The sequence below is a fragment of the Thermobia domestica genome, chromosome 9, assembly GCF_964235325.1.
Source record: "Thermobia domestica chromosome 9, izTheDome1.hap1.1, whole genome shotgun sequence".
Taxonomy (NCBI): Eukaryota; Metazoa; Arthropoda; class Insecta; order Zygentoma; family Lepismatidae; genus Thermobia; species Thermobia domestica.
The window spans coordinates 129,939,259-130,011,347 of record NC_137462.1 but is presented as its reverse complement, the minus strand read 5'-3'; the positions used below and the strand labels follow the sequence as shown (position 1 = coordinate 130,011,347).

Genomic DNA, 72,089 nt, shown 5'->3' with positions numbered 1-72,089 from the left:
GTGTACTTTTTATTTATTTTTTTTTAAATTTAGAAACTACAAATTTCTTAAATTGTGTCATTTCTTGTCAGTACTACCAACATAATTTCACATTAGGCAATCTTGAATTCAAGATTCGCTTACACTTTCTCTTGAGTTAACATCTGCAAATTTCATTGCCTGAGGTTATTAGACGAATCTTGAATAGCCGAAAGTTGAAGTCACCGAGTTCAATACTTTCTTTCAAGTAGTTCCCCAATTGTCCTCACGACGCTGGGTGTATACCGAAATGCTGATACCATGTAATGAGTACGCATGGTCACTCGGACCAGATCCGGTACTATTTAACTTCGCTGATCTCACTAGGACATTGCCGACTAAATTAAATATTAACAACTTTGCTTTCCAGTTAATATTATTTAGCTTTACTTTACATTGGTATCTACGTAAAATAGAATTTTCTTTTTATTCCTCGCATGCAAGCGCTTGTAATAAACAAGAAAAAATTTTAAATGTATCTTTCTGTGGATAATTTCTTAACTGTGTAACTAGAGGCGGATCCAAGTTAAATATTGGGGGGGGGCAGTCGTTCGAGCTCAAAACAAGGTAATAATATATTGCAAAAAAGAAAGAAGAAAGAAAAAACGAAAAGTCAAACAATTTTAGAAAAGGGAATGGACTCTTCTTTAGAATTAATATGAACAAAAACACCAGAGGTACAAAAAGTGCAGCCAAGTTCGTCAGCCTCAAAAAGTGTTGAGATGAGGATGGATGAGCCAAGTTTTTTACCACTGCATCTGAAACGAACACTGGAACTTGGCGCGAGATGTCTAACATATTCGAATACATTAAGATGTCTGTTCCTAGTTTCACGGCCGGGACATTTCAGCCATAAGGCTAATGGTGACCCCCAAATCCACCACGCTAACAAACACCATCCCTAAGGTTCGTTAACATCATTTACCTTGACACTTCGTGAAGGAATGTAAGTTTTCCTTGTCTGGGTTTCGAACCACCAATCTTACTGCAATATACTGTATATGTGCCTTAGCGCCTTAGAGAAGTTGATATTCCTAATGTTGGTGGTGGTCCCAAACCCACCACGCCCACCATCACTATTCCTAAGGTTCCTTAATATAATTTTCCTTGACATCTCGCGCCAAGTTCCAGTGTTCGTTTCAGATGCAGGACCAAGGAACTTGGTTCATCCATCCTCATCTCAACACTTTTTGAGGCTGACGAACTTGGCTGCACTTTTTGTACCTCTGGTGTTTTTGTTCATATTTCACTTCTTTTTGTAGTTCACCATGTCAATATCGTATATCTTAATTGTGGCATATTATTGGATTTAAATTTAAAATTGTACATTTTTAAAGGAGTCATAATGTGTCACATGCAACATTAGTTCCCAAGGGCTCTCCCACCGGAAATCGAATCCAGGACGCCGTACAAGAAAGGCGCACATGCTAGCCACTAGAACAGCGGGGAGGATTCATTCTATTAAATATATGTGAGAGAGTTAGGTCCAAACGAGATTCTAATTCATTTACCAGAACTACAAAATCACGATCGCTAACATCTCATTTTTCATTACCTAAATACGAAGAGTATCAACAGGGCCCAAAACCCATAATGCTGAATCCTCGCAGCTACATAATTAAACATGGCTGGTGTTTCAATATACTTAATTGTTCTCTACCATTCCACATTGCGAAATTACGGAGTTCATTACATGGCGCGCATGTTGCGCAGTTTCATACTGCCTCGGGTTTTCCTTCCAATTATATGCACCTTTCAAATAGCTTGTAATCTTAATAATATTTGCCACCAACATATCCTAACTGTATATAAAACTACATGAACTGACATAAATTAAAGAGGTGCTTCCGGTTGACGTGGAAAGTTGAAGAATTTCCCCATGTTGTTTAAATGGGTCCCTTTTTTTTTTGACCTATAATCTCATGTTTTAGGAACTTGCAATTGGAATAGGAACTTGAAATTCAGTATGCTTCTACGTTTTTCTTAGTATTACCTAAGTAATCAGTAAAAATAAACAATTCCAACTTTAGAGTGGTTTTATGAGGAACTGAAAAAACATTTCCTTGTTATTTATATTGGACGTCTTCTACACCCCAAAATGTTTATTCACTTCCGGCAAGATTAGAATGATGAAATTTGGCACGATTGTAGCCTCTCGCGACTAACCTACAAGAAAATTGCTAAAAGTGATTTTTTTTTTTTAATTTTTAAGGAATCTAAAGGGAGATGAAGAAATACCCATGTTATTTAAATAGGCGTTTTCCTGGGATACAAAATTTTATGTTTTAGATAGTTGAAATAGGAAAAGAAATGTGAAATTCGGTAGAATTGTGAGCTTAAGAGGTGTGAGGAAGTAGGCCGAGCAAAGGCAGACGCGTGGGGGCGAACCCCCAGGTGGGCAAATTCAGGGAATATGAAGAGCAAAGGCACAAGATTCACTGCTGATGAAAAGGCCGATACGTAAGAGATTCACACACTGTTCGCAGATAGAGACACGAAGCATCAAGAACATTTTTACATAATGACTGTGGTAACCATAATACAACTCGTGGTACCAATATATTTACGAAATCGGTTACATTTTGTTGCTAGTCTCACGTAAACTCGAACAATTAAATTTCTCATTTCTTCGGAAACTTCATTAATTCTAAATATCCTCACTTCTACAATCTCTTACTTATCAATTAATTTCAATATCTATTTAATACAAATGACTGCAATAAAGGAAAAATCTTCACTGAAAAAAGAAAAAAATATTGGCTCCCCTTGTCTGGGTTTCCAACCACGAAATTTACGGCAGTATGTACGTGTCTTAGCCCACATTTTTAAAAGTTAACTGATTCTCAGAATGTGCCTCATTAACTTGCTTAAGTACTTATTACTAGCTTTCACTTATTTTACTCGCACACTGAGAAAAAATGTACGTAGGGACATAGGTTACATAGGTAGGTATGTGGCGTACGTAGGTTACATATGTAAATCCTGTAGTTTTTGGACTTAACGTACACTAACCGTATAACTGAAAGAGTATATTTTAAACATAGTTTCCTTATAAGTGTTCCGAATAAACGTACTTTCCGCACAAAGGAAAGAACTATGTAGACAGTCAGGATCTCACATACAGATGGCCGTTTGTAACTTATAGTTGACGTACGTAATGTACGGAAGACTGTTAGATGTCAGACATCCTGTAACGCCACTGAGTAACATCTAAGCGGGAAAGAGGCCAGTACGTATGTAGCATATGGATAACGTATGTTAAGTATTGATTTCTATAGTAAACATAAGGATCCCGTATATTTGTACAATATACCGATGTCCGGATAACGAATTTTTCTCGGTGACCTTAGCTCGTTTTTCTATTAATCTAGAACGACAGGGACACGAACACAGAAACATCGAGGAGAGTTAAAATTCCAAAGGCTCTTCTACCGGGAATGGAACCCGGGACCCCATACTCCAAAGGCGCACGCGATAGACAGCGAGGAGGGCACCAACTCGACTACTCGGACGATTGACAACATTATCACAATGCACATGATGTGTTTAATAACGCAAAGTTTCACGTCTCTATCTCACTGGAAAATACCTAATCAATTTAATGAGTGAGTCAATGAAACGATTTCCTGCCTGGCTAAGGACAGTTTCTTGCCCATAAAAAAATTCCCATAGTACATTTTTTAGATTTCTGACTTTTTCTATACTCAAGTCGTTATAGAGTACCTTTACACAAAGTTTCACGTCTCTATCTCATTGGGGAGTACCTTATCAATTTGATGAGTGAGTGAGTGAAACGATTTCTTGCTTAGCTAAGGACAGGTTTTGCCCATGAAAAATTTCCCATACCACTTTCATCAGATTTCGGACTTTTTCTATACTCAGGTCATTATAAGGTACCTTTGTGCTAAGTTTCACGTCTCTGTCTCATTGGGAAGTAACTAATCAATTTGATGAGTGAGTCAGTGAGCCTGAAAACTGCATATTTTAGGGGTCCAGTACTCGAATATGGTTGAAGGTAGGAATGTGAGATTTGGTATATGAGCACATCTCTCGGATATCTCCTTAAATTCTAAATTTCGTGTTTCATCCCGTTACTAGAATCGGTTTTACAGAGCCTCGAAATCGGCGATTTTACCCAAAACTCTTGAAATCTTTAAGTTTTACGTCCCACGGTTATGCCGGTTAGGCTAAAGGAGACGGTGAAGATGAGAAATGAATGAAATGGTGGAATGAAGAAAGTGGGAGGAAACGGGAGAACCCCGAGAAAACCCACGAGCACGATGTTTGTCCACAACAAAGTCCACACGGCGCGAGCTGGGATCGAACCAGTGACCCCAAGCACCGGAGGTGAACGCTCTACCACTGAGCCACCGTGACCCCCACCCAAAACTCTTGTTCGTGTATAATATGCTTACGGCAGTGCAGGCCAGTTTTCATTTTCTTCGCGGAACTTGGCTGCCATGCACTGCCATGAATGTTGACTTGTTTAAACGTTGATACTGATGGATTACAAATAATAATAATAATAATAATAATAATAATAATAATAATAATAATAATAATAATAATAATAATAATAATAATAATAAACAGTAGTAGCAGTAGAATAAGAATAAGAATAAGAATAAGAATTCTTCTTGAATCATGAACTTTAATTTCTATTCATACGCTAGTTATATTACTTCCTTCTTTGTATATTCAATTGCACTTGCATGTAAAATGCCAGAACCATTACGTTTATTGACTTTCTGTACTGTCAAACTGGACTTTCTAAAACAGGAATATTGGTAAACACTTGCGGATAAATGGTTTATAGCTTACTGTTTACCAATTGTTAACAAGAAATTAGTTTTGAGAAGGAACGGATAGCTCAAAATATTGCATCTTGAAAAGAAACAAGAGAAGCGGCCACCTACATTTTCGAAAGTGGGCATTTTCTGAGCAAGAATTCCAATGTAAGTAATTTATTGTGATGTATTGATTCATTTAACTTATGCAATTGAAGATTACTTATTTTAGGTTTTATTCTACAATTATAATACAAAGTTTTAAAAAAATCAAGAGCTACAACTTTGTAATGGGTTTTATTTTTTTAAATCCTATTCTTGGGGTTGCGATCGCCCCCGATCGCTATCCTGGATCCGCCCCTGTGTTTGTTTTACAAAATTAGATTTCGAGATTTTTAGGGAATGCTCTTTGAGTACTAAAAATGTCTTAAAAGGAATAAAGTTATATTTGTGATGAGTGGGGAGCTATCTTCAGGAAGTTACAATTAATAGGGATCAGGTCCCTGTATTTCTCCCCTACAGTCTCCGGTCTGTTCTAGTGGTTAGCGAGCGTGATGTAAGAGGCTCCGAGTTCGATTCTTGATCAGTCTTAAAATTTGAACTCATTAACGTAGATCTGATTCGATCTTAAGGTATGGATTCACTTATACGGAAACCTCGGTGGCTCAGTGATAGAGCACCTACCTACTTCTTAGGATATGTGGCCCCAGCTTCGGTCCTGGTTCTCGCCAAGCCGGTTTCATTGAGGATGAAAACTATGTGCACGGGTTTTCTCGAAGACCTTCCATTACCTCCTTCTTTTTATATCACCAAGATTTTACCATCATTTGTTTGTTTCATTCGCTACCATCTCCTTCAGCCTTGGAGCATAATTGTGTGGCACTAAACTCCGAGATTTCATTTTCAAGCAGTGATTATTTCAGAGAGTGACAGGGAGCCCCTTGGAGCTATAGAATTCCTCCTGGACATGGTAAATGTGGATTTCCCATCATTTCAACAATATTACTTTTCACACCTAGTGTATTAAAATCCTCACCCCTGAGGGAAAATCTAAAACCATTACTGTTTTCAAGCAACGTATAGCTTCGGTACTAGAAAGAGGTCATAAATAAATTTTTAATTTATTCATTGGTAAATCCTTTGGTAAAGATGATGCTGAAATTATAAGAAAGCAAAGTTTTTATAAAATGCATTAAAAAGAAGAAACTATTTTTGAGAAGGTAAAATGAAGAAATTAAAAACATTGGGTGCGGTTTTCTGGAATATCAGGGAAGTAGTTTAGTTTATAGAAACATTTAATCTCGCAAATGCTTTTAGTGTTAATTTCATTTCTTTAATTTACCACCACAAAAACTGTTTTCTCCCAAAGTTATTGTTTTCAAAATTTCTTGATGTTATTAACTATATTATTTGAATACCACTCATTCTAGCTTTGGAACTTCTTGTATAAATTAAAAGACAAATTCTGACCAAAGCATATATTTACTAATAAATAATAGCGTTACAGTTTCGGCAAATTAATTTGCCGAAACTGTAATACTATTATTTATTAGTTAATATATGCTTTGGTCAGAATTTGTCTTTTAATTTAAACTTTATTATTGTTATTATTATTATTATTATAATTATTATTATTATTATTATTATTATTATTATTATTATTATTATTATTAGTAGTAGTAGTAGTAGTAGTAGTAGTAGTAGTAGTATCTCCATACCTAAGCGATTAGCGTACGCGTTTTTGGCGTGGGGTACCTGGGTTCGATTCCCAGTAGGAGCTCATGTGTTTCGGATTCCAGGTTAATCAGTACGTCCACTTCTCATACAGCTTAACTGCTGAAACGGACGTTAAACTCAAAATCAACTCAACTTACTAATAATGTAATAATAAATAATAATAATAATAATAATAATAATAATAATAATAATAATAATAATAATAATAAGAATAAACGACACAATGTAAGGAGTGAAAGGCAAGAAACCATATAAAAAAACTGCATGCGATCAGATGAAGTCGGAACCTCTCCTTTCAGTGTAATTACCAGTGAGACACTAAATCATAAATAAAACTAATATAACGGTCTTATTGATGGTGTTCCTAAAAATATGGGATATATTGTAGAGTGGTGTTACATTGGATTATTTAATTATCATTGAGTAACATGTATTTCTTATTCTATATACATGTATTGTAGTTATATATTATAATATTTCAAATGGTGTGTCTTTTAGTCTAGGGCTTCTACATATTTTCTCAGCTTTAAATATGTTTGTGTAGAGCCACCGCCTCCTCGATTCACTTATGTAGAGGGAGCGGACGGATGTAGAAGGCAGTGTGTAGAGCACAGCCTATACAATTGTTATTGAAATCTGTAACCAGTCTTTCTTGTTCGCTTTACTGCTTTATAACGAGCGGAAGAAAACAGCTTTAAAAGAAAGGAACTTCAGGTGTCAATCAACTATTGAGCTGCTTCGTGACGCACGTGGGGAGGCCTCCTCCTCTACATACTTCCCCCTTCTCAATAGCGTTTGTTATGAGCGAACGGTGGTCCGACTTTCTCCGAAGCAATTGTGTATGGCGATGATGTTCTATCTGGAATGTTGGTAGACACTGTTTTAGTCAATTTTCCATCCTAATTTCTGTGAACTGTTTAAACAGAATAGATTATGAAATGAGAAATGCTTGAGAAGAGACGTTTTACTGAATACGCTCACAGTTGCCGACATTTTCTTACACATTCTGTTGAGAGTTGGATACCTGGAAATAACCAAAAATCGTCCCGAAAAAACCCCTTGACCATAAAAAATATCGTCATATCAATCAACGTTATTTCTATCTAATTACTGACACATCTCGGGAAAACGTTTCTTATGCTACTTAGATTGAATTATGTCAGATTCATTGCAATAAGATGTAAAATTTCGTTGTTATTTAAAAAAAATCCAAATTATTGGAAACATTTCGTCCCGTTTAAACCCCTCAAAATTATAGATATGTATAAATATGTTATTTATTAAAATTAATTAACGAAACTTTCTATAACGATGTTTCTCACAGTCCTTTACCACTCTCAACAAAATTTATTGGAAAATATAAACTTTTTTGTCCTTCGACTTTTTCGCCTCACAGAAAGATGCCTTGGTGGTATGTAATGAACAAAATACATTTTATTTCTTAAAAAAACAACAAAATATTTATTTGTGAATAGATAATAGGGTCGATAAAGCTTTTTATACTTATTTCTTTGTAAAACGGTGACATCAAAAGCCATTTCTGCAAAAAAAGTGATATTTTAGGAAAAATATCATGACATTCCGAAAACTACATTAGAACAGAACGTGTTGATGGCAATAGCATATTCATAGTTTTATTCCTTCACGCATTTCTTCAGATCAAGATTTAGTCAATATAGTATAGAGAGGAGCAAATAAATCAAAGTTAGAAAATTTAGAATATATCTATTGTTTCGTCCTTTTTAGACCCCTAGCAGCTAAAGATAGATAGATAGATAGATAGATAGATATAGATATCTAGTACCTACAATGCTAGACATCATTATCAAAGGTGTACCATACATCAGCGAAGATGGAGCTCACTCTTGGCTAATTGGTTAGCGTACGCTGCTTTGGCTTGAGAGACCCGTGTTCGATTCCCGGCTGGAACTCTTGTAGTTTGGATCCTATGTTAACTTTTAGGTATACCTCTCACATAGCCTTGCTGTTGGATGCTGAACTCAAAATCAGATCAAAATCAACAAAGATGTCAGGATCAGGACATGGTCCTGGAATCCAGCTCTTTGCAAGGCGAGATATCTGGTGGGGTACAATCTACACTTTAAGAGTTGAATGATAATCTAAGCACCCACCAACCACCCAGGCTTTAAGTCCCGGGTCACGATTCTGAGCTCACAATGACTGTAAATGATATTCTTCTCCCTTTAGCCAACTGGATCCAGTTTCTACTTTGAATTCTTATTTGTACGAGATCCGTCTTAATATTATCTTCCGATCTGCGCCTAGGTCTTCCTAACGGTAGTTTTCCGATTGGATTTCGAGTTAAAACTTTGAAAGTGCTCTTACTTTGTTTCATTCTGGCAATAAGATTATAACATAATTTATTTCTAGAGGTACATTTTTTTCAAGGTTGGAATTGATTTTAGTTAATTATTTATTTATTTAACAATCACCAGATGCCGCTCAGAGGCCATTTTATACTGGATATCTAACAACAACAATAACAACAATGGAAAGGATTTAGATGGTATCGATCAGGGCCGACCATCCCGCCATTTGCTTGGTATAACTGAGGAAAAAACTGAAAAACCCCAATCAGGATGGTCAGCAGCGGGAATCAAACCCACTACCTCTCGAATGCGAAGTGAGCACTCTACCACTTAAGCTACCTCGCTCGGTTTTTTAAAATGTAATATATTATGTATCTTAACTATGTGTCTCTGACAGAATAATATATTCATAAAGCGTTGCATTATATGCATGCGTAACATCGGATAGAATGTTTCCTACGCATATAACATTCTACGTTTTTGTTTTGTTTTGTTGTAATCATTGTAATAATATCACGGAGCTTTCATTATCACATGTAGACTAAGTATTGTATATTTGAGTTTCACCTTCTATTGTTCCATCCCTTGAGGCTAAAGGGGCACAATGAGAAATGAATGATGATACTGAAATAAATGGTGAAAGAACATAATACTCATACCCTGAGTGGAATTCGAACCCAAGACCAAGGTTGTTGATGTTGACGGAATCGGAAAGCTGAAACATATTCTTCAAAGTTTCAGTTCCGGAACCGGAAGGGGAACAGATTTCCCGTAAAAACGATCCCGAACCGGAACAAAAAGAAAGGAACTTTCCGCTAAAAACAATTTTGGACTTAGTACCGAAGCCAATTTCCAATAAAATCGGTTTTGGAACCGAAACAGAAATTGATTTTCTCTGAAAATCGGCACTGGTTCTAGAACCGAAACCGAGTTTTCAGAGAAAACGTTTGAGTCCGGTACCAGAATCGATATTGAAATGAAAGCGAAGCTACAGAAGAAAGGGAAATCAGTTTTGTAACAAACTGACTTTCGTTGTTGTAGATGGTTCCCTTGAGTTAGATTTCACATTTTCACAACATCGTTTGCAGTTTGTATTGATCTTGAGTGAGTAATGTTTGCAACTGATGATGATGAAACTGATGCAAAGGATAACTGAATGTGACTTTTGTTTTCAGTTTCGTGTGCAGAATCTACATATGGATATGTGTCTGTTTGCTGAAGGGAACAAATTCATTGACATGATTTCGGCTTTCTTGCCGAAGTACACGAAAATAAAACGTATCAGGTGCTAGGATCGAAAACTAACACATTTTCGGTTTCGTTACTATTAACAACCATGCTCATGACGGACAGACTTTGTAATTGTGTTGGACCTCTCGAACATACCTGTTCATATTTTACATACATTATAGTTATTTACATAGTGTTGACAACTAACACCTTATAGAAATCCCCTACGCATATCCAAACAGTAAACAACCATTTAGTGCCAATTTGTGTTCCAGAATCTCCATGAAAATATTAGGCGAAAACGTTCATTACAGAAAAGGGGACTCAAAATATTGCGAACTCCTGAGACCTGAAGGGGGCAAGGTGGGTCAGTGGTAGAGCGCTTACTTCTGGTAAATGGGGTCCCTGGTTCGATACCCGGACAAATAAGTTTGTGATAGACAACATTGTGTCCATTGGTTTTCTGTGGGTTTTCTCCTTTTCTTCCCACTTTCTCAGTCCACTAATTTTTGCATCACCATTCATTTGCCTTAATCATCGTAACTCTTAGCCTAAAGGATGTTAAACTGAAACATTTAATTTCATATCTCTCTTTCTCAGATCTGGACTTCAATGGATCCTTCGTGGCACTAATGAGCTCCTTCGTGGCTAAGCGGTTAGCGTACGCGCTTCTGGCGTGGGGGACACGGGTTCGATTCCGGGCGGGAGCTCATGTGGTTCGGATTCCACGTTAATCAGTAGGTCCACGTCTCATATAGCCTCGCTGCTGAAAGGGACGTTAAACTTAAAATCAACTCAAGTCAATGGAACAATGCTTTAACCTAGATTGCGAGTGCCTAACTAAATCGAATTACAGAACAAGTGAGGCCTACCAAGCTTGTCGCATCATTTTGCCAAATTCTTGTTTCGCCTAACTAACCGCTTGGCAGGCCTCACTTGTTACGATAAAGATTTGTGTCCGCTGCCATTTAAGGCGAAATAAAGATATTTATCTTACCCTGTCCCTGTTATGCCTTAATGGCGAATAATAGAAAGGAAAAAAAGAAAACAAAAATGTGAATTACAAAAGAAAATTTCCTACTATGTTTAGAAATGAAAATATAAAATTCGTTGATACTCAGTCAATATTTTCTATTTTTATTTACTTGTTTGTAAAGATGATTTAAAATTAACTTTCGTACAAAATGAGGATTAATATTATTGGAGACTGCTCACTTATGATTGTCTGAAAGCTTATCTAAAAATGCTGCTTCGAGAAAATCAAGAAACTTGTAATTTCAATCGATTTTTTATTGCCTGGCATCTTAAGCTAAACGATGATTAGTCAAAACAAGGCTCTTTGTTTCGTCTAACATGGCGAACACAAATCTTATCATTTATCTGTCATAACTATATAAAGTAAATCATAAGACGAAAATAGTTGAGTTGATTTTGAATTTAGTATTCCTTTCAGCAGCGAGGATATATAAGACGTGGAGCTACAGGTTAAAGTGGGATCCGAACCACATGAGCTCCGCCGGGAATCGAACCTGGGCTTCCCACGCCAAAGGCGCGTTCGCCAACAGCTTTGCCACGAAGGAACTCGTAGACGATATGAAAATTAGGCCAAGCAATGCATGATTCCCTCAAACGTCCTGCTACACAGGCCCGTATCCACGGGGCGTATAGGGGACCGGGTCCCCCTAAACTTTAGCTAGCCCCCTAAAAGTTTCACGGTAGGCTTGCAAATGAACTATAATATGGTGATGAACTATAATAAGGTTGGATCAGCCCTCCTTACTTCTACCGTCTCCTGTACATTTTGGGTTCACTACCGGCCTGTTTCTACATGCGAAAATCTTAAGTTTACCATTTAGTAGCGCAGAAAAGATTATTGAGCAGTTCATATGAACAGCTTTGAGATGAGCTAAAAGTCTGCTTAAATGTAATAAAGAATAAAATAAGGCATTTTTTTTTTTGTTGCAATAGCATTTTAGCATTTAAAAAAGCTTAATGTGATTATCTTGGAAGCCCAATTCAAGTTTAAAACATAGACCGGATGAAATGATGCGGCCCCCCAAAACATTTTACAAAGCTCTCAATACGGCCTGTCAACAGCAAATGTACACTTCGCCTCTAGACATTCTATGTTCTTGCAGTGAATGTAATCCAATTTGCTCTAAACATGACATCAAGTAATAGGAAAGTCTAAAATGTTTATACAAAAGGAACACTGGAAACAAAGAAAAAAATATGAAATTACTTTGACAATGTATTTATCATTTTTAACACGTAATGACTCAATTTTTGAAAATTTCTTTTGTGCTTATAGTCTTCTCTTTTCGATTTTTCCTTTCTTTTCTTTTTTGGTCACGGAAGCAGATGAAAATTCATAAACGATTTCGTTAACAGATGATATGGTGAACGTTCGTTCTTATGGTGCACAAAATGAGAGCTACGGTGTATTACCAATCTGTTCTGCAGGGCAGGAGGTCTTTTATTTTCGTCACGAATGCATTTGTTCCACTTTACAGCTAATAGTACAGATATTAGTTACTACATTGCCTCCTATTGTCAAATACTTGACAGAGAAAGTACGAGGTTTTTTTTTTTTTTATCTACATATCCTTATATGAAATATAATATGTTTATGTATAGGTCTATAAAGGAATCTGTCTGTCCATCTGCAACAAAAATTATATATTGTTAATAATAATAATAATAATAATATAGAACTTACGAAATATAATAAGTTGTTGATCAAATCTGTTCTTGGCTTGTGTATAGCCCGCTCCCCCAGTTGTCACCAGAACTGGAAGAGTAACTACTACTACTACTACTGCTACTACAACTACTACCGGAACTACTACTACTCCTACTACTGATGCTGCTGCTGCTACTACTACTACTACTACTACTGCTACTACAACTACTACCGGTACTACTACTACTACTACTACTTATATCGAGAACAGAACCCAACCAACCCCTGCGGGGCTTCTATCCCGTTCCTACTACTACTACTAGTAGTAGTAGTATTGCTACTACCACTACTACTACTACTTATACTAAAGCTTCCTTACCACAAGATTTACATCTTAAATCTTTATAACATGCGATTCCGATTCATTATTAACTAATTTGAAACGTTAGAATTACTATGACTCGTTAAAAATCACTGGGGGGAGTGGGCTATACTCAATCCTTGTTCTCATCGTTATTGCTATTGTAAGTACTGTACTATTAGCAAATCAATCAATCTTATTAAAATTACATGTTTCTGTACGCTACGGTGCGGAGATGTGACGGAGAATCACAAATCTCATTCAACGACCAACATCATGAACATGTGAAGTTGAAATCTTTCAGTTTTACGTCCCACGATTATGCCGGTTAGGCTAAAGGAGACAGTGATGATGAGAAATGAATGAAATGATGGAATAAAGAAAGTGGGAGGAAACGAGAGAACCAACGAGCATGGTGTTCGTCCACCATAAGGTCCACACGGCGCGAGCTGAGATCGAACCAGAGACCCCAAGCACCGGAGGTGAACGTTCTGCCACTGAGCCACCGCGCCTCCCCCCCACATGTGAAGTTGAGTGAAGTTCAGTGATCACCAATGTTTTCAAATTTATCTATCTATCTATCTATCTATCTATCTATCTGTTATATATATATATATATATATATATATATATATATATATATATATATATATATATATATATATATATATATATATTGATTCAACAAACCAAAAGAATGTTGATGAAAATGAATTAACTTGAGGGTTCAGGTACAGCATGTAATTGAGGATGAAGCTATATGAAAATGACAAAATTATTCATTTTTGCTTAGGCGTACTGTTAAACTTGTTGAGACCAAAACTGTCAATAGTAATACTGTAATACCTTTCTTTTCCTTGATTGTATGTTTCTCCTTATCTTTGACCGGACAAAAAGACTGGAGACCAAAGATAATATTTTTGGATGGTAACTTGAAAACTGTATGGTTTTTCGTCCTTATGAATGACATTGATCCAGAGGTATTTTCATCACAACATATTAAATATAATTTGGGTTCTACTTTCCACCTCTCAACCAAATCTGTTCATTTTTTTTCTTGCACTTAAATTACTATAACAATTTCTTGGTTTAATCTATATATATAAAAGAGAACGCACAAAATCCTTTGTCCGCTCATCACGCTAATACGGCTGAACCGATTTCTTTCATTTTTGGGGGGTTGTTAGGATTTGGACCCTAGATGGTTTTTATCATATCACTTTAATTTTCAATTAGCAGTGTCTTGAGATAATTGACCAATCAGGTGTTCATACGTAGAAAAAATCCTTTGTTCGCTCATCACGCTAATACGGTTGAACCGATTTCTTTCATTTTTGGGGGGTTGTTAGGATTTGGACCCTAGATGGTTTTTATCATATCACTTTAATTTTCAATTACCAGTGTCTTGAGATAATTGACCATTCAGGTGTCCATACGTACAAATCCTTTGTTATTAGTTCATCATATAAAAATAAACGTACTTATATGCAACCCGCATGACCCTGTGACTCGGCGGGTTAACATAAATGACAGGCGCTATAAATCACTTGAAAGCGAAAAAGTAAAAATTATCTAAGTAACAAAGTTTATTGCGTTCCGGGATGACCGCAGCGAAGCGGGGCGGGTTGGGGTGACCGCAGCGAAGCGGGGCGGGTTAACATAAATGACAGGCGATATAATGTTAACATTAGTGCAATCTTCTATGGTTTTTATCATATCACTTGAAAGCGAAAAAGTAAAAATTATCTAAGTAACAAAGTTTATTGCGTTCCGGGGTGACCGCAGCGAAGCGGGGTGAACGCTGCTAGTTTTCTAAACTTAAAGAAAAGGATATTTCACGGGGGCTGAATGTTCCCTTGGTCTCGTGAGTAAAAATATTGCAATAAGTCAGGATGGAACGTGTCACATTGAAAATAAGTAGGAGATAAATGGAATTTTATTTTGAAGTTTTTGGGAATGAACCATTTAGTTGGTAAAAAGAATTAGATAGTATAAAACCAAATCTTACGAGATATACAGTAAATAACAACTCTGATTAGAGTAGAGCTCCTTCGTGGCTAAGCGGTTAGCGTACTCGCCTTTGGCGTGGGAGACCCGGGATCGATTCCCCGCGGGAGCTCATGTGGTTCGGATTCCACGTTAATCAGTAGGTCCACGTCTCATATAGCGTCGCTGCTGACCGGGATGGTAAAGTCAAAATCAATCAACTCTTATTAGAGTAGATATAACATACTAACATTCTTTTGTATCTTAAGCATTTAAATGGAGTTTTTGGTAAGGGTCTCCACTAAGCTTCTTCCCTACTTTTTAAAATTTTAGTGTAATAGCTTAAAGACAATGAGAAACATCCTAAATTTAAAGAGTGGGTCAGATATACCCGTAGAATACTATTAAAGTAACTAGTAATCAGTGACAGCATTTTGCGGGATGCCGAATTGCTATAGGCCAATATACACCGTATATACACCGTACGAACTAAGAGAAATAGTACACATTTTACCGCTACAAGTAGTATAAAAGAATTACTACTTATTTTCTAATAAGAATTAATAAGTAAAGTTTTCTTCCCTTAGACTCTAGTTTAAGTAATAAAAATTAATTTTTGCCAATGATAATTTTCCCCAAGAGCCGTCTCTGCTGTAACTTTGTTCATTTTTTCTTATATGCTAGGAATTGTGGTTAGCAGTTCATTAAAGTCTTAATTGCTCGGCACTCAAATTTCGGTACTATACCCAAGGTCTTCATATTTGATCTAGGGATGGGCACGAGTCGAGCTAAAACTCGACTCGATTCGAAACTCGAAGCGAATTCGAGTCGAGTTTCTAGTCGAGTCAAAGGTAATTTTCTCGAGTCGAGTTCCGAGCCGAGTCACTGTTTTGAGGTCGAGTATCGAGTAGAGTCGAGTTTGAAAAATGGCTCGCTCCTTTAGCTCGTTTTAACTCGTTTTTAAATCATTGCCTGATTAAACTGGAAAGCGAAAGCTATGAGAAATGTAAGCAGTAATGTGAAATATTTTTAGTGTTGCTCACGAGGTGAGACATTGCTCGCATCTCGCCTCGTTTCGATTAACAAAAAACAATGGATTTTTATAACGAGACAGGCTCAAATGTTGTGAGCACTAACATAAGTGTATACTGTAGTTCTCACCACCAAGGCTGAGACCTGCATGGTCAAAGTTTTGAGCCGAAGCAGAAGTCCAACCCGTGTAGGGATGTTCACCGGCTTAGCTCGATTCAACTGAGCGAACAGTTCGAGATGGGGCACAGGCTTGGTTGAGATGAGACACCGACTCGGCTCAGGTGAGCCATCGTCTCGAGCCGCTCGGTTGGGGTGAGCCATCAGCTTGATGTTTCGGCTCGTGTCGGTTTAGGTGGGTGAGCTGTTGGCTCGACTAGATAGGGAATGAGCTGTGAGCCGACCCGCTCGAACCGTTGAGAATCCTAAGCCCGGAGAAAGCAGTTTTGAACATGTATGGCCGGAACCCTCTAACTTTTAACGATTTTTGCTTCGTGCCCGGATACTTGCTCCTCAGATACTTCCGGATACTTGAACTTAAACCCAGAACCTCGTGAACGTTGTCCTTACCTTCTAGACTTCACGACTACCTAGATCAGCAGTTAACTAGTTTTTAGTATTCGGATACAAAACACCTATCTTTCATGTTTATTCACGGTGTTGTTATAATAATAATAATAATAATAATAATAATAATAATAATAATAATAATAATAATAATAATAATAATAATAATAATAATAATAATAATAATAATAATGTTATAGTAGTAGTAGTATCATTGATAATAATTATATTGTCTAAGTAGGATACTTGAAGAAAGTACTTGAAACACACAGCATTTGGCTTGTTTTGGCTCGACTCGACTCGAAACTCGAGTCAAATTCGAGTCGAGTTAGAGGAAATTTTTCGAGTCGAGTTCTCGAGTCGAGTCAAGTTTCAATAAAAACTCGGTCGAACTCGCTCGTGCCCATCCCTAATTAGATCATTTAACAGCGTTTTTCAGTTTACAATCTGACTTACTTCCTTAATTTTTGTTATTCATTACCTTTAATTTATTCATATAAACATAATTATTCATTAAGGATAAGCATAGAGAAGATCCTTAACTATTGAATTTTGTTACTTTCTTTTATTTTCACGTTCAAAAATAAATAAATTTAATAATTAGATATCAATATCGAAAAAAAATCAAGGTAAGAGTCCATCAGAGTTCTTACAAATACAAAATTGTTACTATTTTATTCCGGAAAACCTAGGAATAATATACTCCAGAAGTTGCCAACATTGAGAATGAGTCCAACGTATAATAGTATAACTAAAAAAGTTAAAGAAATTTGTTTAAGTTATAAGATAAGATATTTTTAAGAAAACTATAGTAAAAGGAATTTGTAATAATGTATAGTACCTGTAAAAATAGTGTAAACAATGTATGAACACTGTACATGGGTTTTAATCTGTTGTGTTGAAATCCAATAAAAATAAAAATAAAATTAAGTTAAAATAAATTAAAATAAAATAAAAATAAATATTATTGTCAGATTTATGAAAAAAGAACGTCTTCATAGTAGAAACCAAACACTATAGTTAATTTGGTTGAAATTAATTATGGGATTAAATTAAAAACTTGTTTTGAAATGTACCGTACTATTTATATTAGAATACTAAAAAGAATTCTTCCACATAAAGGAGTAGTAGGTATAGATGGAGCAGTGTAGTGGTACTTTTGTTCTCCTTATTACTTCCTACTAACCTTCTTGTATTGTAAATTGAAAACTAAATCAATCTGCTAATTAACATCCATCATTTTAAGGACACAGAAGGTGAAAAAATAAAACCCTGTATGTATACAGAATACTGCACAAATAAGTGGATTTTGTAAGAGATTAACACAACACAGATTTTGATAACAATTCTTGATTACATAAATTATTAAAATTACTTTTTCTAGCCGGATTTTTTCTCAAATTGCATAATGACACTCAGCATTAAGAACACAAATAATTATGTGCTAATAATATAAATCAAGATATTTTAAATATAATTCAAATCATTGCACTAAAAGATAACTTCGAGATTTATCAGAGTATAAACGCATCAGAACACAGAAGAAAACAAGGTACATTTTTGTGTGTGTGTGAGGGATCGTAAAGGTTTAATCGAGCAAACCTCCAAAAATTTGTCGTTTAGAATATAAAGATGCCACTGAGCTCGAACAGTCATGATGCAGACCTGATACTTCGGCTGCTGCCGGGTAACTCACTGGTCGACTCACTGGGGCTGTTTGGGGTCACTGGGTCTTAGAAACGAAACCCAGAACGAATGACCAGGATAAGACTCATGATCCAAGTGACCCATTCCATCACTGTTGTAGTGCTCAAACATCATGTGCGTGGGTTTTCTCGTGGTTCTCCCGTTTGCTCGTAATTTCTTCATTCCACCATTATCATTCATCTCATCATCACGTCTCCCTTAGTCTCGGTGCGTATACGTGGGACGTTAAACTAAGAAAAACAAATTATGTCTAATAATGATCGTTTGTGACCAAGTTGGGAATAATATAATAACTACTTCCTTATGATACATCAAAGGCAGTAACGGATTCTATAGAAGCGTTAATTGTTGTACTTTACTTGTCCTTTTCCTTTATCACTTGAGAACCACTGGTAACTTTCTGCTCAAAAGAAAAAACAACCTTAGTATTTCACTTTAGCTAAACCAGTTAGTCACTCATGTATGTCATGTATGCAACTAGGGAATATGCAAGAAGAAATGTTTGCGAATATCGGATTCTTGCATATTCCCTAACACCTTTTCCTTATTTGTTAAATTAATTTCTCTAAGTTTCTCTCTTGGATTTCACAAAACTGTCAAGAAATGAGCTTGAGAAAGATACATATCGAGGCGATTTCTAAATTTGGAAAGTACCTGCTTGTCTATCATTTCCTGCAATTGAAATTCGAGGTTTTCCCATATTTCTACTTAGCCTTCAATAGTGCAAGTAGTCTTCTGCACTTAATTCATTGCAGGTTGCCATAGGTTTAAGAAGACGTACATATTTTCAGCTTTACGTTTTCATACCAACCTTCTTCTGTATAGGTGAACGAATTACTAGTTAGTTAGTTTTCTTCGCATAATTTTATAACCAACTGTTAACATACTTCTCCAAACAATCTACAAAACTATTCCACTGTACTTCTGTTAGAAGAGCAAGCTTTGGTTCCCTCGCTTTTCTATATGCTGCACTTGCAAAGTGATTGTACTTGAAATATGTTACAATATTGATGAATATGTTTCTTTATATTAGGATGCAATGACTGCATACCATTAATAAGTAAGTTAACACATGTGCTGAACAACAGTATATAATAGCATCTGTCTTATCTGTCTAATTATTCTATTTCTTCTTGCACATATGTATATCACTGGATACATTTACGGAAAAGGTGAGGGTAAAAAATAATGAAAGAAGATTGGTATATATATATATATATATATATATATATATATATATATATATATATATATAAGCTAGTTTAAAGCAAGCTCATTTAAATCACTCAATCCTGTTTTATGTCGTCTATCTTTCTCCCTGCTATCTTCCTTTGTATTAGTAATAAGGATGAAGATAGTTGTACCTAATATGTTTTCAAGAGTTGGGAATGAGTAGAAGGTAATATTTACATATACACAAAATATTGGAATTTGTATAATTTAATATATTATGCACGTATTACATTATACAAACATTTTTACATTAATTGGCAAATTACATTACAAATGCTAATTATATTTGATGACTCTGGTGATGAGGACAATGATGATGGTATGATGAGGAGAATATGTGATGATGCATGAAGAATGGTAATCCGATCTTGTACCTCTTCTTCTTTTTATTTACTTCTGAAAAATGTTGAAAAAAGTACAGATTTAATAGTAATAATATACAATTAATATTTCTTGGAAGAATTACTGTAAACAGTTCAATACAAGCTTTATCATTCAATAAAATGGGATTGCTGACATTCAAAAAGATACAAGAGATACCTGATGATAATTCCGTCGTGGTTTCTCGCCATCTGTCATGGTGATCTACGTATACTTTTCCGATGACAATAATGTGATTTCTTCCATGTCAATTTGTTCCTGTACATTTATCTTTGTGGTTAAACTGGCTATTTGTAACGTATATAGGAATTATGTTAAATATATTAAAGGAATATAGACTAAGTAGAAATATGGGAAATAAATTAGTCAGGATTGTTACTTTAATTTGTTAAGGATTTTTTTTTAACTAAAACTCCTTTATATAGGTCTGTCTGTCAATTAGTTCGTCCATCCGGGAAGAAAAAAGAAAATCTTAAGAACTACTTGAACGATCACTATCAATTTTGACCGGATTTTGAATTTTAAAAAAAACAGTGAATCTCATCCCACTTTCAGCAATAGATTTTGTCTCATAAGTCGCAGTACTGGCTATACAATTTAAACACTAATCAATCAACTCCAGTGCTATAGTTTATTTTCTGTGAACCAGTGTTATTCAATCCCGCGTATTAGATAGATACCATAATTTCGCTACAAATATTGGGGTTGTACCTCAAACTACAGTTCGCGTAGAGATAAAGAAAGAGAAAAAATGTTTGAAGCACTTTTATTAATTTTAAGACAAATATATATATATATATTTAATGCTCTAATTTCATGCTCTTTTCATGATTTCTCTCATCGAATCTGATGAGTGTATCGTCGGTTTCAAAGGAATGTTGGTACCACTACTTAACACGAGTGATTAGTATTAAAATAATAATAAATTTTAAACACATTCATCCGTGGATAATTACTGAACTGTGTTGGAGGGTTAATAAAACTTTATGTGCTTGCTTTACAAAGTTAGGTTTCGGAATATATTGACAATATGCTCTTTTCGTAATAAAATGACCAGAAACAGAATAAAATATATTGAATTTCACTTCAAAATTGTGTGCTGTTAAAAACACACCTTAGATATACCACGTTATCCGAGGTATCATTTGCTTCCCTTTCACCCGTGTATATACACCGGTCGTTCAAGGGCAATTGTTCCACTATCGTACATGTAACTTAACGACGTAAGAATCTTGAATAAAGATGATTCCAGTAATATTTTTTGTCAATGCTCGAGATGAGATCGAGGATTTCAAAGTTGAGAGTCTCGTCTCGATATCGTCTCGAATTTCAAGTGTTTGTCTCGGTCTCGCCTGGGCCTCGGTATAATCTCGATCTTGATTTAGTCTAGAAACTTCGGTCTCAATACCATGCCTAGCATGATCCCAGTGGCGTATTTACAATTTTGTTTCGGGGAGGGCTTTGCTAACTTTCGGGGGGGCTTTGCCTGAAAATGTGAAAATTCTGCAAGATATTTCATATACTTTACTATACTAAGTATCATTTCGGAGGGGCTTAAGCCCGGAAGCCCCCCCTAAATATGCCACTGCATGATCCTAATAAAGAAATGTTTAAATGCGGAAACATGTGCATATAAAAAAAAATTAAAAAGTAAGCAGGAGTCTGAAAACTTTATGTTAGCATTAACTTCATTTTAAATGGATATTGCAAGTAAATAATTGCAACTAAAGCTGTAACAGAATGCCATACTGAATCTTAAAAACTGGTAGTGGGTCTAATTAGATACAGAAGATGATCTGTAAACTTTTAGCATCTGCAATTATGAGCATCTGTACACAAACTCATGCTCATAGGTTATTACCGCTTTATCCAACAAAATCGTAATCACTATAAAAACTCTCTTATTTTACTTTCTCAAATACTCTAGAAGTAATACATTATTTTGCCATTCTTAACGTGGTAGAACAAACGATAAAAAGTATTTATCTATCACCTGAGTTTTTGCTTACGAAATTTAAATTCAAATACCTTTATTAAAGCGAGCGAGATTCAACCAAGGCTATTCCAAGACCTAACCTCTGCCATTTTATAAGATGAAACAAGATGTATGCGCCTTCCAAGATAGTTAATTATAGTAAATAATTGCTATTCCTTGTGAACTCTACTTTCTCTAAATATTTATTCTTCCAACCTTAGCTTACTTTTTCCCTATATTTTCCCATAACCTTGAAGAAGCTCTAATAAGTGAAATTTTTTAGAAGTTCACGTGATATCATTTTTAATACAATAAATTGTTCTTAAAACACATGAAACATATACATATCTTCATTAATAAGTATACGTGGTATACGCATAAAAAAGGAATGTTTTCTTTCAATAGAAGCAGAAGATAATTGCTAAGACTGAATAATAAAAAAAAAGCTACTACAGAAAAATTTTTCACACCATATTACATCAAAAGTTGTTTTAAGTGACGCAAGATGTGAGAAGAGTGTCAGACTCATTCTCACCAAAAACGTAATTCCTCACTGTTGTCAATTACAACCATTTTCTTATGTTTATCCTTGAAAGATATGATCCAGCCTATGAATTGTTATGTTATTTCTAGCACAGTTTCCGTGGTTGGCATTGAAATCTTCACTCATTAGTTGAAAGTTATAGGCACGATGTTAACTTTTTATGTCTTGAAAACAACCCAACTGTTATGTCATCATGCAAAATATTAAAAAAAATTACATAGTTTTCTACGTATCTAGATTGTAATTTTTGCTCTTTTTCTATAGCAAAATATGATAAAATCAGTGGCGGAGGAAAATGTTTTTGTAAGAAGCTGAGAACAATCCTAGGTCTGACAATTACAGAATGAGTAGAATTTTAATCCTCTTCTGAAATGTTACCAGACTGAAATGCCATTTTAATGAGTCTTTCTTTTATGGTTCGGATATTACTGATTGCAAAGCAGAGTACGGCATATGAAGCATTTGGTTTAAATACGAAAGAGAAATAAAAGGTGTACTTATACAGGTGAAAGATACAAGCTACAAGCAAATTAGAAATTTTTTATGATCTCCGACATTGCAAACTGGAATTCTGAACAGACGAAATAAGCCACTATTATCTTATTCTTACAAACAAGAATAGCCCTATAACAAAGCAGTTATACACGTCATTTTGAAATCATTTTTAGCGCACAATCAGCTAACACTGGTAGTTGAATACAGAGTCGTATTTAAGATTGAAGAGGCCCTAAGCTCTTGAAGTTAATGTGGCTCCTTATATGTCCAGCTGTGCAACCAGTCCATGCAGACCGTGGGGACCCTATATACAGAAATGAGCAAACGAGTGATATTTTAGGGAGACCGCTAGAAGGGCTCCCCCATTATTTACATCATAGGAGCATACACTACACAAATTAGTGTTGCTATATGTAGGTTTTATTTTATTTGTTTTCTTCTATCTTAGGCCCTACAGTAAATTTTGGAATTGTACATAGAATTCCCTTTTATTTTAATTTTTGGGGTCCCAAGAAAGTGGGACCATAAGCTACAGCTTGTTTAGCTTATACGTAAATCCGGCACTGGTTGAATAGTAAGAGGAAGAAAAAAAGAAAGAGAGATTCATATAACGGAGAATCAAGCTCCGAGGTCGGGTAGGACTTACGAAAGAAATTTAAGATAATTTATTTGTGAACTTGAACATTAGTATATTTTTGTTTGTTGACCTCATCGTTATTTTTGCTGCCCGCTCTGTGTGCTCTGGTTTGTTGTCTAGAAGGGAGCAATATGGTTTGGGTACAAAACCTCGCGGCCAGAACCTCGCGGCGACAACCTCGCGGACCAAAACCTCGCCTGGCCAAAACCTCGCCTCCCAAAACCTCGCGGCCCAAAATCTCGCCGGGCCAAAACCTCGCCTGGCCAAAACCTCGCCGCCCAAAACCTCGCGGGACAAAATCTCGCCGGGCCAGAACCCCGCCTGGCCAAAACCTCGCCGCCCAAAACGTCGCGGGCCAAAATCTCGCCTTGCCAAAACCTCGCGCCCCAAAATCTCGCCTGACCAAAATGTAAATGTTTCAACAGATGATAAGGATGACGGTATAAAAGACGCTGTTTCAGAAAAAGTATCACGGGTATTTGACCAAGTCCCGCGATACCATATGAAAATTATATTTCTGTATTAGAGTATTTCAATGTGAAGATAGGGCGACAGGATGTTTTTAAACTGGTTATAGGGAAAGAAAGTCTGCATAAGGAAAGTAATGACAACTAACGGGGTTAGTTTCGTGGACTTTGGAGCATCCAAAAACTTAAAATTTCAACAAAAATCTAATAATATTTATGAAAGTATGAAATAATATATGAGTCCTTTATATTATGTCCCTTGATTATGTCCTGTAGGTTAAAGGAGACGTAGATGACCAGGATGAAGGAAATGATCGAATAAAGAAAGTGGGAGGAAACGGGAATAACCCGAGAAAGCCCACGCACACGATGTTTTTTGTATCTTCTTCTTCTTCTTCTTCTTCTTCTTCTTATTATTATTATTATTATTATTATTATTATTAGTAGTAGTAGTAGTAGTAGTAGTAGTAGTAGTAGTAGTAGTAGTAGTAGTAGTAGTATTTGTAATGTGGAATTGTATATTAAGAAACTCATTGGGTAAATTTTAAAGAAAAGTTTCATTCGCGGCGAGGTTTTGGCCACGCGAGGTTTTGGGTGGCGAGGTTTTGGCCCGGCGAGATTTTGGGCGGCGAGGTTTTGGCAACGCGAGGTTTTGGCCCGGCGAGATTTTGTCCCGCGAGGTTTTGGGCGGCGAGGTTTTGGCCACGCGAGGTTTTGGCCCGGCGAGATTTTGTCCCGCGAGGTTTTGGGCGGCGAGGTTTTGGCCACGCGAGGTTTTGGCCCGGCGAGATTTTGTCCCGCGAGGTTTTGGCCGGCGAGATTTTGGGCGGCGATGTTTCGGCCGCGAGATTTTGTCCGTATCCCGAGCAATATATATCTGAGTCTGCCTTTTCCGAAAATAGAATGAAATTTTATGTCTCATAATTATACGGCCTACGGCCTAAAGAAGACAGATGAGTAATGAAAGTAAATTATTATAAAGTAATTGGTAGAATGGAATGTGGGAGGAGCGAGACGATCCAGGGAAAATCCGCGGACAGATGTTGTCTATCACAAACTTGTGTGGCCGGGGTTTAAACGAGGGACTCCCGCTCCAGAAGTGATATTGAATAATATTATTTTAAATGAAAACCAACCCAATTTACCTACATTTAGAGTAAAAACTTATTTTCATACTCACTTTTGGTATGATAATAATCTATAATAATTAGTTAGCTCTAATGTAGAGAGATGAGTTTATTATTATTCTCTCAGTACATAAGAATACATTCATTAATTGAGTGATTAATTTGATTTTACAGCACTCAGCCTATATAAGATATTGTGCTGTACCATATAAATGGGACCTGAACCGCGTAGTATTTTACTGGGAACATCATACAGTTGTACAGTACGTTTGAGTTTCATAGTTTAAAGAAGGTAACCAGTGTGAGCAACATAATTACGAAATAGTTGGAGAAATGTTTCTAGAACATCCACCCATTCTTGGTAATCCATAGAATTTTCCCCTCAGGATAGAAGATAACAATCTATTTCACATTTTTAGTAGTTGCAAAGCAACGAATGCAATGCAACGATTAATCCAAACATAAAGTTAAATAAACTGATAGAAAGGATCACCCAAAATATATGTATGGGATATGAATAACAACCGTTAAAGTCACCGTTATCCGTTAAGATATAAAAATGACTCCATTAACAAGTTAACGTACATATATAGGATATGGGCTAGGATAGGATATAAGCACCTTTAAAGTCGCTGCTATCCGCTAGAATGATAACAGATTGACTCTACCCACATAGCACACGACGTTCCTAGGACGTCCGGTTTTGATCCCAATTATCCCAGAGATTATCGGGAGAATGAGTAGACATCCCATGGACGTACTGCATGGGACGTTCTAAATGGTTTTCCCGTAGGATATCCACGGGACGTCCCGGATAAGTCAGGAGATCCCAGGGAAATCACACGCCAGACTTACTAAGAACCACATTATTCCACGATTTACCTGTGAACATTCCTTTGAGGTCCCGTTGAATATTCCGTTTTGTGAGATATTAGCGGCCATCTGCACTGAGAAAAAAAAAATCGCATGTGGCGTACGTAAAAACGTATGTTACATGTATAGATCTTGTAGTTTTTGGACTTAACGTACAGCAAACGTATAACTGAAAACGCTTGTTTTATAATACCTTCTGTATAAGTGTTCCATCTATACGTACTTTCCATATGAAACAATATAGGCGGTCAGGAAGTCACATACAAATGGACGTATATAACATATAGCTGACGAAGGCAACATACATATATGTATATAATATAAAGAAGACTGTTAGGTATCAGACTTCCTGCAGGCATGATGTAACAACTAAGGACAGTGCCTATGTAGCATACGGATAACGTATGCTCCGTTCTGATTTCTGTAGTAAGCAAGAGGATTCCGTATATTTGTAGAATAGAATGCTGTCCGGAGATTTTTCACAGTGTGGATATACCGCGGAGGTCCTCTGAATGTCCTGGGAGGGAATTTGGATGATCCCGGGATGTCCCGTTGTCCATTTCGGGATCAGTCTCGGACGTCTCGTGGACGTCCGTGTGCTATGTGAGTAGTAGCAAACTCGCACTAGCAATCTATTGCAAAAAGCAGAATTCAAAAATTAACTTACATGTATCTGATATTGGATATAGATAGTCATCTTAAAGTCGCGGTTATCCATTAACACATTTACAGGGATAATCAATCTAACTATTTATTGAAAGACATTCTCAAAAGTTTCTTTACAGGTATGTGGTATGGACAGTAGATTGTCACCATTAAAGTCTCCATTAATACGTTAACTAATTGACTCCATTAACGAGCTCGGCTGCGACCATCTCTCGAGATATCGATTGCAAAAAGCAGAATTCAAAAGCTCGGTTGCATATGTGGGATATGGGCTATAGATTACTGCCATTGAAGTCGCCGTTATCCATCATTACGTTAACAGATCGACTCCATTAAGGAACTCGGCGAGATAATCGCTCTATCTATTGCAAAAGCACAGGAATTAAAAAAAATAAATATCCGTCCAAGAGTTAACTTACGAAGTAAGGGAAGGACGAACGTATTAATAACATAAACCTCTAATTCTCACTACGTGACACCAATAATGTGTACGCAATTTTAATTGAAAAGTGCTCTGTAAAAACTTCAACAGACTACAGTCTATCATATAATAAATTGTGTGTAATTCTACTGTAACCTCCAGTTTCAATCGACATACTCAATAGAATTCATTCTTGATAATAAATTGTCAGTACCCTTCTTTAAACGTAGATTCCTTCTTTTTACGTTTAAATAATACATTTATTTCAACTATTTAATTGAAAATATCTATTTTGTTCAGTGTAGGACTATTCTCTTCATATTCTAGTCCTATATTCCACATAAGAAACGTGCATTGAACTACTTTTTGTGTGATATTAAGAATGCATTTCTTTCCTTACTGCCATCTGTCTTTGTAAATCAGCGGCTTAAGTGATCTTTCCGTTGAGTTTATTGAATCACATTCTTGTCCTTTCACTATTTTTTTTCTTTTCTTTTCTTTTCAACTTCAAAGCCTTGGTCATTGTTTGCAAACTTGACCTTCCATCTCTTTTCACTTATGAGTGTTACAGACTAAAACATTAGAATTATATCTTTGGGTTGTTTAGCACTCTGTGATGCACAACCAAAACATAACACCTTCAAGTGAAACAAATTATATGTGTATTTGCCAGTAATTCATTTAATTGTTTCTTTGTTATATATAATTTACTACGCAATTTCAACTTGTTTTATCATACTTATGCAAAAAATTTTACTTGTTGCTTACCAAATGTAATGTGTAATGACCTAAAAGGCTATTGTCTTTGCGACCGGTACTGTAGAGGTCGAATGTTTTTGTATCTCGTTCAAAGAGACCACTACAGTAAAATGATCACATCTGTTTGATTCATCGGTTAGAAAGGTTTGTTCGAACAGCGATCTTTGGTTTCCGAGGTATGAGTCATCAGCCTTGCCAACCGTGTGAAAATGCATCGTGGTATACGAAGATTTAAGCCTTAATGGACAATAACGATCTTGCAATAATATGTGAATATACGATAATTTTAGAAGACACTTTTTTTTCAGTTTTCGAATGTGCAAATAAAGTGTAGATGTGCATTAAATAACGAACATAAAATACACACACTGAGGCTTTTAACAGCCTCACTAAAATAAATAAATCAATAAGAATTTGAGAATTGACAAATGGCAACCCTGCATCTATTCCTTAAATTCACTTACGAGAGGTTGGAAATACTGTTGTTCAGAATAGTGTTAATAACGATTTTTAAAAACTGGTGAGGGCAATGACGCCGATTTGGAGTTCGAAATTGAAGATTACTAGATAAGTTTACTATATATATTACAACGTTAGGACAACGTTAGGAAGATTATTCCTGACACCAAGATAAGACAAAAAGTATAGATCAACCTGGGTGCACAAATGCTTCATTTCGGAGTTATAGACTGCCGAAAACATGAAAAAGAAAATGAACTTTAAAGGTCCATAGTTCCAATACTATGGGACCTGCCGTAGTCGGATCAAGACTTCACTTAGGAACTAATATGTGCGCTATCCAAAAATCCATGTTTCAGAATCCTGAAGTACTTGCACAACAATTTTTATAGACGAAATTTGCCTACAGGCAGACAATTTAAAGTACTCACCAACTTCCTCTTAAAAATTGTTGCGGGAGTACTGCAGGATTCTAAAAAATGGATTTTTGAATAGAGCAAATATTAGTTCCTAAGTGAAGTCTTGACCCGACTACGGTAGGTCTCATAGATTTGGAGCTATGGACCTTTAAAGTTTATTTTTTCATGTTTTCGGCAGCCTATAACTCCGAAAGGAAGCACTGGTGCACCCAGGTTGGTCTATACTTTTTGTGTTATTTTGGTGTCAGGAATCATCTCCCAAACGTTGTCGGTGTTGTTTTGAAACACCCTAATCAAGTATTAATTTTACTAGCGGCACATGAACTTAGTTTCATTGAATTCAGAAAGAGCTCTCTCGTGGATATGTGGCACGGGAGACCCGGGTTAGATTCTCATTGGGAGCTCATGTGGTTTCGATTCTACGTTAGGCTGTAGGTACACATCTCATAGAGCTTCACTGCTGAAAAGGACGCTAAACTGAAATCCAATGCAAGCGCTGAATTGAGTTCAGTTGTAGTTTAACGTCCCTTTCAGCACCAAAGCTATGTGAGGCGAGGACCTATAACTTTAACGTAGAATTTATACCGCATGAACTCCCACCGGGACTCGAACCCAGTTCTCCTGCGCTGAAGTCATGTTCGATAGCCATATAGGGACGAGGGAACATTATTCAGTTTTATGTCTTGAACATTTCTCTGTTTTGTATCTTATTATTTTTTTTTTATCTTGTTAACGTTACAGAGCACCAACCACAAAATTAAGTAGAAAATAACTATCTACTGAAACCTGAGAATTCGGATGAGGCACAGTGTTGCTGTAAGTTGCGCATGCCGTATTACAAAGTTATTTTGTTCGGAATATTTTCCGTTGTTTATTTGTAGTCAAGTCTATGTTTTTAACTGCAGTGCGTCTCATTGAATTAAGTATGACTTTGATATTAATTATATGATTGGATTAAGAGTGAAACTTAAGAATAATGCAAGATATTGAACCAGAAAATACTTAAATTGATTTTGTAGATTAAGTGTATAGTACAAACTATTCTCTCCAAAAGAAATTTGGAATAGCGAAAATAGAGATAAGCTTATTTATGTTCATGAATTCTATTGTTCAATCAGTTACTTGTTTTCCTCGTATTTACATTGTCTTGGAGCTAACGTGATTCTATTTAAGTTACTTCATAAACCAGAGTAAGCTCAAAGTACACTCATGTCCAAAATAATTGTCGCATATCTATAACTGTCTTCTTGCAAGAATATAATTTGATAATGATTCTGCAGGGTACTTTTAATAGTGATACTGTGTGTATAATCGGGAAATGTATGTTTGTGGTGAATTTCACAGGAAAATAATTATAAATACGAAAATTAGAATGAGTAAAATAAAATGTTGCTAAATGGACAAGAAAGATTTGTTTTCTTTTTTTGTTCTTATTTACTGCTCTTTTCACATGAAATTTGCCACATACATGTCTTTGCCGATTATACACATACTAACATTGTAAGAAATACCAGGCGAATTCGTTATCAAATTATATTCCTACAACATATTTATAGACATGCGACAATAATTTTGGACATGAGTGTACCTACCTACAATATTTAACTATCTACATTGCTACATACAGTATTCAGATTAACAAATATTATTTTATTTTATTTTATTTTATTTTATTTATTTATTTTTTTGAATGTGGAATCGATGACAAACTTTCGACATTCACTGAGTATTGAATAGCAAGTCTGTTAGTTTTATTTTTATTTATTTATTTATTTATTGGCTGGAGGATCATATTTTCTATGGATATTAGTGTCCCTTATAGTTTCACAATTTGTTAGAGCTAGACAATTGTCTTCCACCTGCACGTTTTAATATTACCTTAAAACGTAAGTTTGATCCTTGTCTCGTACAAAATAAATTCATTATTTTTTTGTACTGTCTAATATAATATTACAGGGATAAATAGCAGAATCACTAGAATTCTATACCTTCATTTTATACAATTCATACTATAAAATTGATTTCAAGTACAATTTGATGTAAATTATGGTTTAAGTTCTATGTTTATTGTATAATCTCCCTTTTGTAAGAGGTATCAAACAAATGACAACAGAACTTTTAGTTCTTTTTTAGTATATTGAAAATGCAAAGAGATAAATTTGAACAAGCAGCTAGAACAAAGTTCAAATGAAAGTCGTACCGAATCAAATCAGTACGAATGACTTACTATTATGCATGCATCTTACCAGACCATATAACCCAGATAAGCAGCTACGAAAGAAAGAGACAAAAAGAATCCAGAGATTAGGAGCAGCTGTTACACTCTCAATTGGTACATTTTGAGTGATGTATAGAATTAGATCATCACATATTTGTTAGCAATGTCCCTATTTATCCTGGAATTAAGAAACTCGTTAGATTGTTGTAGTGCCAAAGGTAGGCGTTTGTTTCAAAAGCATAAGAAACGTTTGCAATAGTACTCATATTTTAGAGTTCCAAACTATGCTATCCAAATACCATAAACGACTCTCTGTCAGCAGCTATCAAAGCAAAAACAAGGATTAGTGTACCGGATTTCCAAACACCTCGTATTTGTAGTGTCTCAAGAATTGATTCCATCTGCACTCTCATCTCAAATTAAAACCGGAAGCTGTTCCAAAATTGGATCTCATAGTTTGAAAATCTATCATAATTTTCACAATGCTAACTTAAACTCACTTGTATCAATATCTTCTCTTAGCTTATACGTTATTTTTTATTTTATTTATTTATTTATTTATTTATTTATTTTTTTTTTTTTTGCACTTCAACAAATATACTTAGATTAATTTGTTAGAATTAGACACATTTAGAATCAGAAATGAAATTGATTATTTTACAGACACTAAAAATGAATATATCCATCCCTCACATTGTATTTTGTCACCAAGCTCGATACACCTTTCATCAGCATCAATATATATTTTTTTTTATGTGATCGGAAACTGTTCTTTGGTCTGTAGTTTTGGTACTAGTGAAAACAATAATAAGTGCAATATTCATTAACGTGTGAAGTGTTATTTATATTATATTCGCAAAAATTCACCTATCACATTTAGTTTTTTTTCTGAATCGAAGTGATTGATAGTAAAGTATGTAAACAACGTATACTAATTTTTAAAGTGATGGTTGTAGCAAGGACAGTTAAATTTATGCAGTACATAAGAACTTCATATTATATTTTGGAGTTCAAAAATCTATAATATCTTGGGAATTAGGGATTAGATGATTATTGAAAGTCTAACTGCGTTGATACGATATTTTTAAAACTTTGAAGAATGACTATCTTAGAAACAACTTATTATTCTTTGAATAACCTTACTGCAATTCCTAAGTCTTTCATAAATTAATAGAAAATATAATATTTGACGTACCTTACTGGAAGATCAACTTTGTATATTTGCCGACGGTGATCCATGAAGAAGATTATATGCTGGGCCTGCTCTACCATAGGAGAACCCTGGCCTGTGAATGGATGCTACTGGAGTAGACGCTGCACTGGCTCCACTATTACCACTTAAACCAGTACCCCCTGTCCCGGATGAGCCACTTCCGCGTAGGCTGCTAAATATTATTTTTCCAGGGCCACTGCTTAGTCCACTTAGACTGGTTCCCAGTGCATTTGGTCCACCACCTTGACCTCCTGCTCCAGGTCCTATACCACTGAAGACTGAATTTCCTGGTCCACCACCACCGAGCGCGTATGCTGGAGAGCCTCCCCCAATTCCTGGTTGACCTCCTTGGCCTATACTATTGACTAGACCAGGACCTCCTCCTACCGGACTCCCTCCTGCTCCTCCTAATCCTGGTTGTCCTCCCCTTAAACTGCTAAATATAACATTACCAGGACCTCCACCAAGATTATTGAGTCCACCATAGTTTCCTTGAAGACCTGGTGCTCCACCAGCCGCCCCAGCTCCAGGACTACCGCCAAAACCTCTGAATGTTTGAGGTCCGACACTGTAAGGATTACCACTACCACCGCTTTGTCCTAAATTTAGTCCGGGATATCCACCAAATCCACCTGGTCCTCCAAATCCTCCGGGACCTCCGAAACCTCCAGGACCTCCTCCGAAACCTCCTGGTCCACCTCCAAATCCTGGATAGCCACCTAGATTTTGTTGGCCTGGACCAAAACTACCAGGGAAACCACCACCATAAGGATAGCTTCCTTGTCCTCCTGGAAAACCTCCTGCTCCTGGGAAACCTCCGCCTGCACCAGGGAAGCCACCTCCTGCTCCTGGAAAGCCACCACCTGCCCCTGGGAATCCACCTGCTCCACCTGGAAATCCACCTGCCAATCCAGGACCAAATCCTCCTGCTCCTGGAGTACCTGTCCCTGCTGCTTGAGGATTACGATAGCTGTTGAAGAGTATCTGCCCAGGACCTCCACCTAAACTTCCATAAGGACTTCCTCCAAAACCACCTAAAGCTCTCCCTTGTTCAAATCCTCCTCCTTGACCACTGCTTCCATCTGTTTGTCTTTTTTCCTTGTGGTCATTTTCAGATCTTTCACCAAAAGTAGACGCAAGGCCTACTGATAGGAATATTAACACCTGAAACAAAAGAAAGAAAAATTCTATTAAATTTAGATGTAATAAATAATTGAACAAATAAGAAATATCTAACATGTTAATAGATAGCACCACAAATGGAGAAATTACCAAAATTTATTTAAAGTATAAATCTAATTTATGAAAAGCAGCGCCGTAACTTCGATTTCTCTCTGGGAAAAGGGGGCAAACGTTACTATGCATATTTGGGCCTCATAGAAAAAGTTATTTTTCTAATTCTTGAGCCTCCATTTCCTTCTTTCTTTTACTGTTTATGGGGCCCCCGGACCCGGCGCATAGCAAGGTCTGCGGGGCAATTAGTTACGCCCCTGGGTCCTCTCCATATAGGCAATGACAAATAAATCAAGGGGACAATATTGACAAATCTCAAAACCATACGAATAGATATTACTTCTAGGTCCTCTAACAGTAGACATTTTTTTACTGAAATGAGCCCATGATTCATTTTTTGTTTTATTTACCTTTTGTGTGTTGTACTGAAAATGTTGTCTCAAAATGGACTCCTTCTCGAACGGCGGGGAGCTTTTCTGGGAGGGCAGTTGCCCCTCTTTCCCCCCACAAGTTACGGCCCTGATGAAAAGTGAAATGAAATACAAAATCTTTCAGCTTTACTTCGCACGCTTATTCCGTGTAGGTCAGAGACAATGATAATGAGACATGAATGTGATGGTGGAATTCAGAAAGCAGGAGGAAACGGGATAAATCTCACCGACACGGTACTTGTCCATCACCCAGCGTATTTGGAGCAAGCGGAGATCGAATCAGGGACCCCACTCACCAGGGGTGAGCGCTCTAGACTATCACTGAATTACCGCAGCCTCTTTATTGAGCTGAGCGAAGCGAAGTTATACTCGGGTTAGCCGTTTGGTTGTCCGCGAACTCCTCCTAGACCGTTTGGCCGATCTCAACCAAACTTAGATAGAGTATGTCGTGCTGAGTGACAACATAGGTCGAAATCAAAAATCCGATGTACCATCGAGGAATAATGACCGAAAAACGCTTCCTCCTAGACCGTTTGGCCGATCTCAACCAAACTTAGCACGCTGATAGAGTATGTCGTGCTAAGTGACAACATACGTCGAAATCAAAAATCCGATGTACCATCGAGGAATAATCACCGAAAAACGCTTGCATAGACTTAACATGGGGAAAAAGTGCGATTTTTTTTGTCAACAATTAAAAATGGCATTTATTATTGCATAATGGCCAGGAATGATTACGTAGTTTAAGCTCGCTCAGCTCATTTCATTGCAATCGGGTACATCCATTGCATTCCTAGTATATATATATATATATATATATATATATATATATATATATATATATATATATATATATATATATATATATATATATATATATATATATATATATATATATATATATATATATAAAAGTGATGAGCCTCTTATATTTAAGAATTAACTAACCATAAAATACAATTTAATTATTTAAAATATAAATGTACAAATATTATATTTATGTTTTAAACTGCTTTCATTTACAATAAAGATTTCGTTTCAAATAATATATTACCAAGAAAAAACATCCAACTGTTTTATGAGTAGGTTGAAAAGCGACAATTGCTGCCAGTAAAAACTTTGATACAGTGTTTTGAATTTTATATCTAAACGAATCGCATGACGATGTAAAATTATTATTATTGTTATTATTATTATTATTGAAACAAATGTGCTAAAGGTACGATACTGGTAATTGTAGATTATATACCTACTTTCTAGTAGAAGTACATCGTTTCCGAATTAAGACTGATACATTTCAAATAACTAACATCATTCACTGTCAACACTGACATACATGTAGATAAAACGCCCTTAATGCGTCACACAGAAGTAAGTACAGTGGACCTGGAGGTCATGAACTTCATCCGTTCTGTAACGCTCTTCATGAACCAAAATGTTCAAATTATTTTTCCTCATTAAAAAACAATGAATAAGTTCAAAACACAAAAACATGGTACTGCATATTTCTTCCACATTTTTAAGTCTTTCAGTGATGAGGAATATAGAATAACTTTTAAAAAATCATAAGATTTAATTTGCTCTTCGGATGAGTTTGTTCAAATGGTTTCTCGAAAACGTCTGTTATAAATTTATTTATATTTTGTAACTAATGCAACTGTGATATCTACAGTATGACATTATTCTGGCGCGGAAGACACGAGATCGGTTCCTGGCGGGAGCTTATATAGCTCGGATTTCATATTAAGCTGTAGGTCTACGTCTTATATCGTCTCACTTCTGAAAGGGACGATAAACTCAAATCAAACCAAACCAAAAGACACTATTCAATTTAAGATATAGGAGAGAGAGAGAAAGTTTAGTACATTGTATTCATTTATCTCTTTTAAATGTAGGAGGAAGTTAATGGAAGATCGTAATTGTAACGTAGCAAGGAATGCAGCGGAAAATAACATATGTGTATGCTGGAAGAAAAGATGATAAGATACTGTGAGATGACTGTTCCCGGTGCTGGTTCAGGTTTTCGAAGTAGTGAGATTATTGGCGATGCCTTCGAGCATGGAGGAGAAAGCTCTATTTGTTGAAATAGAGTGGATATATATATGAGTTATATTGTGAGTCCATGTGTAAAAGTATAACTGCATATGTGGATAAACTGCATCCGTGTTGATTGTACGTGAAAAGGTGTCACATTTTATACATCATTTATCATGTTGCTAGAATGGAAGTAATAATTACGATTGGGATGATAATAGGTTTTCTGATAAAATGTTTATTATGGAGGTTGTTATTAGTAGCTATAGGCCTAATAATTTGGAAGTTATGTTCGGCTGCTATCAGCACTATACGGCTTTCTCATCTTTTTCTTCTTCTTCTTTTTTTTCTAGTAAGAAGTTGAATTTCTTTTCTTTGCTCACTTCTTGTCCTGTTTTGATGGAAGCCAAACTTCAGAGACAATAATTTCAATTTTTCACCTATGTAGCTATCGGTTTTTCATTTTTTTTAGAAATATCTTGGTTATTCAGTGGTCACCTCTCTATTTTTTTCCACAATGAATAATAGTTATAGAATGTATATCTGGAATCCTTTTCGAATTAATGAGTCTCTCAATGACCTCTTGTGTGTGTGCATGTTAGTACTAGTTGTATATACAAAAAAGAATGAAATGAAATATTACAGCTTAACGTCCCACGATACCCGTTAGTCTAAGGGAGACGGATGATTAAGGCAAGTTAAGTCAAGTGAATGATGCTGGAAGAATTAGTGAAATGAGAAAGTGGGAGGAAACGGGAGTATCCCGAGAAAAGCCATGGAAACGAGGTTGTTCACGACACCTATTTAGCCGGGAATCGAACTAAGGACCTCATCCATCTAGAAATAAGCGTTCTACCACTGAGCCACCGTGCTCTCTTCAGATCTCTGGAGTTCGCATAATTGCGAGTTCCCTTTCCTGGAATGAACGTCTTCGACTAATATGTTCATGGAGATTTTGGAACACAAATCGACACTAAATGGTTGCTCATTGTTTGGATATAAATTTTTAGCCTCTCTTGCACCTCATTAGAAAAATGAAATCTTTGAGTTTTACGTCCCACGGTATGCCGGTTAGGCTAAAGGGGACGGTGATGATGAGTAATGAATGAAATGGTGGAATGAAGAAAGTGGGAGGAAACGGGAGAGCCCCGAGAAAACCCACGCACACGGTGTTTGTCTACCACAAAGTTCACTTGGAGGGGGCTGGGGTCGAACCCGGGACCCCAAGCACCAGAGGTGAACGCTCTACCATTAAGCCACCTCGGTCCCCCTGCACCTCATTAGAATACGCAATTTTAATCAAACTAATATGACAAAAGCCTAAGCTACTTCATGGTCCTTTAATTCACAAAGAAAATGCTGCTTTCCCTCCCTTAAAATGGAAATTAAAAACGGAATGGATTGGAAACACACTGAAACACGCATTCGCTTATTTTAAATAAAGAACTCATATACCAAGTTTCATCTTCTAAGTTTAAAGAATTGTGAGGTACTCAATTTTCAGCATAAACTTCAAACCCTTCGTTCCCTCCTTAGGATACGAATTCTAATCAAAACAACATGATGAAAACCTAAGCTAGGCAAGAGTTAAATCAGGTGAGACAAGAATCAAGGCGATTTGAAATAATTTTCGTCTTGTGGGCAACACTAACAATGAATTATTATAGACTTTGTATTCTTCAAACTCAGTCATTTCTTCATGGAGGGACTCAAACGTATAAATACCGTATGTGCCGTGACTAGTGACTTTATGGTGATGACATTAATCTACTAGAAAACGCAGATATCTTCCTCACAACATGTAGAGCCCAAAAATAAATATGTGAAAAACTCGAGTTGAAACTGCTCAGGCAATGCATGGAGCAATTGTAATCAATAATAGCGATGTAGAGAATTTAAATGAAGAGAAATACATACACATAGTTGCAATAAATAAGAAAAATGTTTACACGGACATAAAATACTATATATTAATGGTGGGAAATGCAAGAGCAAAATAAAAATTGTGAGATACACAACAAAAATGAATATCAAAGTAGATCATCTCGTAGAACAGGTGCAGAAATCATATTACTCAGGGAGTAAAATAACAAACAACAATAGATTCAAAGAACATTTAAAATCCAGAAGAGCTCTGATGAAAAAGATATTCGAAGAAAAGCCGAAGTTTCTAACCGGAAACGTTGACATGGAGCTAAAGAAAACGCTGATAAAAGTTTAACGTAATGGTAGGCACTACTTCCGGGGAAATGGAGTTCTTAGGAGGAATGGGTTGGGATTAAACAATAGAACAGTAAGTAGCTAGTTTAATTTAAAAAATGTACATGTAGATTACAAGAGAAGCTTGTTTGCTATGTTATCATTGCATTGAATTGCTTGGGAAGGTTTACTCGAGAGTTCCGAGTTTACTCGAAAGTTAGAAAATGTGATATACCATTATGTTATTCCGAGCTGCTCATATGTCTGGAGTGTGGCATTGTACGGATGTGAAACATGAACATTAGAAGAAGAAAAAACGAGAGTGGAAGCCTTCGAAAAGTGGTGTTTAGAAAGATGTTAACAATTAGATATGTGGGTAAGGTATGAAATGAAAGGGCACTGAAAATGTTACAAGAGAATAGAGAATACGAGTATACTCAAGAATATTTAGAGAAAGAATATAGATGGGAAAACTGGACACATTATGAGACACGGAGGAATCACGCTATTAGGCAATGCAGGGAAGCTTTAGGGAGCTTGAGATTTGAGATTTATATAATTTTATGAATAGAATATTAGTAAGTCAGTGAAAACGCGAATATCAAGGGGTCTTGTCCCCCCCCCCCCCAAGCCAAATCTAAAATGACGCTACTGCTGAAAAGGGACGCTAATCTTCAATAAACATACTATGAGCTTGGATTTTATATATATAAATTAAGAATATGACTCTCTCCAATTACAGTTAACCAAATCGAACTCCAAACCAAAAAAAAAAAAAAAAAACTCCATAGAAATTTAAGAGAAAACTAAATATTCATCAAAATACTTAGACAGCACCGAATCAACTCTCATGAACTATTACAACTTGATAAATGAAACACATATAAACAAATATTTTAGTACACACTTGTTTTACTCCTGAACTAACACCTTTATCAAACGGAAAACATAATATTTTGTTCATTCTACATCTTCTGTGTTCTCTCTCTCTCTCTCTCTCTCTCTTTTTTAAGACTCATCTTTCGAGACCCTTTCAACAATCTTGTTCGCTTTACGAAACATAAACAAGCCGAAGTACATCGCTTATATTCGTATATGAATTGTGGTCGTCATGCTTAAAGTCTATAGTGGGTCACTTTCGAGTAGGCAAAGAAAATAAAAGCATAATGTGGATCTGATGTAAGTTAAGGAATGAAAGCCCAAATTATTAAAAACATATAGAAATCCAGCTAGCGCTTTACTTATGTGTCTGCAGCACATTGCACCGGTTTTTCAAGAAATGGAGCTAATTAGCAGGTGTGACTAATATATCCGGTAATAAAAGATGGTCAATATTACAATGGGAAATTGCGTTTGGGTCAAGAACCAATGCATACTTTGTTTAAAATATTAGTCAGCTGAAAGAAGAGTACCCATTTTAAAGTTTTAAAAAAATGAAGATTTGAAAACATTGTGAGAAAGAAACCCCTAATTAACATAAGTTAATTAATGAATGTAACAAAATATGACGACAGTCAGCCTTGATGGAATTTACCCTATGCTGAATTCCCACATAACGTAATAATAAACACACTTAGATACAGCACAAAAGACCAGTGGAAAAAGAAACCCACAAAAGAAAAGAAAAGGAAAGTTTTGTGTTTTGCTTCGCTGAATAAAGTGGCGTTCTTGTTCTTTTTTTTTTTTTTTCTGGAGTGGGTGAGGTCGAGCACTACCAGAGGTGAAGGATCCTAAACTTTTCCAAGGTCGTAGTGAGAATGGTCTCTCATAAATTTCTTTTTTCAGTACGTACAGAGTATGTGTACTTGCTTGGCTTTAGTAATGAATTAGGTGTTGAAATCAGGTGAAAGACCGGCCGTACTGTTGTCCAATAAGAGTATATTTTTGTTCTTAATATGCTTAAAGGGAAAAACTTTCACTTAGTTCACTTACACCTATGCGTAATACTTGTTGGGAACAGTACTTACTACTTGCAATAAATTAAGAAAATTTAGAACAGGAACTTAAGGTCGAAATAATGTCAATACTAGTCTTGGTTGTACAGTGGCTTATACGACACTAATTTTCACATATATATTTTACTTAAATGTCGTTCAAAGACGTGACTCTATAAAGATACAAGGTTGTATGTTTGCAATGTCATTCACGTTAAACTTCTGAGCAATTAGAAATACTCATACTCAAATTATACGAGATAAAATCATGTGTTCAAGTATAAAAAAAACTCAGCCTCCCTTGAACCTTTCGTTCTGAAGAGTAAGATCCTATGGTTATACGTAGAGGTCTACGCGGATATAAAATACTGCAATCCGCATCTGCAACATGTCTAAAATATCTCTATCCACATCCGTACCCGTTTCCGCAGGTAACAGTTATATGTCTCTTATAGTCTTCTTCGAAATACCTGGCCACCCTCTTTTCCTTGGAAACTACTGTCCTTTAGCCCACAGTTTGAATTAAATCACAAAAATGTTGTTATTCTTTGAATACTTACAACCGAATTCTTTAAAATTCTCTACGTATGGTTGCCAGAATATGTTCTTCTGAAACAAGATCGGTGACAAGTTTTGTCGAACAAGACTGTACGAATTGTTTATTAACATTAAATGCAATCTCTTCCAATTGTAAAGTCAAAGTTTTTTTTTTTTAATGTAGAAAATACTACGTATTTAATTCAGATCTTCTCGAAAAAAAATTACTAATTGGAAGAAAATTTGGCAAGTTGATAATATATCTTTCAAATAATCAGAGTATATTATTTTATTTTATTTTTAATCTATAAGGCTTGAGCTTCTTTATTCCAAACACACAGGTGAAATTAAAGCTCAAACTCAAAAATAAAGACCTCAAACAAATTAGCATAACATTACATAAGAAAGTGGGAGGAAATGGAGTACTCGAGAAAACACACAGATACGATGTTGTTCACCATATACTCACTTGATCGAGCATCGAACCAGGGACCCCACGTACCAGAGGTATACGATCTACCGCTGAGCCACCGTGCCCCTCTCCCCAATTAGGAGTTTTTGTTCTTAAATATTATTACTTTATTGCACTATGAACCTTTTGAATTATGTACTGAAAATAGAAATATGTGCGACATAAGTAATCCTGAATGCCATTTTTCTTTATAAGTGCTTTGCATTTGCACTTTAGTCCTGCTGAAAATTTTCTGCAATTTTAAAGCAGCGCGTTCCATGTATGTAGTTCAAACCAGTGAAATTATATTTCAGTGAGATAAGTTTTATACGACCAAGTTAGTCTAAAGCAAGAAATTATGCTTAGACATTAGTTTTTCCATTTTGTTTGGTAGTTTGTAAGCGTTGTGGCCTTACTTCAAATTTCTTATGCTAGAGAAGGAATAATAAAATAGGTACCAGTATTTCTGCATGTTTTAAGTAATGAAGCGGATACTTAATTGGAAATTTGCTGTAACTGTGCATTACAAGTACTTCACCTACTAGATTAAAAAAATTATTTGATCTTTAGCAAAGAATTTTTGGTCTGCTGCAACTTCTAAATCCAATTTATAAAGCATAAATAGCCCAACTGAACCTTACGTGAAATGTATTTCAACTTAGTCCTCTAAACTATGGAGTGGATGAATTATAGAAAACATTCAGGAAACTCCCTTTGGCACACCTTATAACAACATTCAAGCAACCTTTTACGACACTCTGAACACAGTCATTTCTGTAATATATGAGAACTATGTCTTTCAAAACAAACGGCTACGGAAATCATAATTCAATAACTATACACATACAAATGCTTTTGGCATACTCATGTGAACGGTTCTTAGGAACAGCCACAAAATATGTATGCACATATTACTTCTTATTGAGAATGGCGATACTGAAATATTTCCCTGACAATAGGAAAGGGAGTAGTTTCAGGAAGAAAAAGTAAGGCGCGTGTGTGTAATTGTATGTATGTAAAGTGGAACCAAACAGGATTTTTTTAACAGCAATAATGCAGGCTGGAGACAAGAGAGATGGAAAGTAAGTTTCTGTTAGTACAAGACGTTTTATGTATATGTATAAAGTTAACAAATTGAAAACCATTGTAAATTTAATTTAGAAAGTTTAACATGGGTTTGACATTATGCAGGTCAGATTCATTGCTAATAAATATGCAAACCTTTCTCTCTCTCCTTTTGTTCTGATGGCATACAAGATTACAAGTGCACATTTGTTCATTCAATATTTTATAAGATTTAGTTTCATGCTACACGTTAAAGATATTTCCTAGTCCTCTTTTTTATTTACTTTAATTTTTCATTCACGTTAATAACGTGAAGTCAATATAAATCCACTTCTCCAAGGAATTCATAGATAAACGAACTTCTTTTTCATTCTTTTGGAACAAAAGATTCAATATATTTCAATCAAAAACTTTCTTGTAGGGCTTATAATCTGGAGAACCATATACAGTGTAGCCAAACCCAAACTATCATTAATTCAGTGCCGTTCGATTTAAGGGCCGTTCAAAAATTTTGTGACCCCTGATCCAAAAACTAATTATTGGCCAAGATATCGCAATTTTTTGGATCCATTTTTGGTTTTCCTAATTTTCTTGTTTATGATTATAAATTTAGAAAACAAATTGATATGAAAATCCCTCCTTCCACTCTTTATAAAAGGAATTAGAGAGCGGAAAAATGAATTACAATTCATTAATTCATTTTAGAAGTCTGATCTATTAGAGTTTAATTCATACATTTAATATCGTGTAATATGCTTCAGAGTTTTATTATCATATTTATAAGTGAATAAGTAGAATTCCATAGTTTAGTGTTAAATGTTATGTTCTAAAGACAAAAGGATTATGGGTACAAGCGAATGGTGTTAAGAAAAATGTTGGGCTGAAAGAGTGAGTGAAACACAAGCTCCGAACCCCAAGAAAATCCACGGACACGATATTGTACGTAAGACACTCACTAAGTCTGAAATCGAACCGTGCAATCATTCTACTGAAAATGACTGTTCTTATCATTAACGTACCGTGCTCCTTGCATGTAAATGCATATATTAATTTTTGGCATAAATAATCCCTGTAATTTCGTCGACAGCGTCACAAAGTGTCGTATCTCAAAAAAATCGAAAATTGAGATATTTTACTATGTAGTTGCATACACTGACTTCTACAATTTCCCAAAACGACACATCTGTAATGTGCGTTGTTTTGACGGGGGTGATGACGTCACTGTGTCGTATCTTAAGATGGAGCATATAAACCATTTTCACAAACAGTCGTATCTTGAGTTACGACAGTTTGTGAGCAACAGATATTTCGCAACAGGACAGTTACGCCTATATTCAAAGCAATTTGTTTATTTATTCTAAGTGGCCCAAAAGTAGGTATACAGTCCCGTACTGATAAACTCATTGCTTTTTATATTATTTCTTATTGTTATCCATCAGGTAGACTTAGTTTCTTTATCATTTGTTCCTAATATATTTTTACTTATATCTTAAGCTTGGAACAGCCGAAGCAAATAAACTTATAAGCTAGAATGTTATACTTGATCAATGCGAGGTTGTATACATATATATTTACACGGCATGGGGCGTCCACAGGTTGCGGGTCGACATGACATGACATTTTTGAGTTTTACGTCCCACGGTTATGCCGGTTAGGCTAAAGGAGATGGTGATTATGAGAAATGAATGAAATGATGGAATGAAGAAAGTGAGAGGAAACGGGAGAACCCCGAGGAAACCCACGCACACGCTGTTTGTCCACCACAAAGTTAATTTGGCAGGAGCAGGGTTGGAACCCGCGACCCCATGAACCAGAGGTGAACGCTCTACCACTGAGCCACCGCGGCCCCAGGTTGAGGATCGAGGAGCAGAGATATAGAGGTTAGCTGCGAAGATACTGAATAAGCAGTCGCGGGCAGACAAGGAGTGGCCCTCCAGCTTGGAGGTTTGGGTGAGCCTAACAAACTCATCCTGTAATAGAAAAAAAAAAGACAGTTTTTCAGAAACAATCACAGAAGCCTCGGACCAAGACTGATAACTTGGCACGATATCAGCAAAAGAAAATGGAGATGAGGTTTGGAACATGGAATATTAGAATTTTTTATAGGGAGGCGCGTTAAAATCCGTAACGAATGAGTTAAAGAAATACAGGATGGACCTACCAGGAGTTCAGATTGGTTGCTATGATAAGATATGCGGTGCAAACACGTAAGAACATCAGAGAAATTTCTCTCCGATTCTTTGAATCTAGGCATGAACAAAAATGGGGGAGATTCAGTCCACAGTGCTATAAGCACATGGCAGTAATTTTGTACCCTCGTAACTTGAACCGATTCTTAAACTGGCAAGGAAAAAGAACCCATATACCGTTCATTGTGTTGACAGAAGCAATGTATAAGACTAGATCTCTGTCCCAATGTCTTTGTATTCTGTCAGTTAGATGTGACGAAAATGGAGATTCAATCAATTGGACGGAAATGCGCGAATTGAAAGTGGACAAAGACTATCCAAACTGCATTCAGTTTAAGACAAGTCATTTTGAGGACACTTACATAACTATTTCCCTGAAAAGAACGCAGATTGAATCCACCAGATAGAAGTTCCTACTTTGCAGACTTGTCAAAAATTATCGCTTCAGAGAAGTACGAGGACTCGTTTTGATTGATTTTTTTTAACGTCTTTTTCAGCAGCGAGGCTATATGAGACGTGGACCTACTGATTAACGTGGAATCCGAACTACATGAGCTCCCGCCGGGAATCGAACGCGGGTCTCTCGCGCCTACAAGGACTCGTTATCATTGTGTCCGGGTCCAACGCTAATCATTCGAAAACTTGAACATGTTCAGTTTTACAGAAACTTATCACATTAGCCATCCTTCTCAAGTGCATGATCAAAGCATGCAATTTGCAAATTACTTTGCAAGATTTTATATTCTGGCAATGACAACTTGATAGCATTATTTTATGTTATGGTTATGGCTCTTAATATTGTGTTTCTTGTGTGTTGTCAGGAATTTCGTTTTACTATCAAGAATCTTAGGAAGCATTTGTTAAATTATTTTGTGTAATAAACACAAAGTTTTTCAATAAAAGTGCAAATAATTCCGATTGTTCATCTATTAATGTAGTTCTCAGTATAAAAAATATGGGTCGTATCTTTCATACAAAGAGGATTACCATCGTCACAAACTGTCGTATCTTTTTCCCGCCAAATTTTCCACAAGCTTTTACAGGCAAATTCCATAAAACTTTCTACACTGATTTCTTATGATTTAAGTTATAACTTGGTAAATTTTCTCTCCTTTCGGTAAAATAGATTTTAAGTTATGGCTGTTCAAATTTGTGTGAAAACCTAAAAATCGCTCTCCTGAAAAGTTTAGAAAACTGAGATACGACAGTTTGTGACGCTGTCGACGATTTGTCGCAGCTATTAAAAAAAACAAAACACATACACATATTTTATTGAAGTTTATTAGTTATCTGTATAATAATCAAAATTATATTTTCGTAATTAATCTGAAGACTTTCATGCAAGACTGTTCATCCGAATGTACTAAGTATATTAGCGACTGCAGAGGGTCCAAAAATGATTAATCATATGGTTAAGATTATTTATTATTATTGATTTTTTTTTTTTAAAAATATGAATGATGAGTTTTCAAATCGATTGCATTGTTTGTACGAACGAACGTATATGAACGCACAGCAGTTTCAGCAGAGCAATCTCTCGTTTAAAGTCTGCATCTAACCGTGTTTTGAATACGCCTTTTACCTAATATGAGAATACATTATTAATCAGATTTCGATGCATCCCGCGGTGGTTCACCATATACAGTAATTCTACATCATAGTCCCTACATGTAATTTAATTTTTGTAGAAAGGACTTGAACGAGTTAGAAACAAAATTGGCATAATGGTAATTTAAGCACATAATATGTGCATGGTAATCTAACAGTAAGTACATAATGAAATATGTCCTTAGATTGCCTGCAAGCCTACCAAATAAGGTAAAAATTTTCTCATTATCTATGTGCCAATTAGCTTTATTTTTTCAATAGCCAATTAATAAAAGAAGTTTCCCTTTATTTTTAAAGTTTTATTTATTTATTGGCTAATTTTGTTTTAAATATGAATTCAATAAACTTAAATATGAATTTTAAATATGAATATGAATTCGAGAGGCTAATTTCACTGCATAACTATGAGTTTTATATAAAATTTCGAAGCTGAATGATTCGAAATGTTAGTTAGTATGCAATATACACAAACAAATATTTTAACTGAGATGTTACTCTTGTGAAAAATGAAATTTTTAGTTTACTTACTCAGAATTATGGCTAAAAGAGACTGATGACCAGGGCAAGTGATGATGAAGATCAGAAAATATGTGAGGGAATGTAACTCCGATAAAATTCATATGCATAATGTTATCAACATAAGAAGCTCAGTTGGGCAGGAAACAGGGGCAAGGCCATGTACAAAAACAAAATCATGAAGAGTAGTTTTAGTCGTAGAAATAAATACGTAGACTTACAATACGAGACTTAGGCCCCCGGCCTAATATGGCGGAGGGGCAGCCCGGATATCAAAAAATCTGGATAGGCCGAAGTTCTATAATTATTTGCTTCTTGCCCTACCCAAACCATTAAAAGTACGATTTTTAGACAAAAAGCTATATTTATACATATTTTTTGACTTCCTAGTACAGTCTAGTACTTTATAGAAGTTTGTTATATACTGTACTGTACGTTTTAATAGTTATTACAAAAAAAAATCGAAGTCAAAGAAAAAAATAATGCACAAACTTTAAAATAAATTTAATTGCAGGACTAACCTAAGTGCGGGAAACATAAAATGGTGTACATCAGGGTTTTCAATCTTTTGCACTGGAGTGCCACTGTAAAGTCATACGTACCACTCAGCAACAATTCGTGTACTACCAACGGTACGCTTGTCACAGGTAGAGAAACCATAATATACATTGAACGACAATTTTAAAATAAACAAAAAATAAGGAATGTCTAATTTTTAAAAAATGTCATTTGAACTTGGTTTGGTATTCATTAATAAATGATTGGAAAAGTGTGAAGAGTTACAACTTTCACTTTCTAGATTTTGAAAAAGTCTTTGATAGCTTTTTGGAAAAGATTTCTCACTGGGAAAGTTGCATTTTTGTGGAAATGTCGAGTACATTGTTCAAATGAAATTAATATTTCTCATTTTATTAGTTAGGTTAATTCATAGTCTATTATATGTTAAAGGCACTTGAAATGACTTAAAATATCATTGTATCAATAGTAAACTTGCGAATTTATAATATGGTCTTGCTTTTAAGCGTCACTTCTGACTGATGTTACACCCTTTTGAATTGAGTTTAAGATGTGTTTAATAGTTCCCTTTTCAAATCAATATGAATAGTCTTGAATTGAGCCATAGTGATTTGGATCTCAGAGCAAATTAATGTGAAACCCAGTTTTAATGCCAGATATCGTATTCCTATCTCTTTTTACAATTCCTTCAGAGTAATTCTAAATATTAAAAAAATAATAAAGCTCAATTTACTATTGGAGTAAAATTTTCCAGTAGCCCCAATACAGAAAGGACATGTCCAGCGACTAAACAACTATGGTAATGCTGTTAGAACATATTATTAAACACTTTTTTTTTCTAAAACGGACACCAATCAACAATCTCTAATTGTGATAATCATATTAATGATGTATTGAAAGTTATTTACTGTGAATTGTGTACACATCATGACTTGCATTCGATCGACCTTTTGTGGCTAACTGGCTTACATACGTGCTTTCGTGAGGGGGAGACTAAACCTCATATAATAATTGGTATTTTGGGTATAATGCCACTTGAAGTAGTAGGTCTCATCTCAAATAATCTTGGTACAAAGGAGTAATATTAAATCCCAATTGGTCAATTGCAGTTGCTTACATGCACAATGATACACTACCTTTGTCATCGAACTTCAAAATATATCTATTTTTTTCTATCTTTATTTATTTTCTTAGCAGTTAATTCTTAAGAAGGAATTTGCACTTAAAATCTGTATATACAGTATTTACTCCATCAGCCCGCATGTTCGTCCGTTCTGGAGACAAACAAATTTTCAAGAACTACGTGATGGATCACCAGCACTTTCGGCCAGGATGGAGAGAGTCAGAAGTTAGGCATAGAATTCGTTGATAGAAGTGATTCATCTACCGGAAGTGCTAGGAACGGACCATTTCCGGTATTAACGTTAATCGCTACAGACCAAAAACTGCAATAGATAGTAAGAACTGGTTTCCTGTAGTCGATTGAGTGTCACGAACAGACATTTCATCTCCATCCTTAACACTCTACTAAAACCAAAAGTCATAAAAATCCGCTACAGCCTCCGAGTTCTATATTGATATACATAAAGCCCCCCCCCCCCCGCAAAAAAAGTATGAGTTTTTTCCGATATAACGTTCAGTAAACGAATAGATACAACGTTCTGAGAATAGATCTCATATTCTGTCTTAAGCTTCTATTCAGACCGGAAGTTGCAGAAACCAATTACTTCCAGTTTTAATATTGATCGGTACACAGAATGAAACAATAGATAGCGAGATGTGATTTTCTGCAATCAATTAAGCGTTTCAAGAATATATTTCATCTGCAGTCTAATCGTTTTGTTAAACCCGGAAGCAGTAGAAATCTATTCTTACTTACAGTTTGAAAATATTAACTGAGAAAAATCTCACCATACAAAACAAAAACTTCTTCATGTGGTGTAAACATGACAGTACTACTTCTTTACTTTCGAGCGACGAGAATAGAAGCAGCTACCATAATCGTGCACCACTGTCCTCCATTAACCTCTTCGTCTTCATGGAGGAATTTTCTGTCAACTGTAGCCTCTTTCGCACTTCCCTCTTTTGAAATGAAAATGAAAATCAAACCTTTCAGTTTAACGTTCCACGATTATGATCTTTAGGCTAAGGGAAACGATGATTGAGGCAAATGAACGGTGATGGAAGAATTGGTGGAATGCGAATGTGGGGGAAAAGGGAGTAGCCCGAGAAAACTCACGGAGACGACGTTGTTCACCATAAACTTACTTGGCCAGGGATTGAACTAGGGACCGTACGCATCAGAGGTAAGTGCTTTACCACTGAGTTACGCTCAGTGTTTCTTCCACGCCTGTTTTTTGGGGGGTACTGCTACCCTGAAGCTCTGAGAGTGCTCCCCGGAGGAAACCAAAATAATATGTCTATAATATAATAATAAATAGAATAGTACCAGCAGTGCCCCCCGGAATACTAAGTGTGCCTCCCGGAATACTGAGTGTGCCCCCCCCCGGAACATTGTTTCTGAAAGAAACACTGGTCACGGCGCCCCCTCTTGTCCCTGTTACCATATCTGCATAACGTCCTTTTTGATAAAGCTCCTTTTCAGCCAATATCCTAATCAATTTTTACTCCTCTTAGTGGTAAAGCAAGTGGAGTAATAATGAAAAATATTGAATTTGAAATTTCAACGGATTTAAACGTTTCATAGCCGCTAGTACCGGAAAATTAATTCCTATTTGTCCATACCTATCTTATGTACACTCATCTAGAAGTTACATCCTTTAACACACCTAAAACAACGATTTTAGAAGATTTCTCCTGCGGAGGAGGTTTTTCAATTTTCTTCCTATCCCCAAAATAAAGTTGTTTTATACTTGAGAGAGGGAACAGATAACTGCGAATTTCCCGAAGAGCCCCCTGGCGAATTTGGTTATATTCTGTAAGTCAATATTGCAACAACTCTATAATGTGGTATAAATCATATTCATTTCGAACAATTTTCTTAAAAATGACTCACTTGATTTTGCTCATATTCCATAAATGAATACTTCACTACGGAACTTCTGGTATTGTTTATGTTCCATTCCATTTCTTTTGAGAACAGTTAATTCTCTTTGTATACGATGTTATAACTTGCCACACGCCAAGTTAAATTAACCATGGCGGAAAGTATGTTATGATTCACTATTTAGTAGTGCGGAGTGCAATTAGTGCCAATGATGCGACGAAGTGATAGCATAGCATAAATATCTCAATTAATTTTTATAGAAGGGAATCCATTAAAGACAAAGAATTAAAAGTTATACTGGGGCCCGGAAATAAAATATAGTCACTGTCCAGAGTTGAATGTGGTTGAACGATTAGGTAATTATAAGTTTTTTAATGTTATTAATCATATAGGTTTCTTCATCACCTGTGTGTAAGATAGAATTTACAACTTCATTTCTCTCATGAAACGCGTGATTAGGTCTTGTTAGATCCTTTATGTGGTGTTGTTAGCTAGAAAGTTATCCCTAATTCTTCTTGAAACTTAATTATTTCTATGAACTACGTTTGTCTGGAACATTTGCTGATTAACATGATATATATACAGTGGAACCTGGATAATTTGAACCTCAAGGGACCAGTAGAAAAATTCGAATTATACAAAAATTCGAATTAGAAAAGTTTTTGTAAATGGTTGAAATAAACAATCAAACTTCAGGTTTTAACATAAAGACCATTATTGGAGCTAATGATAAGTGTTTTAAGTACCATACACTCATTGTAAAACTAGAAAAAACATAGGTTAATACCATATGAAATAAAATATTGTATTGTAATACGTACGTACATACACTAGCACTGTATTATGCATGAACATTGAAAAAATCGTAAAAACAGAAAAGAATATTACTGTATTAATAGACAAATAACTGTCATGAGACTCAAAAAAAAAAAAAATCAACATTTTTCAAAAAATGCTAACATCTTTGCTTGTTTCCTAGAATTTAGACTCTCGGTCATTACAAACGAATCTAACAAATTCAAGGAACGGAATAGTTCATCACTTACTTCACTTTTGTTTTCCAAAAACCGTCTGAGTTGCGTGATGTGCTTCGCTGCCTCGGCCGCACTCGGAACTGATTGTTCGGGATTGGTCTCGTCACATTCACCTCCAGATGCGATGTCGTCATTTTGATTCGAGTTCAAAACATCGGCGATGGTATCTGACCACCCGATGACTTGATCTCCTTTTAGATTTACACGGCCAAAACTTCGAATTATCCAGATTATAATTCGAATTAACCATGATTTTTTTAAAGCATTGTTTGTATATAAAATTCTAGGGACCAAGAGAAAAATTCGAAATAAAGAAGTTTTCGAATTACAGAAGTTCGAATTATCCAGGTTCCACTGTATTATATTTGCTTGAAGATTGGTTTTTAAACATTGAGGCTAATGAGACTTGAAGCTAGAGAATACGAACCATTACATAAGCTCCCACCAGGGTTCGAACCACGTCGCACGCAGCAAAAGGCTGGAATTCTATTTAGCCACAATATAAACTGCCGGTAGTAATAATTATTCGATAAGGACTAAAACGAGCTAATGTAAATGTTCCACTACTACTATTATTACTATCGTTGCTTTAATAGTAATAGTGAACTTCTATAAGTTTAAGCACTAATACGTTCTGATTTTCCTAAGACAAATCTCTTTTCACGCTTATATCAAAACTCAAAATTGCGAAAGTATCGCATTTGATTGGCATTGACCCAACATACTGTACGTCAGACATTAATAATTACAGTAGAGCGTCGATTATCTGAACGTCGGTCAACCGAACGACCATTAACCGAACTGTGTACTCGCTCGCACCTGTTACTCTCCCACCCTACCGTCCATCATCCCCCTCACTCCCAAACCAAGTTTCCCACAGTAGTCGCCTCACTGAGCCACCGCTGGCGGAACATTGCTTCTAATGGGGCCTTCATAAGGCGCTGCTGACCGGCCAAGCCGCCAGTCGCTGCGTTTCAACAATCAGCACACTTCTGTCGGTTTGGCACTGGCTGTAGAAGTACAGTAGGCCCAGTACAGTACAGTACAGTTCGATTATCCGAACAAACCAGTTTTCTGAACACCCATGTCCCCCAATTACTTCGGATAATCGACGCTCTACTGTAAATTATTAAACCAATATAATTCACATAAATAAGAAAGAAAGCAGGAAATAAGTAGTTACTAACAATAAACAAACCATCTAACCTTAGGATAATTTCAATTTTTTCGTATTTCTTAATTATGCTTTTTATCATTGTGAGAAAAAGAAAAAAGAGCAATTATAATATACACATATGAAACCATAAATTGTAAAGCTTATAATATGACTTGTACTATTGTCTTAATAAGGAAATAAAAACCAAATAATTATGTAACAATAAAAGTGAAAGCTTTCTTTTCTGATTGATTTTATGATTGGGAAGGAAATATATTTGATGGAAAGTCCGTGTTTATACATGTTTATATGTTAAATTGCTGAGATATTTCTTAATACTTGTTTCCTGTGAGTTACAACAAAATCAATAATACAGAAAGGGGAAAACCTAAAGAAGCAGCAGTTGAAAAGGAAAGAACCATTTAATGTTCTAGAAGAGTAAGTCGCCATATAGTCAAGGTTCGATAAGCTTTATAAGGAGCTAAATTGGAAGAGGAGTGAATCATGGGAAACACAAAGCAGGAAATAAGTAGTTATTAACAATAAGCAAACCGTCCAACCATACAACTACGAAATGAATTAACAGTAATTATCAATAGAGCTATTGTTACCATTATTATTATTATTATTATTATTATTATTATTATTATTATTATTATTATTATTATTATTATTATTATTATTATTATTATTTGAAATATGTATTAATTATAGAAATAATTCATTATCTGGCACTCTGATCTCTATTTTATGGTTACATATTGGTAAAACACAGTACAATATTTAGCAATCCAGAAACAATCAGGAAAATCGTGTAAAAGAAAGGATTCCACAAAATTTTGACGAAGGTATCTCTATTTCAACAATAAGACTTTTGGTATTCCAGCTGCGTTTTGAGAACTCATTAATTTCTTTTGTACCGTAGTATTTCTTGCATGATAGTGCAAAATGAAATGTACACTATGATCAGACTAGGTGAAAATTAAATAAGTATCTTGTGCTTTCTGCAATGAGAAATACTTAGACCCTATCAGTGTGCAATCAATCAACTGAGTTAGTGCTGATTTTCTGTGGTTAGTCATTGATTAGACTTATCTTGGGTTTGATTCAAAGTAGTGGAGTGAAAAATAGTATCATTGAGTTGATATGGTTTTATATTTTCAATACAGAATTGAGCAAACTGAACATTAAACACATATTCATCCCTAAATTTCAATAAAGGCTGTCCTACCATCAGGAAACAGAATAGAAGAAACTTTCTCAATAACCAGCACACACCGTAGAGAAGAAATGGACTTAGCTAAGCGCGACAGAACATCGGAAACAATCTGAGATAGACTGAGACAATAATAATAATAATAATAATAATAATAATAATAATAATAATAATAATAATAATAATAATAATAATAATAATAATAATAATAATAGGTGACGATAGTAAATATTATTATTTACATGAAGGAACCATTTCTATTTGATTCACAAGAACATTGTGCATATCAAACTTCCCTCATTCATCTCAAAATCCAGATTTCACATCGTAAGAAAATAAATAAACGAATAAAGAAAAAAACTAATTTTACGCCTGTTTTACTCAAGAAGTATCACCAGGTTCGGTAGAATGTTGATACCAGAAGTCTCTAGTGTGACACACGAGCGATGTTCTACTAGTAAAATTTATTGAATAATCAGCTACATGGAATTTGTTGCCCGAAAACGCAATAACGATATGAAATGTAAACTCAGTGTCATACTGGCATGCGTTTAAGTTATGTTTCATAGTACATAAATTGGTGAAATAAGAAAATGGGAGAAAATGGAAGAAAATTTGAGGAAATGGAAGGGGCAAAATTTATCCACCTTATGCTTACAGATTCTCGGATCAAACCAAGGAAGTTTCGCACCAGAGATGAATTACCGACCGATAGTCTCCAATATGATACGATGAATACAGTGAATCTGGAAGAGACATTTTTGTATTTGTTGTAATCAGTAACGTTTTCAGTGGGGCTATCGGGCTCAAACCCCCTCCCGAAATAAATTTATTACCTTTTCACATTCTACGTACATCAATAATCCTTCTTACCATTTCTTGGAATTTAATTGACTCTCCATTTTTTTTATGCTCTTTGTTCAGAAATAATACTGTATTTGTAAAATTTCATTCCATGTAAGAACTGCGTTCTTTTTTCTTTCTTGCATCCATTCTACTCTTCTGTTTCTTTTTCTTAATAGTTGTTACTTCGTTTGGTTTCTCCTATCATACTTTCGACGGTTGTTATTTGGGATTCAAGTCGTTCGTCGTCAGTAACACCAAGACTAAGAGAAGCTGATAAGCGAAACTTGTGTTTCCACACCAACTTTGCACGGATATCAATATAAAGGGATTTAGTTATTATAGCAAAGGAATATTTACATCTTTTAGTTATAAAGAAAGATAAATCTTTGAATTAAAGAAAATCAAGACGGGGAGGGATAAGTAGCCCGGGAAATTAGATGGGCCAAGAGGACGCTTCCTTTTTCTTCTATGAATAGAAAAGGTTAGATTCGCTGCTAAATTTCTGTGTGTATCATATCACATAAAATTCACCAGTCTGCAATTCTTTCCATTAAAACTGCAATCAGTATACTTCAGCTTCAACTTGTCTCAACATTTTCTTTCAGGTAAAAACGTACACAGATAAAACTGAATATTTTCATTTTTTTTTCTAAAATAAAATCAGTTAAGTTGAAATGAGATCACAAATATTCAACGTGTGTTTGCAGGAGTGTTATTTCAGATTTGCCTGGGAGGAGGTTAAGATTCTCCACCCACATACGGGTTTCAGGTTTTTCCTAGTATATTAGTAGATTAATCGATTAAAATATATTTAATTCTCAAACTTAGGTGGGCAATTGCCCCCCCCCCTAGTTCCCCGTGTTGTGCGTAGCCCCACGAAACAAAATCCTAAATACGCCACTGGTTGTAATCCATCTTGAAGGATCTCGGGTCTCCAGCATCCTATTGTTTGCATCATACTTTAGTTTTTTCTGAATATTTGAACAGTTAATCGAAATAAACTGAATGTCATTTCGAAAAGGCCATATATCCACCAAAGTAAATTGTTGAGGAGAAGGAAAAATTTTGGATTGCAAACTGGACGTGTACAATGACATTGATAATATTGAGACAATAGTGTAGGATATATAACATAATGTTAGCATACAATTGGTCTTTTCACAGATGATGCGCGTTTCTTCGCGTACGTCTCAAATTTGCACTAAAATGAAAATGTGGTGGGGATGGACATATTGCCTTTTCGCAATGACTGATTCAATCATAGTATAGTCATCCCTCGGTTCTATGAACCACGATTTAATAGAAGTGTGCAAAATTTTCAGACTTAAAAAGAAAGTAAACGATAAAAGATGCCTTATAAAAATTACAGATAAAATCTTATGAAAATTTAGAGTATAGTCATAGTTATACGCTTGCTCTTTGTTGAAATATCACGATTAATTAAATAACAGATTAACACTCACCAAAAGCGAGTAACAGACGGGAGATTATCAGTTTACTATCACATGACTGGAGATGAAATTATTGGAGATTATCAGTGCAGATTTAGACGAAATCGATCAACTATCGACCAAATATTTACCATTTGCCAAATACTAGAAAAGAAGTGGGAATACAATACTCCGGTACATCAACTATTTATTGATTTTAGAAAGGCTTACGACTCGGTTAGGAAAGAAACATTGTACAACGTTCTTACAGGATTTGGAATACCAAAAAAGCTAATTTCATTAATTAAGGTATACTTAAATGAATCCTAAAGTGAAGTCCGGGTAGGAAAATTTTTGTCCACGAGCTTTCACTTCGAGAATGGCCTGTAACAAGGAGATGCGTTGTCGCCATTATTATTCAACTTTGTCGTGGAATACGCTATAAGGAAAATTGAAGATAACAACCAAGGCCTACAGTTGAACGGTGTTCACCAGGTTACAGCGTAGGATGATGATGTAAATGTAATAAGGGATGATAGGAGAACAATAGAAAGAAATGTAGAGGTTTTATTAAACGCTTGCAGGGATCTGGATTCAGAAGTAAATGCAGAGAAAACTAAATACATGGAAGTGCGTCGGGTCCATAATACGGCAAATTATGGATGCGTTAAAATATTAACCCATTTCTGCCCAAATTATTTTTTCGAACTATTTGTTTCTATTTTTCATATCTCTTACAAAATATACACCACGTGACGCGGAGCGGGATGTCGCTGACCTAATCGTAGGCAGTGATACCAACCGACACTAGAAAAAGTTGTACCGTTTACCCCGATTTTTATTTCAGCCCCAGAGGTTCCGAAACTTCACAAATGTCAACGTCAGAGGTTGTCGACAAATGTCGACAACGAGCACAAATGGGTTAAATAATACTTTTGATAAAGTAGATAGTTTCAAATATCTAGGATCAATATTAACAGAGGAAAATCATATTCAGGAAGAAATTAAATGTCGACTAAAAGCAGGAAATTTGTGTTATTATTCCGTTCAAAATCCCTTGTCGTCGCGAATTCTGTCGAGAAATTTGAAGCTTAAAATATATAAAACACTAATCATGTCTGTTGTTCTGTATGGTTGCGAAACATGGTCGCTTACTCTGAGAGAAGAATGTAGATTGAAAGTATTTGAGAACAAGATTCTGAGACGAATATTCGGACCCAAGATGAACGGGAATGGGGAATGGCGGAAGCTTCATAACGAGGAACTATATAATTTATACGGTTTGTTAGGGTCATCAAGTCTAGGAGGTAGGTGGGCAAATCAGGTAGCTAGGATGGAAGAAAGTAGAAACGCTTTCAAAGTCTTAACTGGAAGACCAATCAGAAAACGACCATTAGGAAGACCAGGGCGCAGATGGGAGGACAATATTAAGATGGATCTCGCAGAAATAGGAATACAAAGTAGAAACTGGATCCAGTTAGCTAAGGATAGAAGTCAGTGGAGAACTTTTGTGAACGCGGCATTGAACCTCCGGGTTCCATAACCATAGGCCATAGAGTTAGTTAAATAGTTAGTTACTTAGTATCAAATGACTAATAAAAGCAGTATTTTTGAAACGATATTAACATGTTTTGGATTTTTTAAAAAAGAAAGAATATTTGCGGTTTGGAACATTTTTTTTTGGGGGGGGGGGAATGATTGTCCAGCGAAAATTGGACGTCTGGAAGGAATCCTAATTATGGTAAACGTATATTTTAAAGTATAGCTAGTATTTTATGTTGTCGGATTGGAAAGTGTGCTTGATTAAAAGTAGCTACTATACCGTATTATTTCTCTTTCTTTTGTAATACAATTTTGGATACTGTCACTGGAAAATTAAAAATGAAATAAAATCTTTGAGTTTTACGTCCCACGAGTATGCCCTATAAGCTAAGGAACAGGGATGATTAAGACAAGTGCATGATGATGGAAAATTTGGTGGAATGAGAATGTGAGAGGAAACGGAAGAACCTCGACAAAACAGATGGACACGATATTATCCTCCATGAACTTACTTGGCCAGGGATCGAATAAGAACCTCATGCACCAGAGGTAAGAGCTCTACCACTGAGCCACCGTGCCTTCCTATAGCCAGTCTTTCGATAGGAGCTTACGGACAATATGGGACAGCTATTATCCCCTTTTAGCCCGATAAAACGAGGGATGAGTATATTTAAAGATTTATTCACATGTTAAAAGAGCATGTAATTCATCTTATCTCACAAAATATAACTAAAGAAATCCTAATAAAAATAAAAATACTAATACTAATAAAAAGAACACTATTTAGAAGTACTGTGTGAGCAACTGTTAGATCTATGTCACTGTTAAAAATGTCTCTGTCACTGCTAGGAATATCTGTATCACTTTTAGAAGTGCCTGTGTCACTGTTAGGAGTATCTGTGTCACTGTTAAGAGTGTCTCTGTCACTGGTAGGAGTGTCTGTGTCACTGTTAGGAGTATCTGTGTCACTGCTAGACGTATATGTGTCACTGTTAAGAGTGTCTGTGCCACCGCCAGGAGAAAACAAAATTTGCTAGTTAACAGTTCTTTTTTCTCTAATATACAGTACGTAAATACTATAAAAATAATCTGCTCCAGTAATCTTGAAATGTTTAAAAACAACTATAAATTTGCAACAGAATATTTTAGCGACATAAAAAGTCATTTCCTTAGAATTTCGTAAAATGTATCATGGACATTTACTCCCAAGTACGTGATTTTATTCAGCTCCATCTGATCTATTGATTAATATATCTCATGTCTGAACAATATATGGTTAAGCAAAATTAATGTTTAAAAATTAATCCTTATTTTGGGCTATATCATTAAGAGCCTGCCTTACTAAAAATAATACAAAATTTATCATTTTACTTTTGCTTGTTTATTCATAAGTGAAAGGAGATAATAAACTGCAACTTACTACAATCATAGATAATGTTATTCCACAACAGAAAATATGAACCTGAAGAATGTTCAGTGTTGCCATCCATAGAAATTACAGTGTTGCCAGAATAACAATTCCCCTAAAATCTAAGTTAAGGCAGCGACTAGAAGAACGAACTCAACTGCATTTGATTACGTATCACGTTGTTTTGGTTTGCTGTGAACTACTTTTTTTTTTTAATAATAGTTGTATTTGGTTTGTAATAAACAAAATAGTTTTAACATACAGTTATTAAAATTAAATAATAATGCTATTTAAAAAGTAGTTCACAACAAACTAAAACAACATGATACGTAATCAAATGCAGTTGAGTTCGTTCTTCTAGTCGCTGCCTTAACTTAGATTTTAGGGGAATTGTTATTCTGGCAACACTGTAATTTCTATGGATGGCAACACTGAACATTCTTCAGGTTCATATTTTCTGTTGTGGAATAACATTATCTATGATTGTAGTAAGTTGCAGTTTATTATCTCCTTTCACTTATGAATAAACAAGCAATAGAAAAATGGTAAATTTTGTATTATTTTTAGTAAGGCAGGCTCTTAAGGATACTGTGTACGGTCGTATTTTCCAGTATCATAATGAAAAGTTTGATAAAAGTATATTTCAGTATTAGTTGTATCTTAATTTCGTACATGGCCTGGTTAACGTACAGCATGACATTTTAGGTTTACAACAAAAGTTTTTTTCTATGCTTTCTTGAAACTTACGGATTAGAATATACTCTCCCTCATACAGTTTTGCTCAGTACGATATATCTGTCACCTTTGGTGATTTTTTTTTTTTTTTTAACATTAAACGAAAAATAAATGTCCAAAGATACAAGAACGTTAATATACATACATTAAAATTTGCATTAATATTTTGCAATTTTGATGCTTCTCACTAATTTAAATGTATGTAAAAATGTTATTCTGCCCCTTTAAATACAGAAAAAGAACATAGATAATTGAAATAATACCACATTGTAAGCTGGACCAGTCAACTGCACGTTCAATAAAACTCACTGCGACCTTCCCTTTCAATATTATAGTATAATAAATGTAGATGGGAGATACATCTTATTTATGATATATAATTCAAATCTAGGGCTTTTACCACACAAATACATCATCCTCTTCCCGGTTCCAATAGACATTATGACTCACTTCTAAATATGCAAGTTGTTTTGTTTCATGGAAAAGACCAATTAATTAGAACGGGGTTTGAAAGTAAGATTTTTATGCAAAAGTAAGTTACTTGGACTAAATAAAGTATAACTAACTACCATACTCTGTACAAACAAAATGTCTATATGGAAACGCAAGTCTTAATTATTAAAATACTTCATAGGGATCGATATGTTCACTTGTAGCCATACTTGGCAGATACCACATACAAAGCAAGTCGACCCTAGGCCAGCCTGTCCCTGGTCGAGTTCGGCCAACAAATATAGTACTTTTTTTATTCACTTGGCTATGGACTATTTGCTCACCAAATTTGATTCCTATCTTGCCAGTAATTACCAAGAAATAAAGTACCCTTTACCCTGGAGTGAAAATATAAGCTCACGTATGGTTACGCCGGGAGCTAAAAAAGTTACTAGATTACTATAGTGTGAATCGCGATTCATACATGATATCCCAGGAATATTGAACTAACTGCACATTAAACAAATAATTAAAAATAAGTTTTCACAAAAGTGTGCCTAAAATAGAAAAAAAAAAGTTTTATATGCCCAGTGCCAAAGAAATGATTACTCTCGGAATTAGAGCTGCGAGAAATTTAGATCAGCAAAGGCGATTTGGAGGGTATAACAAAAATACAAGCATTTTATCGCTATAAGCTCTGAATGAGAATTCCCATGAAATTTTAGTAAATCAATTCACTAGATTACTTCAAATGGTTTCTCACATACAGTATTAATATTTGGAAGCTTCTAGTTCAGAGAATCTCGAGTGACTAAACATTAGTTAAGCTCCCTCTTAATACTTGCGCTTTCGAGTCGAATTTTTAACCATTCTCTATTACAACTGAATTTGAGGGACGTAGTGGCTCAGTAGTAGAGCATTCACCTCTGGTGCTTGGAATCCTTGGTTCGATCCCAGCTCGCGCTAAGTAAACTTTGTGGTTGACAAACACTGTGTGCGTGGGTTTTCTCGGGGTTCTCCCGTTTCCTCCCACTTTCTTCATTCCACTATTTCCTTCAATTCTCATCATTACCGTCTCCTTTAGCCTAGTCGGCATATTCGTGGGACGTAAAACTTAAAGATTTCATTTCTTTTACAACTGAATTTATAAACAAAATTAAAACAGTAAATATACTAAACTCTTTAAAGGTATTTACATTTCCCGAAACTTGTGGAGAGTAATGCGTGATGGCAGGTTTATATCATAGCCTATTTTCATGTGCGGGGCGAGAAATCCAACTAGCAATTGAACCTGGGAATTGTTTTCCAAAGCTAAAACGCATTAATTATTACATTATTTTGCAGCCCAGCTGCATCGTAGTTTAACCACTTAAAATTTTGGAGCAACAAAAATACATATATATCAAAAACTACAACAAATATATATGCAGACAGAAATTTCCATAAAAAACATTGTAATGCCTTAACATAGATTACTAACTAGAAGTATTGAAGCTAAAGTTAACTTTTCGAACTTAGTGTAGTGTTTGTTATTTACAAGAAAGCTGTAACCCACCAGTTTGTTCCACTTTCATTAAGTAACACACCCGTTTGTTTCACTTTCATTATGTAAAACCGAGCGCAGTGTCACCTAATCTTTTGTTTATAATTATGAAAATACTAAAAAAACAATTCTTCATTTTTATTTAGATTACATAATTTGATAGGTTTATTGTATGCTTGATGCCTAAACAAATTGATGCAATAACCGAATCGGCGATTAGAAGTTCCAGTTTGATGCCTAAACAAATTGATGCAATAACCGAATTGGTGATTAGAAGTTCCAGTCAGATTCTAGTATCCATTAGCCTAAAAGACATTCTAGGGGTTAGAATGAATGCTAGAAACAATCTGAAGAAACGCGCGTGTTAAAAATTCAAGCTCTCATTTCGATGGTGACAGTATTTAGTGCATTTCAATAGTACGGAACTAATTGTACAGCGTTTTACCAAGTGAGCATAAATAAGTTACAAGTTTCCTGGCTTCCATATCATAAAGTTGTAGGTGTGAATGTCCTATTTTCGAATATCGGATTTTCATGAGCTTTCTCTCAATATTTTAAGGGAAAAGCCAAAATAGTTTCGAATATCGCTGACTTCCCAGTATCCCCGAAGCATTGGCACTCTTCCTCCAAAGTGTTTGTTTCCATCTTTCATTGCTAATCAGTCAAATTTTCTAGTATAAAATGGCATTCGCTTGAAGAGATTGAGAGAAACTCCAGAAAAATCCCATATTCAAATGAATAAATAAATTACTAGTGTAGTCGCCTTTGGTCCGAGAGATCAACCTTTGATTCCCGTTGGGAGTATTTGTGATTCGGATCCCACATTTAAACTGTAGGCCTCCACGCCTCATATACATTCAACCTAGGAAAGTACCTTAAAAAACAACCATCAATTTTTATCATCATACTATTTTAGTGCAATGTATAATTCGTAACTTTTACTTATTTGATTACTTATTTGTTAAAATTTAATTTCATGAGATGTGAGTCTACAATTAAGGGTTGAATCCGAACCAAGGTAATGTGTGCAAAGGTCTTCCACCAGAAATCGAACCCCGGAACCGCGCACCAAAAATATACGCGTTATCCACTAGACTATTGGACTATCGTTTTCAATATTATCTCATTTTTATGAGGTAATCGAATATGAAAACTTACGTAACAGTTGAACATAATCCTTTTCTATGAATAACATTATAATACGGGATCACACCCACTATTGATACTAGATTTTGTATACATTATGATTTTCCTTAAAAACTCACCAAATTCTTCATGGAGATAGTTTTTTCTTTCTTTCTCTCTTGTTTTTTCACTTGACTTGAAATGAACAACTACTGGGAACTGAATGAAGCCTGAGAAAGAATGTAAGTTGTTATATATATGTCAGAGTGAAAATTTAGGCTTTCCCACTGACTGTGACCTTTTCTGGTTGAGCAAGCTCCCGGGATCCCACCCACCCACTTCGTTTACTCCTTCCTTCCCTTGGACTGGAAGAAATCATAAAATAAAAGAAAAGGAAAAAGAAAAATAAGGTGTTTTTATCACGTGGGTTCGCATGTTTCAGAAAGAGCGAAATGCCATTTTTTCTTTCTTTCTTACTTTGTTTGGCCTTGGAAGGATATGCGTACAAAGTACGTAGCCGCCTGCACTCACCTATAGAAATACAGGAGTCATTAGTGCGATATGCTTTGACTTGTCACCCTGTGTGGTGAATCACCTGTGACTTCTCGCATTCCAAAAAAAGAAAGAAAAAATGTTGTACAGGGTGTTCAGAAGCCTATATGCAACTGACAGTGCGATTACTCGTATTATTCATTGGTAAGGGCATGCAATTTTTATGAAAAATTTCGTTTTCAAGTTGTCAGATTTCGCGTTTTTTAACATTCATATAATAATAATAATAATAATAATAATAATAATAATAATAATAATAATAATAATAATAATAATAATAATAATAATAATAATAATAATAATAATCCAAAATATGTTCACATTTAAAGAAAAAGTATTTATTAGAACAGTGGTTCTCAACCGATATGTCGCGAGACACTGGTGTAACACGCAATCTCGTAAGGTGTGTCGGGCAGGGGTGGATCCAGGGGAAAGCGATCGGGTCGATCGCCGCCCCCAGAAGAGGAAACTTTTTATTTTATATATAAATAAACCCATCCATAAAAAGTTTACAGCTCTTAAAAGTAGCTCTAAGTAGCAGTATTACTACCGACCGCCCCCCACCCCAGAAGTCCGTCCTGGATCCGCCCCTGATGTCGGGAAATTTTAGAATTTAAGAATCACGATAAAATTAATGATAATTACTTGAAATCAAGACAAAATTATCAGTCAACATTTCTAGCGGTAGCAATAATGCTATGCTATATGGGTCATTATAAAAACTAATTGGATTCACTACTTTAACAGATAATATTATTATTAATATAAAGGCAACCAAGGAAGTTCTGTCGCTTTTACATCCACCACCTTCGAACATCGATATTTCACTTACGACGTACCTATAGATCAAAAATAGTCCCCATCAGCATCGACGACCTTCTGCCAACGTTCTGGAAGGCCATGGATTCCATCGCGGTAGAACTTGGTGGGCCGTGAAGCCAAGAAGGTATCAGGTACTTGTGGCACCTCTACTAGAGATTTGAACTGGCGTCCCTTAAGGTGATTGTCCAAGGAAAGGTACAGGTGATAATCGGACAGTGCAATGTCCGAGCAGTATGACGGACGCAAAAGTGTTACCTATCCAAGGCATGGAATGGTGTCCTGGGTCGTGATAGCCATGTAGGGCCAGAGATGGAGTGGGTCGGTGGGTCAGTGGGTCAAGTGGGTCAAGTTTTCTGAGTGGGTCAGTGGGTCGTGGGTCATCAGCATGTGACCCACCACCCACATGACCCACTGTGACCCACCACCCATTGTGACCCACTGCGACCCACCACCCACCGTGACCCACTCCGACCCACCACCCACCGTAACCCACTTCGACCCACCGACTCAGTATGATCTATCGACCCTCTCTGCTCACTGCATTGTAGCGAGTATCTTCTGAAGACTGGTAAATTTGTCACCGTTTTACTTTCAAGACCTTCATTTCCCTTTCTTTTCCACTTGTTTCTGTCTACTTACCTGAGGTGAGTATATCTAACCAAGTGAAAAAAGAACTTCAGGCACTTTTGGATATTAATATTTTTAATAGTAATAATAGCAATAGGACTTACACTACAACTTGGCTTTCGAGACCTGTGGGTTTTTAGAGCTACCTACTGGAAAAAAATACATTTTTGAATCACTGTAATATATAAATTATTTATAAAAAAATTGAATGTAACTATGTGTGTCTGATCATCACGGTCAAATTGCAAAGTCAAATGAAATTACTTTTAGAATATAGTTAGGCCATAATCCAAATTGGGATTTATATTGCTTTTATTATAATGCATAATATCCTAAGGAGGTAGTGAGGATCCGAATTTTTGCGAAAAAAAAAATGAGTATCTCGCAAGCCGTTAAACTTACGAAGCTGAAATTCATTGTGTTAACTCTTTATGTGTTCAGAATATATAAATAGAAAATAAACAGAATGTGTCGTAGCATTCTTTTAAATTCTCCTTTATGTGTGTGTGTGTGTGGGGGGGGGTACTTTCTATATATATGGAAAATTGGTAGTGAGTTGGTTTGTAAAAATGATCGAAAACTATCGATGTTATTTAAGAAAAAAAATCAGAAACAAAAAATACAGTGCTTGGCTCCATATATCCATTGCTTTCTGCTATAATAATTGCTGAAGCTTATGTTTATTATATGGAGCGCTCACAGCACAAGGCAATCAACCCATACAGTTGTGAGAAAAATAGGCATAAAATTTGTACTGTAAGCTTAATTACACGGAAATTTGAAGTTTGGATTGTACGCATAATTGTATGAAAAATTTTACACTTTTTTTTTCCCTTTACGTTGGTCTACTTACTTTGATTTGGAACTTTGAAATTTCATCCTTTTTTCCACTGAAAAGTATTGATAATTCAACAAGGAAATAATTATACTATAATTTAATTGAAATTCATCGTAATTTGGCACATGACAAACAGCAGTGTGGTAATTGAAGTTGAAGAAGGAGGGAAATTCCCATTCACCTCTGAATACTTTCCAGAAACCTCGTCCGCTTTCGCTTTCTAGACGGGGGAGGGAACTTGGTAATAGTATCAAACCTTCATGTATAATTACCAAATTTAAATTTATAAACAAATAAGAAATCATCAGTTTATCAGGCTTTAATTGATAATTTATTCACAAGATTCCCTATCAAAGGCGTGGTAGATGAAGTTTCTGTTCTACATGGGTCGACATTGCCAACTGACATGGTCGATATGGAAAAGATGTTGTATGGTGATAGAGAGATGATACTTCTTGCTGAGTATTTCAAAACTGACTAAGAAAAATCGTTATCAGACTTAAGTCTAACAAGCAGATTGTCGATGAGGAGTTGCAGAAATCGGGTAGAAGTATTATCAATTTCCACGACAGAGTGCGAACGGGGATTTCCCCTTATGAATTTACGGATGACTGATAGGCCTATTAGAAATAGACTAAGTGCTCAAACATTGTCTAACTTGTTGTTCACCAATGTTAATGGCCCACCGCTAGACAACCTCAAAGTACACGAGCTAGTTATTTCTTGTATGAAGGATGGACATCATTCCACTGCAGATGATTTACCGCCAAAAAGTTACCAACAGGAAATAAATCCGATTTCAGATTTGTTTTAAGGTGGAAAATTACGAGTTACGGAAAATGTATACTTGTATTACTAATGACTTATTTGTGTTATTCAACTTTGTACCTAATTTTTAGTAAGTCTCTTTTTTGTTTTAGGTAAACTACTTTGGAATAAATATTAATAATAATTGCAATTATGCATATTTGTAACTTAAATTTAACGTGGTGTTTTAGTGATTACACAAATTACAATTATGAGCATGCTTTATGGAGATGCTCTCACATAGGGTACCCGAGCACCTTTAATCCCTATGAACAACTGCTTTTTCAAGTCTTTTGTGAGAGAGATACTGTGAACTGAGAAACTATAACCTTTTCCATGTTGTACAGGGGTATTTTCCTGCGAATAGAAGTTTCTTGTGGAATGCGTTCAGAAATTAACACTTGCAAGAATACTCTCTTAGTACAAGTATATTTTAGGCACACACTAATTTCCCCCCACCTCGAACTGTTTCAATTCCCTCACTGACAAACACTTTACCATTTTATATTGTAAAGTGTTTGTAAAGGTCAGATCCACCGTTATTGTAATAGAGTGGTGCTTGAGCGATTGACTAGAAATTCAAACTCCGATTAGTGACAATTTCACAGTAAACTCTTTAGTCAGTTCAGAAGAGGCCGTGGATCGTGTTCAGAATTTATAACGATGGATTTGGTGAGTCAGAGTAGGTCAAAGTGGATAAGAGTGGGTTCATGATGGGTGGTAGGTCACGGTGGGTGGTGGGTCAGAGTGGGTCACGGTGGGTGGTGGGTCAGAGTGGGTCGTGGTGGTTGGTGGGTAAGAGTGGGTCACGGTGGGTCGTGGGTCAGAGTGGGTCATGGTGGGTGGTGGGTCAGTGGGTCGTGGGTCAAGTTTTCATTGACCCACGCCAACTCTGTGTAGGGCTTAGCGTCGTCCTGTAACAGGACCTCTTTGAGATTCAAAGGTGCTGGTTTCAGAGTTTTTAGTTTTTTCTTGAATACGGCTCAACAGCTGGCAGTACACAATCGTACTGATGCTTTGACCAGCTGGTAGCAGTTCCCGATGTACGATGCCGCGAGCAGTCCACCAAAAACACAGGAGGATCTTCTTCTGGTGTAGTGCTGGTTTCGGCTGTTTTGGAACCGGTTCATTCGATGCTTACCGGTGATGGAGCCTCGAACAGGACCCACTTCTTTCACATGTCAACACCCTGTCAAGAAATAGTTCTTCCTCAGACGAGAAAGCAAAGAAACACAGGTTTCTGCTCGCGTTGTCTTCTGGTCTGGTGTCAAATCATGTGGGCCCATCGACCCAACGTATAGTGCTTGATGAAGATGCTGCCGAATGGTTTCTCCACTCACACTGAATTATAATCCCAATTCTTCACATGTCTGGCTACTGTTCGACTCAATTGCTGCCTGAAGATCTTCATTTTGGACATGTGTTGGTCTTCCGGCATGTGGTGCGTCTTCGAGTGTTTCTTCACCGTCCCTAAACTTGTTAAACCACCGTTGCATTATCCGCGTAGTCATAACATCCTCCAAAGGCTCAGTTTGAACTCGTGCAGCATACACGCTCTTATGACGCTCTGTGGAAGTTCCATGTTGACTCTGTCCTTAGCAAGTTCACAGTGTGCCACAACCAGATAGTATGTTGGATATACTCACACAAACAACTGACATTCGCCTTATCTCCATTCACATTCAACTCATGATGTGAAGGCCAATTGAACAGAGACCTCCACAAAAAGCGACAGAACTTTCGTGGTTACCTTTATATTATTATTACGAGGGGTATACTGAAAGTCGTGAGCAACATTTTTTCACAACCGTAATCTTTATTTGTAAGTGAAACCAAGTATATCATATCAATCTACAGACTTTTTTTTTCACTTTTCCACATAGTCTCCGTTTTTTTTTGCATATATTTTCGCCATCGTTCTGCAGGTTCGAAAATACCCTTGCGATAGAATTCCGTTCCAGATGCCGTAGACACTCCAAGATCTCGTAGCGATGGCTTCGCATCTGTTCCTTTACAAAACCGAAAAGATAGTAGTCGAAGAGTACCATGTTGGGGTTGCAGGGAGGATGCGGAAGCGCTTCTGACCCAAATATCCTGATCTGCTCCATAGTATCACGTGTAGTATGCGAACGCCCATTATCCTGTTGAAGAATGATCTTTCCAGTTCGCTTATCACAAAAGGCACGACGGAGATTCAAAAGTATCTGGATGTATCGGGCAGAATGTATGCTTTGCCTAGGCTCAAGAAAGTCAACCAAAATGCAAGCTTGTGCATCCCAGAAGACGCTCCCCATAACTTTCCCTACCGATTGCACTGTCTTCGCTTTTTTCTTCGGTGGCGAATTCAAATGGTATAATTTCATACTCTGTCGTTCGTTTCAGGCTCATAATGATGGAACCAGCTGTCATCTCCAGTCACAATACTCGCCAAAAAGTAATCATCTTCATGTCGAAATCTCTGAAGAAGGGTTTGAGCAATGGATGTTTGTGGTCCTCGGTTAATAAACGTGGGCATCAAATCTTCCGATAACCTAAACTGTGAATCAATGCTTGCACCGCACTATGTACAATACCAAGTTTTGCAGCGATTTCATTCACAGTGATACGCCTTTCTCCCCTAATCACCTCATCAACCCTTACGTTGTTGCGTTCCGTGAAGGCAGTTCGCTGCGAGGCTCATCTTCGATACTCGTGTTTCCATATTTCATCCAGCTCCTAATACTGCTGACATCCATGCACACATCTCCATACACACGCTGTTGTCTGTGGTGAATTTCAGAAGCAGATTGGTCATCTTTAACAAAGAATTCAATCACAGCACACCGTCGAAACGAAACATCGCTGCCCCGCCATTTTGGAAATCCTGCCTGTGGTCACGTGCTTGTAACAAATAGCGTCAACGTCTGGAAAGAAAGAAAGTCTGTAGATGGACATGATATACTTGGTTTCACTTACAACTAAAGATTACGGTTGTGAAAACATGTTGCTCACGACTTTCAGTATGGCCCTCGTATTTATTATAAAAATATCAAAAAAGTGTGTTACGAAGTCCTGGACTCTGGACATTCAGTAAAGTGTGTCGTCAGTCAAAAAGGTTGAAAACCACTGAACTAGAACATATAAGATATTATCCTAAACAGAAAAGTACTTAGAGCTTCCTCGTGGTTAACATGGTGTCTTTGACACAGGAGACACGGATTCAATTTCCGGTGGGATCTCATGTGGTTTGAATTCCACATTAAACTGTAGTCCACGTCTCAATCTCACAAACCTTCAGTGCTGAAAGGCAAGTTGAACCCCAACCAAAGCAAAGAAACAAATGGACTGCTTGGATGGGAAGTGGCCTAAGTAAAATAATAATAATAATAATAATAGACTATCGCTTTCATTCACTTTTATACACGGTATCTTTTAAAGGAAATTATAAGAAGATAAGTTACTTAGTTATGGTTTTGGTTGTCAATATAATTGCAATATTAGTTTGTGCATGAGATGTTGAACTTCAAATTTCTCTACTGAATAGTGTTATTTCTTACGAGACTAGACGAATAATACAGTTTCCTCGTCTCATCTTGTAATATTTTTTTTTTTATCGAATTCACGACTCGTCTCGATTTTCGAAGTGTTATTTCTCGCACCGTCTCGATTTTCGGAAAATTTTCTCGTCTTGTTTGTAAATTTATGAACAAAAGTTGCGAACTAATATTTAATAGCTTTATCTATATTTATGGTTTTTATATAATGAATCGTGTAACACTAAAACAGTGCTCGAAACCTATGACTTAGGTGAACCAGTGTTGCACATGAGACTGAAAAAAATTTTAGTCTCGAATTTGAAAATATAGGACCTGCTTCTCCTCTCGAATTTCGAGTCGTTTTCCAGACGAGGCGTGAGATTTCTCATCTGTGGGCAACATTATTCCTCCTCGAAAATTTCAGTTTAGGACTTAGACCACTGGACGCCAGAGGATCCAAATATAGGTGAATATGTGCTCAAAACCAGGAGCACACTTACAGAGGGGTTCCACCGGATCTGGATCCTAACAAATTTCGTAACTCTTTTTAATAATTGTGTTTTATCTTCATTCAGGAAAGGCTCACCCGGTCTGGACCGTATATTTTGTTTAGTGCCTATTAATCACTGACACTGCTTTGAATTGAAATCAGTCAAGGAAAAGGGGATAAAAATAGGTAACTTGTCCTGAAGTTCCAAACACATTTTTATTTTATGTCTGTAATGCCTTGTGCTCCCGACTATATACTTTTAAAAAAAATCTCGTAGGTACTTACATAACATTTAATGTGACTGTATATTATAACTATTGTCCTGATTCTTATCGATAGACTATCTTGTTGAGCCACACAATGAGTAAACCAAATTGACATAATACAAAATGTCGTTTATTGTATACTTTCTTTTTATAAACGTTATGCTTCTTAAAAGGTAGTTGACATTATGTCTAACCTTGCTTCTGTTACCATAGTAATATCTAAATATGTCGTCTTGGTGATAACAACAACACATTGATTTAATACATTTATTTTTAACAATACATTTTTAATACATTTATTTTCCTTTTCTTGTTCTTTTTAACCTTGCTGGCTAGTGCATATTTTACAACGATATATTATTATTATGACGGCATTATCAATCTGTACCTGTTTTTGTCGACATGATCAGAGGCGTAATAACTAAACAGATATTTAATATTTTTTACGTCTTTAAATTTTTTTTGCCAAACCTACCAGTTATATTTGATTACATTTAAATATAACATTGTCAATTTGCATATGTAAAGTACATATTACTTGCTGGTTGCTACATATACTTTACAAAATAAATAATAAGGTTAATGACAGTAACAATGATAGAAAATGCAACTAGTAATTTGTGTGTGTGTGTGTGTGTGTGTGTGTGTGTGTGTGTGTGTGTGTGTGTGTGTGTGTGTGTGTGTGTGTGTGTGTGTGTGTGTGTGTGTGTGTGTGTGTGTGTGTGTGTGTGTGTGTGTGTGTGTGTGTGTGTGTAGAACAAATCAACTTCATAACTAAAAATAGCGAATAAGTCCATCCTTCACATGTTTGGAAGTAACAGGAGAAAATATCACGGAGTTGACAAAATTTAGTTTACAAACTTTTTAGTCGCAAGTGTTCATAAATTCAGGTTCATCTCAAATAAAAAACTTCTTCCATTTTTGAAGAAGGGAAGGAACTTAAAATGCTGACCACGTTACCTCACTGTCTTGCTAAACCAATACCTTCGATCCAATTTCTCTCAGGAACTCCGTAGCTTCACGGCTAAAAACTCCCATAGTTTCTGTAGCAAAGGCGATGAACATATGATCTTTTAATTTTGAATATTTGGTGTGTTTTCGTTTACAGGCTGTCTCATATTTAATGTTATAGCTTATTGTTCCCTGATCTAGAGTTACTGCATATTAACGAATTAGGGCTAAAACGAGAATAAAAATTTTATCGTTTTAATTTTATAGACAAGATCACACATTTTGCCCAAAGAATACAATTAAAAATACAACATATCGTTGTAATATTGTTACATAAAGTTTTCCTATGTGCTCTTGAGCAATCCTCAAGCAATAATTGTGAGTGAGTCTATGCGTTTTACAACTAAAGTGTAGCGTTTTTCATCGTGAAGATAATAGTAAAATTTAAAAAATCAGGGGTATGTATAAAGGGATCAACGAATTTAAGAAAGTCTATCAACCGCGTCCTTATATATTAAAGAAAATCTACGGAACAGCTCTCACTGATACAGATAGCATCTTAAATAGATAGAAATATTTCTTTGACGATTTGCTTAACATGCAACAAAAAACCAATGCTCGTGGAGAAAGGGAAATACACAGCGCGGAACAGTATATTCCAGAACATAACAGAACAGAAGTAGAAATCGCTATAAAGAAATTAAAGACACAC

The 72,089-nt window shown here is 35.8% G+C and overlaps 1 protein-coding gene across 1 annotated transcript; it reads right to left on the bottom strand.

The window, feature by feature from the left end:
- Positions 1-19,859: 19,859 nt before the first annotated feature.
- LOC145695020 (uncharacterized) lies at positions 19,860-62,815 on the bottom strand. The gene is made up of 3 exons (XM_081771848.1): positions 62,650-62,815; positions 32,305-33,486; positions 19,860-20,064 (listed from the first exon to the last, which is right to left on the bottom strand). The coding sequence occupies exons 1-2, from the start codon at positions 62,659-62,661 to the stop codon at positions 32,317-32,319; spliced, it is 1,182 nt and encodes a 393-aa protein (XP_081627974.1). The 5' UTR covers positions 62,662-62,815; the 3' UTR covers positions 19,860-20,064; positions 32,305-32,316.
- Between the last annotated feature and the right edge of the window lie 9,274 nt (positions 62,816-72,089).